The 71,140-nt window shown below is 40.5% G+C and overlaps 1 protein-coding gene across 1 annotated transcript; it reads left to right on the top strand.

Annotated features, from left to right (window-relative positions):
* Positions 1–19,602: 19,602 nt before the first annotated feature.
* On the top strand, positions 19,603–66,276 carry ZBTB38 (zinc finger and BTB domain containing 38). Its single transcript, XM_063306658.1, has 3 exons — positions 19,603–20,549; positions 34,729–34,868; positions 62,023–66,276. Exons 2-3 carry the CDS (start codon positions 34,851–34,853, stop codon positions 65,614–65,616), a joined length of 3,612 nt encoding a protein of 1,203 aa, XP_063162728.1. The 5' UTR covers positions 19,603–20,549; positions 34,729–34,850; the 3' UTR covers positions 65,617–66,276.
* Positions 66,277–71,140: the final 4,864 nt, after the last annotated feature.

Below are 71,140 nucleotides of genomic sequence, written 5' to 3'. Positions count from 1 at the left end.
GTTTTAAGAGTTTATAATTAGGGAATGGGCCTAACTGTGCACCATAAAGTGTTTGGTCAGAACCTTTGTCTCAAATAACTTCAACTATCAGCCAGATCCTTACATAGCACAGCCAGGATGGCTTCTCTAGAGGAACAAGATAGGGCAAGGTCCATCCGAGTCAAATGGAATCCCAGACAGGCTTCCATAGTACCTAAACTGTTGAATACACTCAGGCTCCTGATAATTCAAGCAGAAATCTTAGCCACAAGTCCAAATCAAAAGATACTATTTAATTATAGTTCTTATTTTATTTTTACATGATTATGTAAGCTGCACTCTGCATAGTAATTTGCCTCACCTGAGTGCCAGGCCTAAAGGATGGTTTGACCAAGAGGATGTAGCAGCTAAGCAAGGCCTTACAGTACAATTCCATCTATATCAACAAAATCTTAGCCAGATTTCTGATCTTAAATTAATGAAACATTTAAAAAAACCCACAAGGCTCTCTTGAGATTCAAGAAACAGGTGGTCCAATCACTTAATGCTAAGAATTCTTTTCTTTTTTGGCAATTAATTTCAGAATATAAGAATCAGGGCTAATCTTCTTTACAAAACTATATTCCTATGAATAATTGAGCAAGACATTTTCAGGCCCTTCATAATGCATATGAGGAGCAGCAGAGGTTATTAAGCTCTAGAGCAACTCATGATACTCTTCCTAATTGGCCTGTTGTGACAGCATCAGAAATTCAAAAATACATTAATTCACTGAAATCTGTCAAAGCCCCTCAGATTTTATCCCCTCAGCAGCTCTTAAGCAGGATATTGGCTGGTAGACTGTTTTGGCCTTGCCCTTCACATACATAGATCAAACAGGATGTATCCCCCAAGACTGGGGTTAGACCACTGTTGTCCCCATAATTAAAAAGGGGAAAAAGCAGATCTGGCTAATTATCAGACTTTTAAGCATAATTATATTGGAAAATGCAGGACTGGATAAAGGAAGAATCTATATAAGATAACAAACAAGCACACTTCGGTACCATTAATTGTGGTATCCTCCTGGACTGCTTTCAGTAGTTAGGAGTATTGCTTTACAGTGGTTCTATTCCAATGTGGGCAGTTCCAGACTATAGTTATAGGGGAAGAGTGGCCAAGTCTATGTTTGGTCCCAATGAGAGCACTATAAAACTTGCCCCTCACTCCTATGCTATTTAACATCTATATAAAACTACCAGAAGAGATTTTCCATCATTTGGAGTGAGGTATCATCAAAAGCTGAAGATTCAGCTATACAACATCACCCTGGCCAGGCTGGAGATGCTGTGGAAGTCTTGACCCCGTGCCTGGCATTTATGAGGGATTAAATAGGATCAGATGAACAAAGAATCCTAGCAAGATAGAATCCCTGTTCAATCAGAAACACTCTTACTGCCTTTCACTCTGGTGATTGATGGGATCATGCCTCCTGTGAACAAGCAGGTCCATGACATAGTGGGTCCTCCTGGACTTGTGATTTCTGCTAAGGCAGCAGATGGAGGCTATGGCCAGGTAAAATTTTGCCCAGTTGTATTTGTGCACCAGTTGCAGTTTTTCATGGATTATGAGTTCCTATCAACTTGATTCACATCTTTATCACATAATTAGGGCAATTTCAAAAGAAGACTTAGGCTGCTTGTCTCCCATGCTGATACTGGCTGTAAATGCAACTGGCAATAATGCTGGCCAGATGTTTTGTCTGAACAGCAGTTGTCACAATCCTGGATGGGCTGCTAACCCCTGCTTCTTTACTCCTATCTGTGCTGAGAAAGCAGATGAAATCCCTTGCACAGTAGAGGAGGTGCTTACTCACAATGATTATTTCACTTGTCGACCGGTGGGGTGGAAGACATTCCACCTTTTCATCATTCTTACTCTCAGTTGACTTAAAAAGATAAACTAAAAAATTTATTGATTTCACCCTAGCCTTTTCTCTCCCTCCAAAGAGATGTGTTTTGCCAGCATCTGGCTTTTTAAGTTAGCTTCCACAGGCAAAAAAAAGTATTACTAGATCCTAGTAATAATAGTAATAGTAATATTACTAGATCCTAGTCTATTCTAGTGAGAGCCTCATGTGGCGCAGAGTGGTAGGTGGCAGTATTGCAGCCAAAACTCTCTCCATGACCTGGGTTTGATCCCAGCGGAAGCTGGATTCTCGGGTAGCCGGCCCAGGTCTACTCAGCCTTCCATCCTTCCGAGGTCAGTAAAATGAGCACCCAGCTTGCTGGGGAAAGTGATGACTGGGGAAGACAATGGCAGACCACCCAAATATAGTCTGCCAAGAAAACATCACGAAAGCAGTGTCCCCCCAAAGGGTCAGACATGACTTGGTGCTTGCACAGGGGACCTTTCACCTTTCACAGTCTAGGAGAATTAGGAAAGAAGGAGGGCACTGGATTTTTTTCTACTTCTTCTTATAGTTGTAAAGTTTTACTTCTTCTTTACAGGAAGAGATGTGGGGGTTGCTTGCAAGTGCTGGCCACCCCTAGCCTTCTGCCTCTCTGCCAGTTATCTCATTTCTGTGGACCAAATGTAAAAAGAAAAGAAAACAAAAAAGATAGATCCACTGGTGGACAGGCAGAGAGGTTTAAGCACACAGACACAAAAACAAGTTTGCCATTTCATTGGTCCAAGAGTCCTGGAAAAATTGGTCACAAATGGCAGCAACTAAGGACTGGATGGAAGGAGGAGTATTCACCACAGCACACCCTGGCTAATTGGGGTAGAGGCATTGCCTACAACGAAATGAAGCACAGCAGGCAGACTGCACAGCATTGTTTGTTCCAGAAGAGGTTGGAAAACATTTCTTTTGACACAGAGCAAGAAAAAGCAGGAGGAGTTTGATTCACAGCAGGCCAGGCGTCAGTTGAAGACAATGTCATACATTCATGACTTCCAGAATTAGTAACTGGGCCATCCTTGCACTAGGGCAAGCAGGACTTGGGGATGAAGCCTTAAACTAATATAAGATGCTCTACATGAGGCTGCCTTTGAAAATGACCCAGGAACTATGGCTGGTAAAGATGCAGCCTGCTGATGGAACAAAGCCACTATCACAGTATAATTCCAAACCTTTGGTTGCTGCATTGATTGCCAACAAGTTTCTGAGTTCAGTTCAAAGTGCTGGTTTTAAACTATACAGCCCTTTTGGCTTGGCATTTTAGGAATTCCCCAGATAGCCATTGGGTGGTTCTATCTTTTATATTGAAAATCAATCACCTCGCAGAATGGGATGTTTTCTTTTCTCTCTGTTTCTGTGGTGGATTTCGGTGGTGCCGCTGGTTCTCAGGAAGGAGGGAGCACATTCCAAGGAGGTGGGGAGATAAGCAGAGGCACAGTCTGGGAGGCAATGGTGGGAAAACGAAGAGGTTCAGGATAGCCCTGCCCTAGAGCTCTCCCAGGTTATTTCCCCTGAGGTTAGTTAGAGTAGCTTTAGTCTGGCAAGATGCTGTCTGTACGGTGGGAGCAAATAAAGAACTGGAGTTTGAATGGACTGACTCTTCTTTGTTCTTGGGCTGGGCCTGACAGACTCTGTCGCTGTCTCTCTTTCTTTGGGAGGGGAGAAGTTCTCATAATACTGTTATGCCCACTCTAACTGAATAAATGATGAAATGTTGCAGGGATCAGAGTTATGTGGATTTTGTCCCCTTAGGATGCTGATAGGTGTTTACTGACTTTTTAAATGTGTGTCTATTTATGACTCTGAATCATAAATGGGTTGGGCATAATATTCAAATACTCCAAAATCAAGGAAAATTGATGACGACACGTGTCAGATCTCTAGCCAGCACCCCAACATCCTTTTGTCTTTCAAGATACATGCCTTAGTTCTCTTCATCAGTGTGTTTCTAAGGTTCTGTTATCTTGGCTCACCAGACATCAGATTCACAAAGAGTTGTGAAGTTTTAAATAAAGTCAGTTAAAGATGTTGCTGACAGGAATTGCAGTAACTTAAAATGTTATGCTTCTTCCTGAAACATAGGAGACAATTAAGAAGCAGTCTTGAATATTGTGGCCAAATTCAGGTCAGTTATATGTGTAGAAGACATAATGCTAGGTGAGCCACCAAGACTCAGAGAAGCAACTTTGCTATGGGTCGCGCATGAGACATAATAAAACTGGTGAGCAAAGCCAAAGTTGGAAGAAGGCAATGGAGGACAAATTGTGCAGGTGGATTTGGGACTTCTCCTTCTAGAAAAATGAAGGAACCAGACACAGCTGCCTGGGAGGAAGAGAAGAACACAGACCAGCATAAGGCATGCTGAATGAGAGACGGCTGATGCCAGATTCCATAGGTGAGCCAAAGCCTAGGATAAGCAATTCCTCCAAAGTCATAAATGAATCCAAGGAGTTCTCTGGAGTGAAAAACAGGAGAAGAAAATCTACAGAAAATGCAGCATGCATGGTCAATGGACTCTATCCTATAGAGGAGTCCCATGATGCAGACATCATGAAACAGTATAGAAGAGGAATGAGACCTCTGCTCAGAGGAAACAGACATTCATTGATTTGGTTCAGACCTACACATTTGTAAAGTTATTCTTAGCTGGACTTGCAAGACCATCATTGGTTATTCAAACCTGATCAGCCTAAAAGGTCAGTAGGTTATAGGCTTACACTTCGTTAAATTCCTGTGAAGTTATTAAGTGTTAAATAACAGTGCTTTGGCTTGGACTGGGGTTGTAGGTATTTTCTTCAATTCTTGATGTTTGCCTCGATGGAGTATTTATGCTTGGGTCACAAAATGATGGCTACTAGAGCAAGTATATGTCTGCTATATTCAATAAAGTGGTGTTGAGTTCCAAAATAAAGTATGTCATAATAATCCACTCCTGGATTTCTGGGACAATGTCCAGAGATTACCTTCTTTTGAACAATGTTCTTGCTTTTCTATTTTGAGGCTTGCAGAATCGAAATCTGTTGACCATGTAATTTGTTTCTGCTAAAAATTTGATTGCAATGCCCCTCATCCTCTTCTTACCACTAGGTGGATCATGGCGGGCTATATATAGTATTTTACTATTGAGCTATGTCAGCCTTTCTCAACCTTTTGACCCTGGAGGAACCCTTGAAATATTTTCCAGGCCTCAGGGAACCCCTGCATATTCAGGCTCAAATAGAGGCCAGAAGTTACAAAATTATTATAGTTGTATCATGTGTAGGCCTGTATCTATGCATTAACAGTGTTCTTAACTAAAAATAAAAAATGAAACTTACCTCTTTAATGTGAAGTCACCCAAATTTGAAATAATTTTTTAAATAAATTGTGATCTCCCAGGGAACTCCTAGTGACCTCTTGTGGAACCCTAAGTTTCCATGGAACCCTAGTTGAGAAACCCTGATCTATGTATTTAACACACCCAGCTCATTACCTCTTTACAGTAATTCCTCTTCTCTTTATTGCCCTGAACACAATGATTTTGTGTCTATGTGCATTAGTGCTTCATAGAAACTACAAAGCAAAATACTTGTAGTTTGAGTTCTATCATGAAATTGATACCCTTGTTTTCTGCAACAATGGAACAAGCTGTTATTAGTAATATGACCTTTTAAATAGGGTTAATGTCAGTTAAGCAGATTGCTGTGTAAAGAAATGCCTAGTAAGTGATGGTTTAAACATTTCAGTATATGCTAGTACAGAGGAAAGCAGTTTTGGGGAACTAAAGACAGCACTTTATCTCTAAGGGTCATGCCAGGAACCATACTTTAGAGTATAGAAGTAGGCAGGGCCAGGACAAAGGCTATATTTCGTTGAATTTAATTGAATTAATGATGTTTAAACAATTGTAATTATACACATTCCATAGTTAAGATGTTTATTTCCCATAGATTTGACAGTTTCCCCTCTCTGACAAACCAAAAATTTAGTTTAGCAGCAATTTTTGTAAGAGGATTTAGGCCTCCAGTCAAGGTTTTCTGTGCTAGAATTTCTGCTGTCCACAGAATCATCTTAACATATGACATACAGAGATAGTGATTTAGAAAGCCTGTATGTTTGTAGATACTGTAGGTTGCCCAACTTCATACATATACTTGGGGTGGGGGTAGGGAATACTTTTACACTGAAAGCAAAAGATGGAAGAATAGGCATAGAAAGGCAACAAGCTTTTGTTGTTGTTTATTCGTTTAGTCGCTTCCGACTCTTCGTGACTTCATGGACCAGCCCACGCCAGAGCTTCCTGTCGGTCGTCAACACCCCCAGCTCCCCCAGGGACGAGTCCGTCACCTCTAGAATATCATCCATCCATCTTGCCCTTGGTCGACCCCTCTTCCTTTTGCCTTCCACTCTCCCTAGCATCAGCATCTTCTCCAGGGTGTCCTGTCTTCTCATTATGTGGCCAAAGTATTTCAGTTTTGCCTTTAGTATCATTCCCTCAAGTGAGCAGTCTGGCTTGATTTCCTGGAGGATGGACTGGTTGGATCTTCTTGCAGTCCAAGGCACTCTCAGAATTTTCCTCCAACACCACAGTTCAAAAGCATCGATCTTCCTTCGCTCAGCCTTCCTTATGGTCCAGCTCTCACAGCCATATGTTACTACAGGGAACACCATTGCTTTAACTATGCGGGCCTTTGTTGTCAGTGTGATGTCTCTGCTCTTAACTATTTTATCGAGATTTGTCATTGCTCTTCTCCCAAGGATTAAGCGTCTTCTGATTTCCTGACTGCAGTCAGCATCTGCAGTAATCTTTGCACCTAGGAATACAAAGTCTTTCACTGCTTCTACATTTTCTCCCTCTATTTGCCAGTTATCAATCAAGCTGGTTGCCATAATCTTGGTTTTTTTGAGGTTTAGCTGCAAGCCAGCTTTTGCACTTTCTTCTTTCACCTTCATCATAAGGCTCCTCAGTTCCTCTTCGCTTTCAGCCATCAAAGTGGTATCATCTGCATATCTGAGATTGTTAATGTTTCTTCCAGAGATTTTAACTCCAGCCTTGAATTCCTCAAGGCCAACTTGTCGCATGATGTGTTCTGCATACAAGTTGAATAGGTAGGGTGAGAGTATACAGCCCTGCCGTACTCCTTTCCCAATCTTAAACCAGTCTGTTGTTCCGTGGTCTGTTCTTACTGTTGCTACTTGGTCGTTATACAGATTCTTCAGGAGGCATACAAGATGACTTGGTATCCCCATAACACTAAGAACTTTCCACAATTTGTTATGGTCCACACAGTCAAAGGCTTTAGAATAGTCAATAAAACAGAAATAGATGTTTTTCTGAAACTCCCTGGCTTTTTCCATTATCCAGCGGATGTTGGCAATTTGGTCCCTAGTTCCTCTGCCTTTTCTAAACCCAGCTTGTACATCTGGCAATTCTCGCTCCATGAACTGCTGAAGTCTACCTTGCAGGATCTTGAGCATTACCTTACTGGCATGTGAAATGAGTGCCACTGTTCGATAGTTTGAACATTCTTTAGTGTTCCCCTTTTTTGGTATGGGGATATAAGTTGATTTTTTCCAGTCTGATGGCCATTCTTGTGTTTTCCAAATTTGCTGGCATATAGCATGCATTACCTTGACAGCATCATCTTGCAAGATTTTGAACAGTTCAGCTGGGATGCCGTCGTCTCCTGTGGCCTTGTTATTAGCAATGCTTCTTAAGGCCCACTCAACCTCACTCTTCAGGATGTCTGGCTCTAGCTCACCGACCACACCGTCAAAGCTATCCCCGATATTGTTATCCTTCCTATACAGGTTTTCTGTATATTCTTGCCACCTTTTCTTGATCTCTTCTTCTTCTGTTAGGTCCTTGCCATCTTTGTTTTTGATCATACCCATTTTTGCCTGGAATTTACCTCCAATGTTTCTAATTTTCTGGAAGAGGTCTCTTGTCCTTCCTATTCTATTGTCTTCTTCCACTTCCGCACATTGCTTGTTTAAAAATAATTCCTTATCTCTTCTGGCTAACCTCTGGAATTTTGCATTTAATTGGGCATATCTCCCCCTATCACTGTTGCCTTTTGCTTTCCTTCTTTCTTGGGCTACTTCTAGTGTCTCAGCAGACAGCCATTTTGCCTTCTTGTTTTTCTCTTTCTTTGGGATGTATTTTGTTGCCGCCTCCTGAACAATGCTGCCAACTTCTGTCCAGAGTTCTTCCGGGACCCTATCTACTAAGTCCAGTCCCTTAAATCGATTCTTCACCTCCACTGCATATTCCTTAGGAATATTAGTGAGCTCATATCTAGCTGATCTGTGGGTCTTCCCTAATCTCTTTAGTCTGATCCTAAATTGTGCAAGAAGAAGTTCGTGATCTGAACTACAGTCAGCTCCAGGCCTTGTTTTTACCGACTGTACAGATGTCCGCCACCTTTGGCTGCAAAGGATGTAATCAATCTGATTTCGGTGTTGTCCATCTGGTGAAGTCCATGTATAAAGCCGTCTCTTAGGTTGTTGGAAGAGAATGTTTGTTATGCAGAGTGAATTGTCTTGGCAAAATTCTATCAGCCTGTGTCCTGCTTCGTTTTGTTCTCCCAGGCCATACTTACCTGTAATTCGAGGTGTCATTTGACTGCCCACCTTAGCATTCCAGTCTCCCGTGATGAAAATAACATCTCTTTTAGGCGTGTTGTCCAGTAGGTGCTGCAGATCCTCATAGAACTGCTCTACTTCAGCTTCTTCAGCATTTGTGGTTGGGGCGTATATTTGGATCACTGTGATGTTAGATGGCTTGCCCTGAATTCGAATTGAGATCATTCTGTCGTTTTTTGGGTTGTATCCAAGCACTGCTTTAGCCACTTTACTATTAATTATAAAGGCTACTCCATTTCTTCTGTGGTCCTCTTGTCCGCAGTAGTAGATCTGGTGGTCATTTGATGTGAAGTGGCCCATTCCAGTCCATTTCAGTTCACTGACGCCCAGAATGTCTATCTTTAATCTTGACATCTCACCAATAACCACATCCAATTTGCCCTGGCTCATAGATCTTACATTCCAGGTTCCGATGGTGTGTTGATGCTTAGAACATCGGATTCGCCGTTCACCACCAGCACCGTCGGCCGCTAGCCGTCCTTTCGGCTTTGAGCTAGCTGCGTCATCACGTCTGGGGCTAGTTGAGCTCATCCTCTGTTCCTCCCCAGTAGCATTTTGACCATCTTCCGACCTGGGGTCTCATCTTCCAATGGTATACCGACATATCTCTGGTTGTACTGATCCATTTAGTTTTCACGGCAAGAATACTGGGGTGGGTTGCCATTACCTTCCCCAGGGATCGCATTTAGTCTGACCTCTCTGTCATGACCTTCCCGTCTTGGGTGGCCCTTCACGGTTTAGCTCATGGCATCATTGAGGTGCTCAAGCTCCAGCACCACGACAAGGTAACGATCCTTTGCTGAAGGGCAACAAGCTAGTTTCCAGAATTCTGGAAATTCTGGTATTAAAAGGAATTAAGGTATAGCAAGCGTGTGCATTACAAGGGAATTGTACAAGTTTAAGGGAAACACAAGAGGAAGAGGTAAGACTAATATCATACCTTTGAAGATGTGCCCTTCTGTTCCAGGTTTTTGTGCTTAAATAGCTTAACCAAAAAACAATCAGATGACAAGAATGTAAACATAATTTTATTTATTTCCCGCTTTTATTTTGTATAACTCAAGACAGTATACATAATGTTCCCTCTGCTGTTTTCCCCACAACAACAGCCCTGTGTGGTGGGTTGGGCTGAAAAAGAATGACCTGCTCAAAATCGACCATTTTGTTTCCATGCCTAAAGGAGGATTGGAATTCACAGTCTCCCAGTTTCTAGTCCAGGACCGTAACCATTGCTCTCAATTTGTTAATGACAAAAAGACCATAATGTTGTTCGGATGCTGTGTGAACTTATCCTAATAAACCATACATGTTGTGCATTAAAAGAGCCATCTGGAAGCCATCTGAATCCCAGTCTCTCATATTGCACTTTCTTTCTTTCTTTCTTTCTTTCTTTCTTTCTTTCTTTCTTTCTTTCTTTCTTTCTTTCTTTCTTTCTTTCACATGGCTATTTTGCTAGAGGGAAAGGATTCTTGATCAGCCATCTCTTCAGAGCAGGATCTAGCTCTGACAGGGATGTAAGTAGACCTCTGGGCCCAAGGTAAACACATAAAATGGGAAACCCCAAGATGACAGTGCTGAGGGGTTGGGCCTACCCTCTTATCCCAAGTGTCAGCAACTGATAGCGGAAAGAGGAAAGGGAAGAGGAAAATCTTATGTTTATTCCTTCCCTGCTGCCACTGCAGCAGCAGTTGGCCTGAGTTGTATGAAGTCCCAGATCTCAATATCCCTTACTTCTCTTTAACCATTAGATTCCAGGGGTCTCCTCTCCCCACATTCAGATATCCAAGAGGTTTAGTTTTCTGTATCTTGCTTATGCCATCTAGTGCTCTGAATTCCTGCAGCCCAGATATGAAGGAGAAGCAACTCTTGCTGGGGAAGCTGTCATGGCTTCCAAGGGTTCTGCTTTCAATGTGTGTGGTACTGCTCAAGTGTTGGCTGATTCGGGCAGAATCAGAGGCAGAAGTAGTAACAGGAGCTGTGGTGGTTGCTCTTCTCTCACTCGCACTCCCCTTTGAACTATGCACAATTGCTTCTTTTGGGGTCCCATTGCTAGGCTACCATATGCAAAAATCAGGTATAACTACTGGACATAGCAACAGCTACAGAAGATTCTCTTGCTGCCATCTAGTGGCAAAGTAGAGTTTGCAGCCCAGATATGGTGGCCATATCAGGTTTCTGAAGATAAGGAGCAAAGAATGGGCAGGGAGGAGAAGAGTGGTGGGGATCCCTGTGCTTGCAGGCCCTAAGGCAGTAGTTGTTTATATTTATGACACTGAGTTCAGGGGATAAGTCATTTCTTCAGACCGTCATCAAACCTCTTTGGATTATCTTGGCTCACACAAAAACACATTACTTGAATACTGTGAACGGTTAACACTCTTTCATTAAGTCACAAGGTAGGTATTTCACTGAAGGCCCATGTCCCTGAAATCTGACAGGAACTTGAACAATCATTTCCTGGTCATTCTCTTCATAGCACTTGCTCCACTGTCAAAGCTTCATAATCAAGTCCAGCCAAGTCATCTTGCATTCCCAAGAACACACAGGAAGGTTAGATAAGTAAATTTATTGCAGACAGTTAGGTAAGCAGAAATTCATCTAACAGCAACCCAGAATTCTGCCCTCTATTATGTTAATCCCCAGGTTTAAAACATAGGATTCTTCTTCTTCCCACCTTTCCAGATCAATGACCATATAGCGGCTTGTTTCCCAGTCTTGAAGGTTGATGCATATTTATCTTGTTTGCAAGATGGCTTTCTCTGGTGTGAGAATCAGAGATTCTACCCTCACTAGCTTCAACCTGTACACATACCAAGATTATCCATATGTGGGGAAGGAACACAGTGTTTCTCAGCCTGTATGCAAGAGAAGTTTCCCAGACTGATACAGATTAAAGAGACCACTATAAAAACAACTAGTTGCAAATTTTCCTATGATCAGCAAAGAGATCACTGGTTCATGGAAGGCTGTTAGAAAAAGAATCAGAAAGTCTCTTCCCTAATGTATGTGGGGATTGTTAATATGTTTTCTACTACAGATTAAGGTTACTATGGTAACTAATCATTTTGGCCGGGTGAAGAGGTTGAATTTAATTGTCCTCTTTTCGATTGTTAATTTTTGTACCTGGGGGGAAGAACTTGCCTGGACTTGTTTTAGTTTCAGTTTCCCTTCTGTGTAGGCATGTAGAGAGTTAAGCAGCTCTCACTGAGAGCCTGTAAATATGTTTGCTTTCTGTAAATAAAATTATTTTTATAGAAATGCCTGGTGTGTGACTTTTCTGATCTCTCCTGGGCCAAAGGCTTTCCCAGCAATCTGCCAACAGGGATATATTGTTTTAAATTGAAAATAATGTTTAACACCATCCCACCATCTCAAGAAACCTTGCTAAAGAGAACACATATGAGAATCATGCTGGAAAATAATCACTTCTGGTTTAGGCAGCCACCAAAGAGCCTGACACCACACAGAAAAAATTCAGGGGGCAGGGGGGAGGAAGTCTGCTCACAGGGACACAGACTAAGTTTGTTTACAGAGTACAAAAATAATGTGCAAAGGATATACACAGATCAATATGAATTTCCAAATGCAAAATGTCTCTGCTAGCCCAAGAGCTAAAATAAATCCTTGGCTCTTTGTTGTATATATTGCACAAGGAATACATTTAAATAACTGTAATTTAGTTTTATTGATGAACTGTAGTAAGAACATCAGTTCTGTCTATTTTAGAGGCAATGTAAGTAGAAAGTATTATTTTGAACAAAATGCTAAGGACACCTGTTGCTTATAATATACCCTGAGAAGCTACATAGCTAAACAGATGCATTTGAGTTTATTTTCTATAGCCATCAACCTCCAGGCCTGCCAAATGAGTTTCAGTTCATCTGTTCTTGCAAGAGCAGCCCATGAGATGTCACACATCCTGCTAAGAAGGGTTAGCTTTATTTTAAGAATTATAAAAAAATCATGCCATTATCTGTATTTGACTACTTTGCCAAGACCAAGCAGAAGAAAATAAGCAAATTTACTCCATCTGACTTTCATTTTTTTAAAAATATTATTTTCATTAAAATAAATAATGGGAAGCTGGTATGTTGCCATTAGAATTATCCTTATTTAAAATAATGCCCATGAGTTCTTAGAAAACAAATTTTATGTGTTTGTCTAGAAACGCCCACCTACGCAGGAAATGGGAAAGGTAAATTAGGGGGGAGGACTATTGGAAGCAGTGGGGAGTAATCTCACCAGTTTGCCTTGTGCAAATGGATGCTTTGTTATTGGCCATACCATTCACAGCAGCAATTCTGTGACAGTAACCATGACCTACTCTCAAAATTCTGTATGTGCCTACCAAACTCCAAAAGTTGCTTATCTTTGGTTTAAATCTCGTTTCCCAACATCATGATCTATTCCTGTGAGGAAGGCTTGACTATTGTACTATGAACTAGAAAACTTCTGTCTCTATTCTCTACCCTGAGATGTCCTATTGCCTGACAAAATGGGAAAGTTCAGATGTCCTCCTTTCCCATTTCATGCATAGAAGCCTTGCAGGTGACTTTTATTAGGGGCAAAAAAACAATAAGAATTATAATTCCATACTGGGAATTGGACATTTTCTTCCAGTGTACCTAAAGGCAGCAGGCTAGCTGAGAGGTAAAGAACATTCTTTATGGTCCACACAATTGTGTCCACCAATATTTTTTTGCTGTTAGGTGACCATTTCACTATGTCTAATGTTTTGCCAATCTTACAAGTCTCAGTTGCAGCCAATCTTCAGAGATGGAGAATATTAAGAGGGCAAGATGTAGACATAAAGAACCAGAAGGTGTCTGATGTCAGCTGAGCATCACATACTGATGTGAATAATTCAAGAAAAAACATTGATTAGGTTTGCTGCACTGATCTGATTTGGCACATTTCATTTAAAACTTTTTATTCAATGCATGTTAACTTTATGTGCTGTATAAATGTCTCATTGAGTGGAAATGGTTTATTAAGAAAAATAGAAACCACCTTCTTCCTAACATTTTTCCCACAGGTGCAGGGTCCACTTTTAGAGATCAACTGAATGCTGATCTGTTGGCTGAGGCAGGAATTGACCGACTGGCTTGTTGTCCGAGCCTGACAGAGAACGACTGGCCCAAGGTCACCCAGCCGACTTTCATGCCTAAAGCAGGCCTAGAACTCTCAGTCTCCTGGTTTCTAGCCTGGAGCCTTAACCACTTGACCAAACTGGCTTTCATAAGAAAATAGAAACCAATAAAGCAAATTTCATGGGGACAAAATATTATACTCAAACAACTTTAAAACTCTATTTTGACTTTTTAAATAGCAGTTGAGAGACATGACAGCTTGTTAGCAGGCAATTCCTTTACCTTGTTTAAGAAGGAAAATGAAAGCACTGAAAACTACTAATATAGCAACTGCTTTTGAGAATACTTCTAGTAGGTGGCCTTAGGACAGCAACAACCAGGCAGAAAGCCTTACAATGATGCTGCTTGTGACCTGATTTTTTCTAGAAAGAAGGACAAACAATAATACTGTTGTTATTCAGAGACAAGTAAGTGCCTTGCTCCTTTAGGTTTTTCATGGCTTATAGTGATCTTTGCTTTGCTGCTATTATGTATATTTTATCTAAGTTTGTTCTATCAGGTTTGTTCTGATACTTAAAAGTAACAAATGATTGCATTGCTCACGTATCACTGCAAATTTTACATTATATTATAGTGCTGTATTGCTTTAAGTTTTGTAAGCAATTTCTACTTTTGTTTAAGAGAAACATGGCTTGATATGTTTTTAATAATTAATATATTGACTTTGAGAGCCAGCTTGGTGGAGTGTAGGTATAGGCTAGAAACCCAGAGCCTGTGTATTCTAGTCCTCTCTTAGGCACAAAGCTGTTCCGGTGACTTTGGGCCAGTCCCTTTCTCTCAACACTAGGAACAAGGCAACAGCAAGCAAGTTCTGAAAAGGCTGCCTAAAAAAACTACATGGATTTACCCATGCAACATCCAGGAGTCAAGATTAACTTGAAAGCACCAAAAAAAACACCCCTCCCAACTTTTGTATAATACATTCATTTTTATAACATGCTTATTTTATAATCTTTAGTAACAGTCACATATTATATAATTGTTAAATTATTTATTAAATAAATATTTTAATGATAATTAAACAAATAATAAGTTATTTATTAAATAACTTTGGTGCTTATATTTTAACAATAATTGCACACTGAAGAATTAAAACAATAATCGCCAGTGCCAGATTTAGGCATCAGCTAAACAAGCTCAGCTTAGGGCCTCACAATTCGCAGGGCATCACACAATTTCATTTTTATTTTTTTTTTGCTTTTAGAATTTTATACTGTTTGGCTTTTAATGTGTACAAGGGTTTTAAAATCTTGTGTGGCAAATTTTTATGTGTAGTTTCAAAATGACTTTATATGTGATTAATTTAATGTACATAGAAAGCGATAAGCTAAGTAGCATATCATTTGAGCCCATAATTCATGATTTTGCATTTCAGATTCAAGAAAGAAAATGTTTTAAGTTGTATTTGATATCAGTTTTATGATTTTGTGAACAAGTTCATTATTACGTATATTAATGAAAGTGATCCTGATTACTTATTTTGTCAGTGTGTGTGTGTGTATCTATATATATCTATATATATCTATATCTTAAAATTATTTTAAAAATTACATTTAAGTATTGTTTCCAGGGTATGCTATATTACAATCTATGAGAGAGATCAAGCCAGCCAAATGATAAATATTTAATCAGTAAATGCATCCACTTGAAAATAATTTGTATGTTTCATTTTAAATACCTTGCTATTAAATAATTAAAAGGTGTATATATGTTTTCAAATTTTTTGTGGTGACTCAAGGTCCTGTTTTGGTACACACTTTTGTGAGACCTTCTGGTGTAACTTTTTAACAAGGGACCTCCAAGCTTTATGTAGTTTAGGGCCTCATCAAATCTAAAGCTAGCACTAGTAACCACAGATTTTAGAGTTTTTAGGCAAATCTGTTCAGTGGATAAAAATGTACAATGTTAATGCCTAGTTAGCTGTGGTTTCATAGCGTGCTTGGTGGTCTCATGTAATACAATTGACGCTTGCCTAGCCAATAAAAGATTAGATTTTAAAGAAATTGTAGACAGTTGTTTTCTTCTCTTTAAAGTTCTGCTCTTCTATTTAACTAGCTTTTGTGATACCATGTTCCATAGCTGAATTGTGTTTAACAAAATGTTGCAACAGCCTAAGTATATAGATTTGTATGTATAAAATTTGAGAGCCAGTTTGGTGTAGTGGTTAAAGCATCAGGCTAGAAACCAGGAGACCATGATTCCTAGTCCTGCCTTAGGCACAAAGCCAGCTGGGTGACCTTGGGCCAGTCACTTTCTCTCAGCCCTAGGAAGGAGGCAATGGCAAACCACTTCTGAAAATGTTGCCAAGAAAACTTGACAAGTCCCTTAAGTCAAGACTGACTTGAAGGCACATGTAATATACACACACAAACACACCAACTATGGTTCTTTTGCATTATATCAAAATATTGGCCTTATAGAATATTGGCATTATTTATTTACCTTAAATACTATACTTCATATTTTTATTACTGTGCATTCCCATCACATTGGTTCCAATTCTATTGCAAGTCCTACAGCATCTCAGTTTAATGGTTTGGTGACATATTTATTTTATTTATTTATTAATCAAATTTATCACTGCCCATCTCCCAAAAGGGACTCTGGGCAGTTTACAATATATACAGTGCCACTTAATAATTTATACTGCATTTTCATTTTTGTTGAATTTTTAAAATTTTCATGCTGATTTTTTAAAAATGCTAGATAAGCTCCAACTCTTTTGACTCAGTTAATAAACTAATGTACTTTTAGAAACTGTTCCCTTTGTCTGGAACCTATTCATATTACTAATTTATCTTGTAAAATAAAACTTTTTTTAAAGAAAAAAATAGGTACAATATATGGAAGTGAAACATTTTATAGAAAATCTTCTATTACGTAAAAAAAATGTTCTTTACTACTGACTCCATGAATTTAAACTTGTAGTTATCCTCATTTGTCGTTCCCATGATCAACTACCAGCATTTCATTGTACAGAGGAAGGAACCACATTTCACTGGCAGAGCAAATGCTACGTTTGCACTTACAAAAGATTCATGATTCAGTTCCTAAGAGTTTCAGTTAAAGGATCAGATAGCAGATGATATGAATGGTTTCTGTTTATGAGTCTGGAGAGATGCTGGCAGTCTGTTCCTGATGCTGGACAATTCTAAGCTATGTAGAGAAGTAACCTGTCTCAATGTAAGGCTTCTTCCTATGTTTCCTACATACTGTATGCTAATCCTCTGTAAACTGATTTATTTCTATTACTGCATCATATACCAAACAAGAGAGTTTGGGTTGTTTGTTTTGAAAAAAGGAGGCTTTGTACTGTTCTGCTTCTAAATTAAAAGGTGCATTGTAATACATGAATTCTGTGGCTGCAAGCTAATATGGCAATATGTCCTATATAGTTTTATTTTGCTCATTCCATTTAATTTTGCCACTGCCCCTAAAATAAATTTCCTCATTTTAAAACATTAACTATAAGCTGTGCAATAGTCAACATGACCCTGGGAAAATCTTATTTATTTTATATAATATTTTGGTGTCATCAGATTATGAGTTATGAATCTTGCCTCTTCTTTATACTCTTGAAATGTTTCCAGTGATGATGTCAAACTTTGTAAGTAGAGATGGCATATAATGAAAATGCTGGATTTTGTGGAGTTTGTTGTTTGATGATGTTTGATGATGAAGTCATGAAGCTGAGGACAATAATAAAAGTTCAGCACAGAGTATCTTAAAAGAGGCAGGGAATCAAAAATTTACAAGGCAATCCAATAATCTTATAGAAAAGTCTAACTATAGAAAATTAGTCTTTTAGATAAGATTGGAGAATATACTGTAAACAAGGCCTTGAACTTACAAATATTTATATGACTGTTCTGTGATTTCTATTTTAAACAGCAATAAAGAAAAAATAACGTTGGGTTTCTTTATAACTTTTCCCTCTGTTGCAATTTTTACTTGTTTAAGTAGAATTATTTTTCATTTACAGTGTAAATGAACTGGCTGTTCTTATTTAATTCATGAACAAATGTGCTGAGGATGCAGCATATATTTAATGTTAATGTTTCTTTTTGGAGACAGGCATTTGTACCAAAAAGGGATTTCCAAATTAACTATGCAAGTGGCATAAACACATTGGTGTTTAATGTAAGATTCAGTGGATCTGAAACATTCAAACACTATTTCGTAGTGAATTAGAAATATGAGTATTTTCAAAAGATTCCAGCAGACTTCTGTTTTGTGGTTGGAGAGAGGACAAAGCAAAAATTATGACCCTTTGTAATCCTTTGTAATGGAAAGGATTTCATTCTTTTCTAGTCAGGTAAGATTTAGAGTAATGTTTTTTTCTTCCACATAACACTTTAGTCTTAAGGGACCACAGCAGTGGTCATCATAAGCTGTTCTACTCCTCCCTATTTCTCCTGTGAGGAAATTCTGACAATAAATAGAAAGAAAGACCTGTTCCCATTCCAGAGCGTGTTTTTTTTAATTAATTTTTTTCTCTCCTCTTTTTCCACTTTATATATTTAATGCAATGTGTATGTTTCTTTTTAACAAAACGGGTAAGATTTGTTTTTAAAAATCCTCTCTTTACCGTCGTTTTTAAAATCTGATCCTGCAGCCTCTGTTGAAAACCCATTCGGTGTCCCTAATGCAGTGAAACAAGATAACATGTTATTAATTTCAAAAGCAAAAGAAAAGCTGTTTCAGCATGGTTTGTGACAGCGATTGCCTTTAGTCAGAGGTTTAGTTTTTATATATATATACATATATATATATATATATATATATATATATATATACATACATACATACATACATACACATATAAAGTTGGATCTGGATCATTAAAACGGAGACTACTTCAGCGGCTGCGCTGACCTCCATGATGCCAAAATGTCAGTGTATAACAGAGACAGCCTGTGAATAAAAAGAGCATCCGAAACAACAACGAGAAACAAGAAGCAGCATGATCCCTACTTCTTAACCTAAGATGGGTGCATGCAGCTTGGAATTGTACTGGGCATTCAGCCTGATTATGGTCAATCTGCTTTCCTTTTTCTTTTCTGGTACAGGGAGCATGTATCAGTGCATACCACTTAAGTAGTCTTAGCATTTTATAGGTCACTGTGTTTAGGAGTAGCGTTTATAGTCTTTCTCCATGGCATAGAACAATGCGATTCTTCATTTTCTAACAGGCGCTCATTTTAGGAACCCTTTGAGGATGGACAAGCATATTGAAACATAAGCTGTATCGCAAAATAGCTTCCGTTTATGCCTTGCAGATATATTTAGCTGTAACCTTGCTTGTGGTTAAGCAGGGTGCAACACAGATGCAGACAGCTGATTCTGCAGCCAGACCTGATGCTCCCGTGATCTTGTCAATAGGCTCAGCATTTCAGTAATCCACTGCAGAATTAGTGCTTTAGCAATGGTGGTCTCGCCTTTTACATGCTCAACCAGAACAGCCACAACTAGAGTAAATTATATGGCATAAAGAACATAGGAAAACAGAACAATAGTGCCATAGAGCTAGGACCTAATACGTACTATGTGAAATCTTCATTCGTCAAGAAGGGTATTGTTGCAGATTTTCTTTCCAATCCTCCCCTCCAAAGAGGCTTGGGCTTTTTAAAAAAAGGAATCTTCCATTTTTCTCAGTAGAAGGAGATGGCTGCGGTCAGTAGAAAGGGATCTGCGGACAGGTTTCTGCCAGATAATCTGCCATACTTAAAGGCTGCTCTGATGAAGCAACTGGAGCCTTGCTGAACACAGCACAGTAACAATTCCCCTTGCATCATCAGTTGATGGCAGGTTTTTTTCTTCTTCTCCTTTGTTCCCTCCCACACAGTTGCTCGAAGACAGCATATTTGCAATGTCACTTAACCACATTAATCAGATACTGCATTTAAGGTGAGCTGTCCCTTGCCTTTTCTCATACTGGATCGGTGCTGCTGCTGCTGCCCCTGCTGCCCCTGCTGTCTCATTCTGTTGCAAGCCTAAAATGGCAGGCAGGATTAATGCTGCTTGCGCTGGCTGCATGGTCTCGAGACTGAATTCATTATACCATGCCTAATATTTCTAAAGGGAGCGTGTAAATGCTCTGTGTGCCATATCATGCCATAGTAAGGGCTTGGTCTTCCTAATGGACATTGCTCTCTAAGCAGGCACTTTTAGAATTCAATTTCATTTTTGGTGCAGTTAGTTATTAACTCTTAATTGCACTCCCAGACCAGCATTTTGTCTATTTTTATTACTGTTATATTATTTAAAAAAGAATTAAGCGAACGCTGCTTCCAGTGGGTGTCACTCTTTTTCCCCTTTGCCTTAGCTGCTCTTTAAATAATGTATGTTGTATTGCTAATTAATGGCAATATCAAATTAAACCCTTCGAAACTGACGTATTTCTTATGAAGCCCATGCAATCTATTTTTAACTCCTACTGCGTAAGAGGTGTGCAAAGGGCTTCAGTTGCTGAGTTTTTCTTTTCAGCAGGGGCAATCATCCTGGGCTGATGTTCAAGCAGATGTGACAAGGGGCCTTTGCAGTCAGTGGTCATCTTCAAGCCTTGAACCTTCAGAAAGGGAGAGGACAGTCCTGTGCTGCAGCTTTAAAAACAACCACCACCTTTCACCACCACCTTGGATGAGAAGATATCTCCGCATTCCACATCTCTCCTTTCCATTGATAAATTCAGCTATCTTGGTCACAGTCTATTCAAGCAAGGTATTTTTGAAAACAGCTTCTTTTTTCCTTCAGTTTTTTCTGAAACAGCCAAGCTTTCACAGTTTCCCCATTGCTTTACCCAAGAATGGCTGAGTGCACTGCCATGCTAAGACTTAATTAAGCCACATAAACAGGTAGGTGAAGATTTGCATGTTTTTATCAATTGTATTCCACAATGGAAGAATATGGAAATAGAGACATTGAGCACTGAGCTGGGAATGCATTAAATAAGTATATTTTGTAATGATGTACTTCTAAAATATTATCTTTGTGTATGTATTTATTCAAGAGACAGTTCTGTCAGTTTAAAAACATATACCTCTTTAAAATTGAAAATAGCATTTCTGCTAGATAATCAGGGCGTGGCACCGCTTATGCAACAAAAGACTTTTTAAAAAGCTCAACAATTTTAGAGGATTTGGAAGTCAACTATGAAAATGAATAGGGTTTTTGCTAAAATACAAAAGTCTAAGTTGTGAATATAGCTGTGAAAAAAATAAAAATATTTGAATTTTGTGGTAGAAAGCGGTCTTTTGGTATTTATTATAAAAACTAACTTAATATGTATTATTCTTTTATAAAAATTGCTGACATAAAGTAAGGATACATTTAAATACAGTATTTTTTTTCCTTTTGAGATGTCAGATATTTTTAAAAGATTAGCACCTAAATTTATTCCTGCCCCTTTGAAATGAATGCGAATTAGAATTGGGCTTACTTAGGAAATTAAAACAAAATGTGTAGATATCCTAATCTGTGAGTTAATTTTTAAGTCATTGTATGGACATATAATGTACACTAACATAGCTGCTTTATAATATAGTTGCTTCACATCAATACTGGGCCAACCTGTTACCCTGGCAACCAAATTCTGTTAAAGGATGCAATAACAGAGCTGCAAAGGCATTTATTATTGTTTATTATTCCTCAATGCAAATGACTATCTCATAACGTTTTTTCATGACTATAATTTTTTAAATGATCAGAGATTTTAGCCCTGTAACTGTAATCTTTTCTGTCATCTTAACTTGATTACTTAAGCAATGCAACTACGCTATTTATTTTCTCACTAAAACAAATACCATAGTATGAAGTAATTCATCATGACACAAATGTAGAATGTTTATTTATACTTAAAACAGGTTCAGCACTGTAAAAGCAAAACTAAATTAAATTTAAAGACAGCTGAAAATTGTAAATTGGTTTAAAGCTTTCTTCTCTCCATCGTTTCTTTTAGCAACAATTTTAGAGATTTTTATTACCTACCCGTAACTTAATCTGACATTTTAACCAAACTGAACATCTTCTAAAATGAAGGACATAAGGAGAAAGCTGTGATGATGCAGTTTGTCCTTTATTGTAACACTAATGCAAGATGAAGTATATAGCATCTAATGAAAAGCACCTTATCCAATATTTTTAATAGTGTCTGTAAAAATTAAACCTAAAGGTGAAAGGTATTACTTGTAGTATAAAATACTTCTCCACTTTTGATACAGCTTCTTTAGAACACGGACTCTAAATGAAGCAAAGCTCTTTGTAAAGATATTTTCAGCATAGAAGCCATCTTCTTTTCAAATGCTTAACTTCAAAATAATCAAAGATTCTCACAGTCAGCACTCAATATACAGTAAATGTTTAGTGGCAGTATTAAGAAATATAGTTCCATTGGACACAGATACTTACAGCAAATATAAACAGCAAATAACAATATTAATTTTCTCTTGATAAGATAGCTCACAATAAACACAATATATTTGTTCCAGAAAAATACTATTATATTTATTTTAATACTATTAAAATAAAATACTTATTTTAAAATGAAGTTGCAGAATAGACATATTACTCAAAATGATGTTAATAGATAAATGCACTAAAATTAGGCATATTTTATTCACTTTTTAATAAGTTCCTTCAATTGCTATTTTTCAGTACAAGGATCATGATAGGATTGATTACATTTTTTTCAGGATGAATGATTTTCATTATTTGCTTTAGGAAATACAGTGTAAATATCAGGTCCTTGATATTGTTAGAAATGTTGTTATTCACTTTATTCATAGACTTTTCCTTTCTAAAAATCTTACACATCACTCCAGTGTTCTATGTTTTATGTCACTGTATTAAGCATTTCTACAGGAGAGCAGGCAAATGAGGATTTATAAAGCACTTCTTGGCTTTCATTATGCTTCCATCATGTTTCAGCATGACCAATATTGATGGAAGTCTTATTTCCAATCACATCAAAAGAAGATTCTGTGTCTTTGTTTCTCTTTGAAGATCAAATGATGGTGTCAGAAAAAAATGCAGCTCTCTTCAGCTATGAAGTTTTCATAGGGCTACCAGCTCTAGGCTGCAGAAATCCAGATAATCATTAGATGGCAGCAAGAGTTTTATGTATCTCGTTGCTGCCATATCTAATGGTAATCCCTGATTTTTACAGTACTGATAGGTTTTTTTAACATGCACTGCTGATTCTCATTTCTTAAATATTGCCAGCCAGCTACTATCCATGTTCCCATCCATCCCCTTTTTCTCAGCCAATTTAGTCTACAATAATACTCAATGACTATGTTAAGTCATAATATGATTTGCTTATTTATGACCTTGCATGTTGTTTGTGTGAACCCAGCTACTGTAGTTTATAAACCATGGATTATGACTTAGTATGAGGTGTGAGTCATGTAGCTTATATAACAGACCATGATAAACAAAATTGTGGCAGTGTGATGGGTGAACCAGAGTATTGGAATGTACTGTTTCCCTCCAAGTGGCTATAAATATCTGTTCATTTTCTAAATAGCCATTAGTTTGGATGCATCATCCCCATCTACCAAACTGTTTCCTTTAAGATGTAGAAAAGAGGAGGGATCAGGTGATGTCCCACTTTTCATCTCCATTCTGCTATTTCTTGTACATAAAAGGGTTAAAAATGGAATAATCAAAAGCACTCCCTTTGGGACTGCCCATGCTAATTACCCACAGTATTGTTTCAGTAGCTCTAGAACCTTCTGTCCTTTTTGATATCACACAGATAATGTAAATTCTTGCTTATTGTTTCCATCTCTCTTCTCCCTGCTTTTTTTCTACATTTTATCCAACCTTGCTAGTAAACTATTTTGATGTTTGCTGATGTTTAATAAACAAACATCTATCTATCTATCTATCTATCTATCTTTGCTGGATGAACTGAGTGGCATGTGTGCTTGCTTTGATCTGAATATAGGAATTGACTGGGAGTGTGCTGAGTGCAAACTAAACTGGAAATTACCCACAGTAATTTTCCAACAGGAGGGTTATGGGCCCAGTAGGGAGCTAGAACTAAACACTTAACACCCCGAGCACTCAGAGCAGCCTAGTCACAAAAACATCCCAAGTTATTTCCAGGCTCCTAGTCAAGTATACAGCTGAACCAACGCTCAGAGCCATCTATCGTGGATGATCCTTAGGACTTAACACTTCCTAACTGAGGAGCATTTCTTTCATACTGAAAAAAGCTTGCATAAAGTTTCTGAAAACGGCAGTGTCATCAGGACTGAAAAATCTCATGTCTGAAGATGGGAAACAATATAACATATGGAGCATGAAAATAGAGGCACTATTTGAAAAGCTGAACCTCTCAACCTCTCCTTGTGGAGATGCCATGTCCAGAAGAAGCTAAAGCCAGGGCAGCTTAGGTGAAAATGTGTAGATTACTGAAATCTGAAATAATTAACTCAATAAACTATAAATTGATTGAAAACTGTAATTCAGGAAAACAGATTTGGAACAAGCCAAAGCAGACATATGCATCCTCAGGAATGAGCAATAATGAATTAATGTTCAGAAAACTAGTATATCTGAAATTACCACAGCATCGAAGTTTAATGGAAGATAGATCAGAGTACCTCTCTATTCGGAAGACGCTAAAACAAAATAGTATGAACCTTTCTGATGATTTGATCAAGGAACTGGTACTAGAAAACTATACATATATGGTATAGTTAATGAAACTTCATGATGAAATCCCCTTGAGAATGTGCCAAACTGGAGATATTCTAGCATGGTTTGAACAATGCAACTGAAGGGAATTCTCTAAACAAGATAAATGTTATCTATCATTACTGTAATGAAAAAGGACATACTAAAAAAGAAAGCATACTGAAAAGCATATTTTAAAAAAAGCAGACTTTATAGAAATATGGACCAGAGAGAGAGAGATAATGAGACTGAATGTCCTAAAAGAAAAATCAAGCCTTCAACAGGATTGCAAAAACAGTTAGGTACAGACAGAGAAACAATATTAGCAAATAAATGCTTATTTGAAATTAGACATGATTTTGAAAGGAAAATTTTTGATATATAATGGTGCAACAAGTCAATAAATCTGCAACCAAGATTGATGAATCTTATGAGAGAAAGATTAATTTCTGGAAAAGATTAAAATGTGGAAAAGGCAGTATTAAACTAAAATCATAATGAAATGAATATATTTCAAGAAGTATATTATGTAGCTGAATAGGATGCAAATTACATTACGTCTATGTTACATTATGCAATGTGGCTGTAAAATTCTGCTTAAAAAGGGACTTTGCACTGTTACAATAAACTATCAAGTAATGTTAATAGGAAAGTACAATAAAGCTAATTTGCTGGATCTTATGCTGGGAAACAGCACAGCTACTTATCTACAAACACAAGATCTAGCTAAAACCCCATAAACAAAACTCCATTTTGTTTTTTATTTGTTTTTATATTGTTTTTAATTTCAAATTGATTGTTTTAATAGTTTCTATACACTTTTGATTATTATTATTATGTACACTGCCCAGAGTCATTATGTGAGATGGGTGGCTATACAAATGTGATTAAATAAATGAATATAAATAAATAAGAATTATAGAGTGGGAGCAAACCCAAACTGTCACACCTAAAGATATTTGGATGCAAACCTTAAGTATAATCACTTGGTTGACATGGGTGGCTATAGAAATTTATATATAGATATAGATATAGATACAAAATTTTTATCTTTAGGAATAAAAGATATTTTTTTACCCCTAAAGATAAAAACATATTTAGGGGTATGTATGTATGTATGTATGTATATCCCTAAAGAAAAAAGTAATAAATTAAATTGCAGAACCCAATTAGGAATAATGCTGGCTTATCAAATAGGAAAAAAAGGCTATAGGGCTTTGGACCTGAAAATTTAACTGAAAAAGTAAACACATGCAGTGTTGCTCCTTTCAATAGAGAAGAAAGGATAAATGAGCTTCGCTATTTACATACTAGTGCAACCCGACCTAGTTTTACCAGTAGCATCGCTACCCAGAAAGTTCACAAAGGGAAGCAGCGAATAAGAATAAGACCCAGAATTAGAGTTAAGAAGATCTCAAATAGCTAATAAAGGAATCCCGCTTGAGAGAATCTGCTGCACAGCTAGAGCAAGGGACGGGCCTGATCCCAATTCATAGAAAGTAGTACAGTGATTGCCAGCAGCACAGAAGGCACAGAAATGGAGGGAAGCGGCGAGGGAAGCAAAGGAATCCTTGCACAAAAACAAAACATGGATTTTAACAGAGCTACCAAAAGGCAAGATAGCCATGGACTGTAAGCAGGCTTTCGGGAGAAAGCATGATGCTCATGAAATATGCAGTGCCATAAAGCTAGGTTAATAGCAAAGGGATACAGACAAAAATATGGCAAGGATTATGAAGAAGTTTTTACACTAGCAGTTAAACAAGCAAGTATCGGAATTCTAAGTTTAGCAGCATTTCAAATATTGCATGTGGGGCATTTAAGAGAAACTTTCTGCACGGTGGTCTGAAAGAGGAGAGTTATATACACCAACCACCAAATTTTGAAGAGCCAAATAAAAACTGTTGTATAAATTACAAAAATCCATATATGGGCTAAAGCTAGCAGCCAAAGTATGGTCTGATAAACTTAATAAAATGTTGAATGCATGGACTTTGACTAGGGAAATGCTGATCCATGTTTATATACAACAGTTAAAAATGTATATTCTCTGTTATGTTGATTTAATTGTATGTTCAAAGGATAAAAGAGACAGCTTGGAGACAGTGAGTAATTTAAATAAAGAAGTTGAAATAAAACATCTAGGGGATATTAGCCATCATCTTGAATTGAAATAAGAAAGGACAAAAGTGAAGCACACTTGCTCAGTCAAAAACAAAAGATAATATAGCTAATTAGCTTTCTAGGTCTCAGTGAAGCAAAGAAGTATCCCCATGGAAGTTGGATACCTAAACAAAGGTGGAAAGCAAAACAAGTTGGCATGTATAGGGCAGCCAAAGGAAAACTACTATGCATTGCAACTTTGACTAGACCTGACATAGCCAGTGTAGTTGGACTGCTAGGTGGAAAGGTCAGTGAGGCAACACAAGAGGACTGGACAGCAGTAAAACAGGCAGATACTTAAAAGGAACTTTTCATCTTTATTTTAATCTGCCTATAACTAATAATCTAAAATTTATTGGATATACAGATTCAGACTGGTCTGGAGATAAATCTGGCAGGAACTCCAGAACACTCATTCTTTTATAGGGGCGTGCCCACCACCTGGTGTGGCAAGAAACAAAGCATTGTAGCCCTACGATCTATAGAAGCTGAATACAGTACTGTGCTGCGAAACAAGCATGTAGGAAACTTACGTGACTGCACAAAGTATTGCTAAACTTCAAAATAAAAGAACCAATCCCAACCATGTTATTTCAAAACAACATGGAATGTATCATCACTGCAAACACAGACCCACAAAGAGACATTAAATTTATTGTGCGAAGGACATGCAAGAAAAGCGGCAAATAAAACTGATATTCTGCCCAGCTGACACTATGGTTGCAGTGGCTGCCAGACTTCAGGCTAGGAATAGCTGTACGTCCTTCCTTTCCAGAAACTCAAACCCACATTTATAGCTACATAACAGCAGGAGTGTCATGTTCCCCGTTGCAAGGCATATGTGCATCACAACGGGGAACATGCCCATCAGGAAGGAGGAAGGCATAACCATTACCCTTTAAGCACACAAACGCCTAAAACAGAAACGGAGATGGCACGTGTGGGAAAAGGAGGCATTCGCAGTCAAAGCAGCCCTGGAGACATGGAGGCAGCTCCTGGAAGGGGCCACCTGCCCCTTTGAAGTGTGGACAGACCACAAAAACCTAGAGGCTCTCAGCACTCCAAAACGCCTCAGCCCCAAGCAAGTACGCTGGGCGCAATTCTTCAGCCGATTCGACTTTAAATTAAAATTCATACCGGGGAGGAAGAACTTCCTAGCAGATGCCCTTTCCAGGCGGCCTCAGGATGCTAGTCAGGCATCGGACATTGTGGGTACTGTGTGGACCGACACACAGCTGGGCTGCCCTGCCGTCACACGCAGCCAAACAAGAACCCAACGGACCCCAGCGCAAACATCCACAGACGGAGGGAGACGCAGGTCAATTTCACCGAACTTGCAACAACAGCTTGTTCAAGCCATCAAAACAGATACATGGTTACAAAATAACCTACACAATATATCTCTTAAGGACAGCCTAGCTTGGAAACAGAATAATTTGTATGTGCCAGAACAGTTGCGAGCGGAAGTTCTGAGCAGGTCACACGATGACAAGACAGTGGGGCACTTTGGGTTTGTTAAAACACTGCATTTAATCAGGCGACAATTCTGGTGGCCTACTCTTAGGAAGGACGTTAAGGAGTATGTCGCTGCCTGCCCCACATGTGCCATGTCAAAACGAAAGGTGGGGAAGCCCCAAGGACTGTTGCAGCCAGTAGCAAGCCCCTCCCGCCCCTGGGAGGAAATCTCGATGGACTTTATTGTTGATCTACCACCCAGCCAAAGAAAAACAGTCATCTGGGGGGTAAAAGACTATTTCTCCAAGCAGGCGCACTTTATACCCTGCGCGTCCATCCCCTCCACGCAACAGCTGGCACGCCTCTTTTTAAATCACATCTATAAACTCCACAGCTCCCCCTCCCATTTGGTGACTGATAGGGGCACACAATTTACATCCAGGTTCTGGAAGGCATTTTTAAAACTAATAGGTACCAAGCAGGCACTGTCCACGGCTTGGCACCCCCACACAGATGGCTCTACGGAGTTTCTTAACTCCACCCTGGAGCAATTCCTACAATCATTTATAAGCTACCAACAGGACGACTGGGTAGACCTGCTACCCTTTGCTGAGGTGGTCTACAACAATGCAGTGCACCAGAGCACAGGTCACACCCCATTCAAAGTGGTTTATGGTAGAGACTTTGTCCCAATCCCGGAACTGCCCCAGCCAGACTCCCCGCCCTGTTCCCCTGATGACTGGGCGGCGCAACTGGCCACGGTTTGGCCCGTCATACAGCTGGCTTTCTCAGACGCTCAAGCCACATACAAAAGATTCGCGGACAACCACAGGGCGGCGCAGCCAAACTTCAAAGTGGGAGATAGGGTCTACCTCTCCACTAAGTTCATCAAATCCCCACAACCCTCGAAGAAACTGGCACCCAAATTCATTGGACCATTCCCAATCATAGAAATGATCAACCCAGTGACTTTCAAGTTGGAGCTACCCCACAACTTGAGGCGCATACACCCAGTGTTCCACTGTGCCCTACTGAAACCGGCCACCCCTTCAAAATGGCACAATGAAACCCCCCCCACCCTCCCCCATCATGATAGATGGTCAACAACATTTTGAAATTAAGGAGGTACTAGACTCCAGGAGGCTAAGGGGCACCTTACAGTACCTCATCAAATGGAGACATTTTCCCCACCCGGAGTGGGTCCAAGCGCAAAACGTTTCAGCAAAACGGCTTGTCAAAAGCTTCCACAAAGCATACCCGGACAAACCGGCACCTTAGAATTTTCTTGGGGGGGGCAGTATGTCATGTTCCCCATTGCAAGGCATATGTGCATCACAATGGGGAACATGCCCATCGGGAAGGAGGAAGGGATAACCATTACCCTTTAAGCACACAAACGCCTAAAACAATCACCAGCACAATAGAGGCACACCTCTGTCCAGACCTAAGACCCATTAACAGATCGGGGGAACTTCCACCCATTACCCCGGGGGACGCACCTGCACTGGACAAGAGTGAAGAGACAAAGGAGACCAGCGGAGATCGCCTAAATCGCCCATCGATGAACCCATATCGCTGCAGATCGCCCATCCGGATCCAGCTTATGGGACAATGGAGGGTGGAGGGGGACAAGGTCCGCCGCACGGGTATAAACGAGGTACCCCGCTACCACGCCCGCATTCCTCTCTTTTTCTCCGTATGCAATCTGCTTCCAATAAACAGGAAATCCTTAGACCCTCTAAGTGAGTCCGTGTTTTATTGGGAGTAAGGCTACCCTGACAAGGAGCTTCTGTTAGAAAAGGTGCTTTATTGCAAAGCAGGAAAGAAGTCATATGTATGCAGAAGGCCCATCTATTGTAGAATGTAGAGATAAGTCCTCTATGTAGATGTCAACCCATGGGTTTTAAATCCTAGGTTTCTTCTCCTCCTCTTCCTCATCAGCTGACTTTTGGCCTTTTTTATCTTGTTGTTGTTGTTAGTTGCCATTGAGTCATTTACGACTCATGGTGACCCTATGTATAACAGAACGAAATGCTGTTTGGTCTTGCGCCATATGCCTGACCGTTCCAATATTTGCATCCATTGTTGCTGTAATTGTATCAATCCATCGCATTGAAGGTGTTCCTCTTTTCCGCTGGCCCTCGACTTTACCAAACATGATGTCCTTTTCAAGTGATCGGTCTTTCCTGACGATGTGCCCCAAGTATGAGAGTCTAAGCCTAGTTATCTTCACCTCTAGGGAACATTTTGGTTGTATTTCTTCTAAAACTGATTTGTTTCTTCTTCTAGCAGTCCGTGGTATTTTCAATAAACTTCGCCAACACCATAATTCAAATGCATCAATTCCTCTTCTATCTTCCTTTTTTAATGTCCAACTTTCACAGGCATATGTGGCAATTGAGAAGACCATGGTGTGAGGCAGACGGACCTTTGTTTTTAAACTGATGTCTTTCTTTCTGAAAACTTTAGATAGGTCTTTGATGGCAGATTTTCCCAGCACGATACATTGTTTGATTTCTTGATTACTACTTCCCTTGGCATTGATCATTGATCTGAGTAGAATGAAATCGTTGAAAACGTCAATTTCTTCTGCATTTCTTGTGACATTGTCTATTGGTCCATTTGTGAGTATCTTCGTCTTCTTCACATTCAGGTGTAGTCCGTATTGCTGACTACAATCTTCAATCTTCATCAGCAAGTACTTGAAGTCTTCTTCACTTCCAGCAAGCAAAGTTGTATCATCAGCATATCACAGGTTGTTAATGAGTCTTCCACCAATTCTGATACCCTGTTCTTCTTCATACATTCCTGCTTCTTGAATTATTTGTTCAGGGTACATATTGAATGAGTAGGGTGAAAGTATACAACCTTGCCTAATCCCTGTTAACGTAACAATTTTGCCTGGGCTGAGAATCGTTGCTTCACCTCTTACTAGTTTCAGACTTAACAGTAGCTACCCATCTTTACTCTTTACTTTTAAGAAGGTGAGAGATCGAAAAGCCTTTCTTCTACCTTGTTTCTGAGGTGACAGGTAAACCAAAGTCTTTTCCATAGCGAGATTCTTTATGGGTCACAATCCAGGTCTTGCTCTATAACATAAGCCACACAACACAGGAAGCTGCCTCAGACTAAATCAGATCATTGGTCAGTCAAGTGAATTAATACACTGACTGGCAGTAGCTCTAACAGAAGGAAAGGACAACTGAATCTGGGAACTTCTCTAAGCAAAGCAGGTATTCTGCTGCAGAGCTACAGCTTCTTCTCATACAGATGTTTATTTTCCCAAATGGGAATTGCTAAGTATTTGGCTGTATGAATAAATCATATCACGTTTCCTAAGTAAGGCTAATAGTGTATGGTACTTTGAAGCACTTGGCCACCATTTACAAGAGTGTGGATGGTTTGTAACACAACCCTTATATCAGGGGGACATAACCAAGAGCCCTCCAAATGTTTTGGATTACAGCTTCAGATTGATTGATTAATTACCAAGGAAAAATGAAATCTGGATGAGTGGATAATTTTTATGAGAGAGAGAGAGAGAGAGAGAGAGAGAGAGAGAGAGAGAGAGAGTGAGTGTGTTAAACAGGCAGCAGACACACAGGAAAAGGAATTGTGGCAAGTTGAAGAAAACACATTGTACTGTAAAAAGTTTGTGCAACTTTTTTTGAAGCAATTGTTTTCCACTAGTGTTTTGTTTTGTTTTGTTTTGTTTTAATGCAGAATAAAAAATGTAAACAGGGCTGCAAAGGCTGAGCTATCTGACACCCAGAGCTGTTGCGAAGGTTCCTGGGGCTGCTCCTGAAATGCCACGGGATGCATCTTAGGGCAGTTCTGCTCAAAGGCGTTCCTGCTTGTTGATGACATCTTCCATCTTCCATCTGAAAGCTGAGTATGTGGTTTGTTCTAGCAAAGGATCCCCAGCTTCAGACCCCTTGGCTGTAACGCCCAGGCACAAAAGCTGTCTGGGCAGAGCAGGGTTGCATCTAAACTTGCCTGCTCCTGCCCTGGAACAAAACTGTCACTCTCACCACTACTCCCTCCCCACCGTGCTGGCTAATCTCCAAAGACTGTACTCCCCAAATCATCAAGCAAGATTTTGGGGCGCTTTTGTTGCAGCCACTGCAGTTTTGTATGAACCCCTCTAAGCTTGCCACCAAGGCTGCAGCAGTGGAAAGCAGCCCAGTGTTCCTCTGGAATTCCTCAGTCCAGCTGCAGACAGCCCCATCCACCTACAGAGAGGCACCAGGGAGCTTCCTTGCTGGAAAAAAAGCTAAGTGCCCCACAGGTTCTCTTCCGTGGCCATGGGAATAAGATGGCGAAGCCACCTGGCCTTCAGGGAAGGAGTCAGCCCAGGAAGGGAGACATCTTCCACGCTCAGACCCTGGTGGTTCAGGGTGCCTCTCAGCTGGTCTTGCTTCCTTTAATGGGAGCTCCAAGTAAAACTACTGAGAAATGGCTGCCTCATTTCCAGGGTGAAGGAAGTTTGGTAGGTCTGCTCTGTTTCTGCTGTTCTCAGAAATGCAGCAGAGCAATTTTGTAACTAGTTAATTGCACAAACTGGGCTGAACTTGCTAAATAATATCCCTGGAAGGAGATTGGCACATACTGAAGGAATGGAACCCCTGTGGCCCTGAACTACATCTTCCATTATTCATCTCTATTAGCTTGCTGATTGGGTCTGCTTGGAATGTTATCTCCTACCCATAGAGCAGCATGTACAGCAGTCATGGTGCGTTTTATAGGTTCTTCACCTCCAGAATTCCCAGAGAGCATATCAAAAGGATGATAATTTAGGCAGATGAATTCCCACAGATCTGGAAGGCACCCAGTTTGGGAAGCCTGACCTAGAGGATGCGCTCATATTTAAAAACCTATCCAGAAATTAAATTCACAAGATAACCATTACTTTAGCATGACTCAGTTCATCAGTTTGATATGAATTGGAAAATACTATTTTACTAATTTCTGGAATGAATTAATATTTAAGCACAATAGCGATTATTCATTTCATAGTTTATTTTGTAGCTGAAATTACCTCCTCCCCATTTGATAACTGAAAGCAGGGGCTTGATTGACATATTATGCTAAACCATATTTTTTAAACATTGAAAAGACACAGGGTCGTAGTTCATATACTCTACACAAAGTTACTGGTTCACACCTTACTGTAAACTAAGACTACAAGATCTGGGCTGCAAAACTCCAGAAGTTCATTAGATGACACCAAAGAGTTACTTTTCTGTATCCCATCGTTGCCATCTAGTGGATATGCAGATTTTTCCAGTCCAGATTTCATAGGCCTAGCTTATGGTGTTTTATGAACATAACCCTTGAAAGCTATGCATTTTTGAGATTTGTCATAATGCGGTCTAAGATGTGACTAGACTACACTGGGCATTTACATTCAGCTACGGTTATTAATTAGTGTGAAGATGCATGCTTATTTCCATTTTATGCAGCTTCTTAACCATGATTGGAAGCTTCTCCCTACTTTGACATGACATAGGTGATAGCTAATAATGGGAGAGCAACCATTTATGATCAGCACTAACTGCAATTTAAAACCATGATTGGTTTCAATTTCTGGTTATTACTAACTTGGAAGTGATGACTACTCTGTTTTGACATGACACTTTAAAGCAGTATGTAGAACTACTTACTTCCAGAGAGATAGAAAATTAGCTGAAGGCCAAATACACCTTGGTTTTCTTGGTTTCTAAAGCGGGATACAGGACTTACTACCTGCTAAGTATGCTATGCTCCTTGTCTCTACTTACACTCTACTAGCATCTGTGTAAATTAATGCTGCGTCAAAATTGCCTTGCAATTTCTCAAAAGGTTTATTCCTCTGTGAAACAGGTTTCTATGTAGTTTTGTTGTTGTTGTTGTTCAGTCTTATTCTCAGAATGCTGGAAAATGTCTTTTGAATTTCTTTAGTGGTGCTTTAGAATGAGTTTTATTGTTGAGCTGGTCAATGGTGCCTCCATGTGTGTCTGGTTTCTCTTACGTGTCTTTCCATAATTCTGAAGCCTCTCTGGCTGCCCACGTGTTCCACTCTGAAAGATCCCAGTGGGAACAGTTTCCTCGTGAAGTCTTTCCATGGGCTTCGTTGAAGGAGCATTAGAAGCCAAGCGGGCTACAGACAATGGGAGAGATTCCTGTGTAGGACATTCACACTGACACCTTGACCACTTCCTAATTAAGTGCAAAAATATCAAACTCAACCTTTGAGAATTCACTAAATGCTTTTCATTTTTGAAAGAAATTTCAAAAACAATTTCTCTTTTATCAAACCAAGAAAGAACTGGTAGAAACAATGCAGGATTTTTTTTTTTCCAACCCAGCTGTAAAGCTCTAGCAACCTCTCCTTTATACAGTATATTCTGATAACACAGACCTTGAAACTTCTTGCCTGCTGGAGGCAGTGGAAAATATGTAAAACTATGCTGCAATTTGCTCACCAAAAATATCTCTAAATAGACTTAAAATCTGGACAGTGTCTGACTATGAAGGAAATTATTGTTGCCAGACTTTTGGAAATAGCTTTTCCAATGCATTTTAGGGGGGATTATTTGATATGAAGTTAAATATGAAAAAGTAGTTTCAAGTGTGAAGAGGAGGGTTTTAAAAACATACAATATATAAAAACAGAACTGATACAACATGGAATGGCATACCATTTATAAAAGGAAACTGAAGAAAGATAAATCTTTGCAACTTTACTTTTTTCAGGTAAGCAGTGATTGAGATCTGAAGAGTAGGACAAGAGGCAGCAATGACAAGAGGTTCAAGGACTAGACCAGGAAGTTCTGCTGCTCACCTGTGACCCTCTGCTGAGTCCCAGGCACTGGCAGATGATGCCAACCTCTCAGGTACCCATGTATCCCAAACATATTATACCTATTTTAATCCTAAGCAATTTGGGGAGCTGTTCTGGGCTGAAAAGCAGAATATAAATGTAATATAAAAACAAGCTTGTAGACAACATGATTTTAGGTTTTGAAGCAATCCCAAGCAAAGTCAGTACCAGGAACACATCTTGCACCAAGACATAATACAGGTTTGTTGGTTTATGGCTGACTTTATGTTATTTATGAAGAAATAAATTGCAAGGTTTACTCAACCAATAATGTGTAAAATAAACCACAAAATAAACCATGTCTGATGTTTGAACTCAGTTTAAAGACTTGGAGACCTTTGTCCACTAACAAGTTTTAGTACCACTGACCCATCCTTGATTTGGCAGAAAATTATACAAGCATGAAATTTGCTGTCCCATTGCAATCCCTATCTTGACTTATTGTATCTGTTCTCACTGAGTGCCAGTCATCCGACTTCTCTCAAGGTAATGAGGGACCAAGCTTAATCAATTTTACACACTTTGAAAATGATTTTGGGTGGTGTTGGCTTAGGAGAGAAAATAGCTGAGTTTGTTCTGTTCAAACACCAACTCACCCAAGAGGGCAAATGCCTCAAAATTTCTGCGTGGTCTTCCTGATTGCTTCATTTTCAAAAAAGATTAAGTCAAGGGTATCAGCTGTCCTAGATGTGACCCCAGTTAATAGGGAAGAGCTGGTTGAAGAGGTAAAAACAGAAAGGGAAATTAAAGCATAGTTGCCAGTCCTTCAAGGTAGGCCTGGGTTAAAAGGGACATGTACAGGAACTGGAAGCTGGGTGAAATCACTGTTAGTTAATATCTGCAGAAAGAAAATCAGAGAGGCTAAAGCTGTAAAGGAGCTTAGGCTTGCAAGGGAAACTAAAGCAACAAAACAGGCGGGTCTTTTTTCTATGTCATAGTAAGGGGAAGAAAAAGAAGTAGGCCAACTGCTTTGAGAAGATGGAAACATGGTAACGTGAAAAGAGGGCAGATCTCCTCAACTTCTACTTTGTTTCAGTTTTCATCCCCAATGGGAAACTCAGCTCAAATGTTTGTGAGCATTTGGAAAATAATGCATTGCTTGGCAGAAGCCAGCACAGATTTATCAAGAATAAACCAACCCTTTTTATTCTTTCCAACACAATGGAATGTTGAAAGAAATTATGTAAACAGAGTCAGGATTCTGTCTGTTTGTGAGCAGGATAACCCTCCACAGAACAGGGCTAAATTTGGTCAGGCGAGTGAAGCCAGCAAAAGAACAAATTTAAAAATCAGCCTGATCAGGCTCCGTTCTGTGGAGAAAAACATTGCAAAAAATATCCCCATTGCAACCCGATGGCAGAAGCAGTTGTGGAGCAGGTTGGAATTCTGCTCCATTCCAAGCCCCCTCCCTCCTCTTCCTCATATGACCCAGAACACGCATATGCAAACCACCTGTACTTCTCAATGCACACATACCCAGGAAAGCACAGATGCAACAGGAGGCAAGAGCAGAAACACACACAGAGACCAACAGGTATGCATAAGTACCCTGATCGGTCCAAAGAAAAGAAGTGCACATGCACATACAGACACACTCATTACTTTGCTTCACAGAGAAAATAGAGATGCCTCCTATAGCCGCTGCTTGAAAAGAGGTTGGGAAGAAATAAGAAACTACTTGTGGGCTCACAAACACAACATGCAATGAACGTGCAAAAAATAAGTAAACACAACCCTACACTGCATCAGCAGAAGTTCAAGAGTACTTATCATTCCTGTCTATTTTGCATTAGTCTGACCACTCTTAGAATATTGCATCCAATTCTGGGCAGCACATTTTAAGAAAGACATTGAAAAACTGGAACACGTCCAGAGAAAGCAACCAAGATGATAAGAGGTCTGGAAGAAAAGCACTTCTGAGGAATGCATGGAAGCGTAGAGTATGCGTAGCCCAGAAAAGAGGGAACTGCAAGGAGACATGATGGTTGTCTTTAAGTATCTGAAAGCCGCCATAGTGATGAGAGATGTGTCCCATGTTGTTCCAGAAAAACAAACAAACAAACAATGGGTTTGAATTATGAGAAAACAGATTTTGCTTGGGCAGCAGGAAGAAACTGTTGGACAATGAACAGATTATTTTAGGAACTGGTGAACTTTCCTTCACTGGCAGTTTTTAAACTGAAACTGGATGCCTTCTGTCGGGGATAGCATAGTGGTAGAATCCTGCACTGTGCAGAGTTTTGGACTAGGTGAGATGCAAAGACCCATCCAATACAAGTGTAACCCCAGTCCAGCTAAGGACAATTTAAGCCCCTTTTGCTCCTGGGATGAGTGTGATGTAAGCAACAGCAGAAAAAAATGTAGCCAGGATTTGGTCATGCTATGATTAGGCACAAGTGGGGACACAGTTTATGTCAGCTGAAGCAATGACTAATTGTGTGAAAATGTTTTATTAAAAATAGAGTGGTTAGAATGCATAAATACAACTTCATAACTGTCAGTGGTGTTAGCTGGAAAATAACATTGCAAAGATGAAAATAATATTGAAACTTCCATCGTGGAAACAGCAAGATACATTCTTGGCACTCGAGCTGCAGGCTATGTGGATTAATTTTTTTATGTTGTACTTTGTTGTGTACAAATTAGTGTACTTGTTGAGTTTCTTTCTCAAATGGAGTGTTGGGGAGACAAAAAATGGAAGCTGAATGTATTAAGCCACATTTTTCTGAAATCAGTTGTCTATGCTTTCTCACTAATTTCAGTTAATATCTTCGAACCTTAAACCATAGAGGCCTAGAAAAGTTTCCTTTTGATTCATTTCTAAAACTAACATATTTGGTTATAATCAGCACACAGAGAAGAAAATATGCTCATAAAAACATAAAAATTGCTTTTGTTGAATAGATCACCAACCATTTAATCCAATGTTATTTTAGTGGCCAAGAAGATATTCAGGAAGCTGATAAAGAGATCATGCTATTTCTAACATGTATCATTGTCCTCAGCAATCAAAAGTATGCTGACTTTTGGCAAGGTGATTTGATTTATTACATAATAATTTCCAGATTCATTGTGTACAAAGCTACTTTCCCAAATCAAGGTCATAAGGTGATTCCAAATTCTAATGTTGTTGGACATGGGAAAAATTTCCTTTTGACATCTTTCACACCATTCATATGCCCATATACTGTTATCCACTGATTTTTCAATTAGAAATTAATTTTAGCAAACATCACAAAAGTTTTAAAAGGTATTCCTCAAGTGCATTTTCTTGTATCTGATTATAAATGTGGTAAGATAAAATTCACCCTTTGGTTGTTCTCAATTTCTGTCAGAGCGAGAATGTATTGAATATGTGATATTGTCTGATATACAGACCTATCCTTGCCACATTTTGTTTGGTAGCACTGCTACCTGAACCTTTAATTGGGAGCTAAACCTGAAAGCTTGTTCATACAAATCTTGTCCTCAAACTATAGACCCTTGCCTAATTCTGTGACCCTTTGAATAATATACCTATTCTAGGGCTCATAAGTTTTATCATTCCAATTCCAAAATCTCCAAAATACAAATATTGCATTAAATATGCATGCACATTCTTTATATGCCACCTGCTTCCTTAACAGCTTTGGGTTACTTATAAAGATTTAATAAAAACATCCATAAAAACTACTTGAAAAACATGACAGATATACAACACAAAAGTAGGACAGTAGCATTAAAAGGCCTGGGTAAATATACATTTTATTTATTTATTTATTTATTTATTTATCAATCAATCAATCAAATTTGTCACAGCCCATCTCCTCCCTCCAGGGGGACTGTGGGCGGTTTACAACAAAATCAATAAAACAGTGGATATATAATATAATTACAATATATAAAATACACTATATAAAATACAGTTACAAGTAACTAATAAATGTAGATAAAAATGAAGTTGAGATAGCAATGACCTAATTCTGTCCTTCCATGGGATGAGCACTCTAGGGCACTAGCCATCCCCAAATGTGACTACTTCCCTCCCCACCCCAAGCCAGGTGGCAGAGCCAGGTCTTCAGATTCCTCCGGAAGGCCAGGAGCAAAGTGGCTAACCTCACTTCTGGGGGCAGGATGCTCCAGAGGGCGGGAGCTACTGCAGAGAAGGCCCCACTCCTAGACCCCGCCAGATGGAATTCTCTTACCAATGGGGTCCGCAGCATGCCCTCTCTGCATGATCGGGTGGGACGGGTTGATGTAATGGGGAAGAGGCAGTCCCTCAGGTAGCCTGGTCCCATGCCATGTAGGGCTTTAAAGGTGATAACCAACACCTTGAATTGGACCCGGAAGCAAACTGGCACCCAATGCAGCTTGTGTAGTAGAGGTGTTATATGCACCCTTCTAGGGGTGCTAGAGATAGCCCGTGAGGCTGCATTATGGACCAGCTGTAGCTTCCAGATACTCTTCAAGGGTAGCCCCATGTAGAGCACATTGCAATAGTCAATATGGAAGATAACAAGGGCATGAGTGACCATTCGAAGGGCCTCCCGATCCAGGAAAGGGAATAACTGGTGCACAAGCTGCGCAAAGGCTCTCCTAGCCACGGCTGCCACCTGCTCTTTGAGCAGGAGCCATGAGTCCAGGACTACCCCCAGATTACACACCGGGTCTGTCTGGGGCAGTGCAACCCCATCCAGAACCAAAGATGACAATATCCCAGATACGGAAGAGACATTAACCCACAGCCACTCCGTCTTACCAGGGTTCAGCTGAAGCCTGTTGTTTCCCATCCAGACCCCTATAGCCTCCAGACACCAAGAGAGGGCAGTCACAGCATCACTTATCTCACCCAGGATGGAGATGTACAATTCAGCATCATCAGCATATTGGTGATACCTCATCCTCTGGCAATGGATGATCTCACCCAGTGGTTTCATGTAGATGTTAAAAAGGAGCAGAGGGAGTACTGAGCCCTGCGGCACCCCTCAAAGGAGAGGTCAAGGACCGGATCTCTCGCTCCCTATCAACACCAATTGGGACCAGCCCAGGAGGAAGGAGGTGAACCAGAGCAGAACCATGCCGCCCATCCCCAACTCCCTGAGCTGACCCAAAAGGATACCATGGTTGATGGTATTAAAAGCCGCTGAGAGGTCAAGAAGAGCAAGGATGGATGCGCTGCCCCCATTCCACTCCCGCCAGAGATCATCCGTAAGTGTGACCAATGCCATTTCCATACCATATCCGGGCCTGAAACGCAACTGAAAGGGGTCTAGATAATCCGTTTCATCTAGAACCTTCTGGAGCTGTAAAGCCACCACTTTCTCAACCACTTTCCCCCAAAAGGGGAGGTGGGAGACTGGAGGAAAACTGTCCAGTACATTAGGGTCCAACGATGGTTTCTTGAGGAAGAGGTGCACCAGCACCTCCTTAAAGGCAGTTGGAAACACCCCATCCCTCAAGGATGTATTAACCATTGCCTGGACCCAACCACATGTCACCTCCCAAGCTGCTTTCACCAGGCAGGAGGGACATGGGTCTAGATGACAAGTCATGGCATTTACCATCCAGAGGATCGTGTCCACTTCCTTGGGTCCAACAGGATCAAACTGTTCCCAGATAAATAGGTAAGTACGCTCCCCTGGCATCTCCATGGACCATGCCTCACACTTGGAGTCTAACTTGGAATGGATCTTAGTGAATTTATCCTGCAGATGCTCAGAAAACTCTGCACGGCCCTGTAGGTGGGTCACTGGGCCCACCGTCCCCAAAAGGGATTGAGTAATTTTAAACAGGGCTGTCGGGCAGCATGCTGCGGATGCAATAAAAGCAGAGAAGTATTGATGCTTGGCCACTCTTATCATCCCAAGGTAGGCCTTAATAGCGGCTCTAACCTGTCTTCAGTCAGATTCTGTCTTTGTCTTCCTCCAGCAGCACTCTAGACATCTCTTAACCCTCTTCAGAACCCTCAGCTCCTCCATAAACTACAGGGAGTGTCGGGTTCGATGGGGCAAGTGGGGTTGCACAGGTGCAATCCTGTCCAAGGCCCTGGCCACCTCCCTGTTCCAGGCTGCAGCCAGGGCCTCTGCTAGACCATGCAGCAGATCCTCGGGAACTCCCAGCTCCCTCTGAAACCCTACTGGGTCCATCAGTCACCAGGGGCAGACCAATTGAGTGGGTCCAGCCTCCCTGCAGAGGGGGGCAGCATAAGAGAATCTCAGGGCCACCAGGGCATGATCTGACCATGACAATGGGGACAGCTGTAACTCTCCATTCAGATCACATTGCTCCAACAAGAAAACCAGATCTGGGGTTAGACCACTGTCTTGATCAGGTCCCGAATAATCTGGGACAGGCCCATGGCTGCCATGGTAGCCATGAACTCCTGTGCTGTCTCCGAGGTGCACCCCAGGGACGGCAGGTTGAAGTCCCCCAAAACCATAAATCTGGGGAACTCTACTGCCAACCCTGAGATGGCCTCCAGCAGCTCAGGCAGGGAGGTTGCTACGCAGCAGGGAGGCTGGTACAATAGCAACACTCCCAACTGTTCTCGGGAACCCAACTTGAAAAAACCGGGTCTCTTTTACATGATTTAAAACCTCTCCTAAACTGTATTAAGGAGGAAGTTTTCTTCAACTCCAGGGGCTGTTGTTTATCAAATAATATAGTCCCCACCATGGAAAATATCAGGAGCATTGATATGATTGTCTTCCTTGTTGTAAATGTGGTTCACAGGTGGTATGGTGCAGGATGCTTTTGGGTTTTCTTAGTCAATAACCAAGATTTCTTACTCAAATATTAGTATACAGAGATATTTTAAATATTGTAGTTATAAGTCGGTGGCTGATGAGAAGGTTCTATATCTAATTTTTATTTTTCCAGTTAGAATGAAAGAGTGCAGCTTAATTTAATAATAAATTAAATTCCTAGGTGGAATATAAAATGAATGAATGAAGTAGTAGAAACAGCTCAGAAAAAGTTATTTGAAGAATGTAAACTCCTACAATTGATAGATAATTGGGAGAATGTTGACAGTGAGATTTACAGTAAGTTAATCAACTTTTAGAATTCATTTTCAACTCTTTTATTTCTATGACTGTTCTGAGCTTTTAATACAGAAATAGATTGGGAGCTTAGAACAGTTAGTGATGTGTAAATCTCATCAATTGGGCGGAGAATCAATTTAGAATTTTTTTAAAAAATATGTTTGGGTACATGTACTTTTTTATAATGTGTTACAAAATTTTTGTCCTTTTCTATAGAACTAGGATCTTTTATGCAGCACTACAGCACACTCAGTGTCAGCCCTGAGAGAAAGACCAGACAGGAAACAAAGCCAGATGAGCTAATTCTACTTTATTATAAGGTTACACTAACAGAATCTTGCAAGTCTGAAAGTACATTTCTCCCCCCACCCCCTTTAGCCCAAGAAACTAGGGAGGGTCCCTTCACAGCCACGCACCCTGCCTACATTCCTGCTACAGGCTAAGTTGCTTTTTATCTGACCATTCCCTTGGCTGAGTCTCTTTGCCCCATCTCCCAAGGTTATTCCCACGTACCATTACACTCAGCGAACACCACCCAACAAAACAGGAGATTTTAAAGTAAACAGAGTTGTAGATTTGTGCAGAAGGCTTTAATTCATACCTAGAACCTAGAAAGGTATCGGTCATCATATAGGACAGGAAAACTAGATAAGTGATAAATGGAAAATTATGGAGTAATGTATTCAATTTCACATTCCGTAACTTTAGTTATACTACAAAACCAATGGTTTATCAAAGGAGGGATACATTTTGGCTGGAAATCATCAGACCAATGCAAGATGATCTAACACAGAAACAGCTTTTTCCCACATTTTATAACTGTAGTCATATTTTCTGATAAAAAATCAAGTGTACATTCCTTTGAAGTACTCTGTCAATAAAACAGGCAGAATTTATATTCAGGAAAACTCAGATCATCACATATGTATTTATTTTATTTTATTTATTTTCTAACCTGCCTTTATTATTTTTATAAATAACTCAAGGCAGTGAACATACCTAATACTCCTTCCTCCTCCTATTTTCCCCACAACAACAACCCTGTGAGGTGAGTTGAGCTGAGAGAGAGTGACTGGCCAGCCGTCTTTCATGCCTAAGGTGGGACTAGAACCCTCAGTCTTTATTATGTCTCTCTAATCTCTGAGAATTCCACTCTACCCAGATACTATTATTGTCATAAGCCCATTGTCATAACCTTTTTTTCCTGTGTGGTTGCATTTTCCCATCATTCATTCCTATAATGCTCTGGTACACCTTGTAAATCCAATCCAAAGGATCACCCTTATATGAGCCTACATTTTCAGCCAAGATGCTATAAGAGTTATTTCAGGGAATTTTAAAACTGGGCTCTTGCTAAATAGCTGTTTTAAAAGTGTTAAGAGCCTGTTGGTGTTTATCTCTCCACTCCCATTTGGCATTTTTCCTTAAGAGTTTCCATAAAATCCAAGTAATGTCAGCAAATGTGATTATGTATGAAATGAAAAGCTCCTGAATTTTTAACTGCTTCGCATTCCTTGATGGAAGGATAACATACAAGGCTTTTGTCTAATCAATTTTCTTTCTTCCTGGATCCAATGTTACATTGCAGTATTTAACCTTTTGTTTTACAAGCTGTACTTTTTCCCCCCAAATTTACTTTAAACCTAGTGTCTCTTAGAGTCAATACCTTCAAAGTTCTATCAAATACTTCCTATTCAGTATTTCCACTAGTACGGTACAGGTAATCCTTGTATAGCGACTGTTTGAAGTTATGATGGTGATAAGAAGTAACTTTGTGACCAGTCCTCGCATTTACAAACTTTGCAGGTCTATAAAGCAAAAGAAAGCTGAAGTAAGATAATAAAATTGTGATGTTTCACTTAGTGACCGCTTTGCATAACAAGTGAGTTGCTGGTCCTAACTGTGGTCACTAAATGAGGACTACCTGTATGATAGCAATGTAATACAATCACAGTTTGCATTGTAGGGCAAGAGCTTAATCTCTTATAAACCCAGCCAACATGGCTAAAGATATGCTGTCTGGGGAATTTGAAATCTGCCAAATCTGGAAGATACTAAATTGGGGAAGGTTGAAACATAAGTTCCTCTTACTCATAGCAAGTTCTAATGCCCCAACTGCAGATTATTTACTGAATTGCAAAATAATGGAAGGAGCTGTCACTAGCCTTGACAATGGCAGTAGTTTTGTCCATCAGAAAGCAATTGTCTATTGCCTAAGAGTAGGTATCTGTCCCGGAACTGGGACAGGTGTACACCACCCATGAGTCCTGCTAATGGAAAGAAATGGGAATTGCAGAACTGGGTAGTATGACAAGAGTTAGAACAGGAAATTACCAATGTTCCCCAGCCATAAAATTCAACTTTGAGAATTTTGTTTTAACTTAAGTATCAGCCTACAGACAGGATAAGATCACAGACTTCGGTTTAGAGATCTGTCCGACCTGCCCCCATGCAAGCTCCTTTGATCAACAGGTTTCTGCAGTGTGGAGTTTTGAAAGAGTGCTGATCCTGCATGGTCAAGCTGCATGTCAAAACCCAGTACTTCCCAGAGTTTGTGAATCAGTCAATCAGCAAGCAGGTGGGGATGAGAGCCAATGCTCTCCTGTTTTAATTTGTCATCTGCTATTTCAAATTGATAATCTCCTAGAGCCTATTGGACAGTTGATCTACAGGTTATGGTTGGTGATGGAAACACTGAGGGAGCCCATTTCAAAGAGCCAGACTCTCCCTTTCCCTAAAATAGAATGCCCCTGGAAGAGAATGTCCAGGGATTAGAATAGATGGGACCTGCCTAGAACCAGCGTGAAGTAGCCAATAGAGTGCTGGGTTGATCCCTCCCATGTGGGAGAGCTGACTGCCTCTGAGGTAATGGGTAGTAAAGCATAACAGATGTTACATAAATTACAACTGCTTCAGGTGGAAAACACACTTTTAATATGGAACAACTAAGGATGAGTTAAGGCAGTTCAGGTATGGATTAGGGATGAGATGAAGACAAAAAGCATGAAGATAAGATATAAAATAAGAGGTTGCCCTATGTGTAGATGCAAATGGCGAAAGGGTCACTGACTGCTTTTGTGTTTCCACCTTGGCTTCAGCCTATGACATACTGCATCTACAGCCTTATGATTCCCATTTGTCCAGTTAAAACTTCGGATTCCAATGAAATAATTCTGTAGCTTCTTGCTAACTTGCTGTACACCTGACCTCTTTTTTCGACCTTGGATGTTATTTTGGTTTATTGCCATCTGGCCTTTCATTACTTCTGCTTATCTGCCCTCTCCCTTCCTCTAGAATTATTTAGACTTAGATCTACAAGGATTTTTATCTTCCCTTTGCTCCTGTCATCACAGTTTATTGTGTTCAAGCAATATCTTGTGGCTATCTTCCAGCATTTAATCACCTTAGATTGTCTGACTGCTAGATATTGACTTTTAACTAGTTTCACTGAGGCATGAAAGGTAGCTGTTTTAGTATTTTATTTTTATAGAATGCACATTTATATGTAGTTATGGATATTATTGCCCTTATTATTATTATTATTAGACAGTTAAGGGCCATAAGGACTTCTCTGTCACAAGAAAGTAAATATAAGTCATCAGAATTAAGTTTAGAATAAATATATTCATTATTTTAAGACAGAAGGAAAATCTATCTAATACTGCTATGATATCCTAAGATTATATCTATTTTCAAAGATACAATCTTTATATTTAATAAATATTTTATTTTCATTCTGATCATTTTCTTTCCTTTCGTTTTCATTATGTTTATGTTTGTCTGTGTGCCTTATTGGGTATACAAATTGCCAGCAAATGGGCATAGTGTTCATACCCATATTTTGAAGCTGGGATCTCTGACCAAAGACCACAACTAAGAAGCAATTTATAGGAAAAACTGCTTAAATTAATGTCCTACAAGGGATTTAAGTATATGCTTAACTTTTGTACTGAAATGAATGAAGCTTCAACGCATTTGAGTCATAACTTGACAAACAGAGTCAAATTCTAAAAGCCAGGACATTCTCTTCAGCTCTTTTGTTTGCATGCTTCATATGTTCATGTGGATACCGTTGGGTCCTTCTTGTTAGAGGAACATAAGATCAGAATTCTGTCCCTTTCAGAGAGTTGGTCTGATGCTGTACCTTACCAGAGAGGAAGGAAAATATGGTCCATTCTTGTAAAACTGTGTATCTTCAGAGATAATACAATTGTCTCAGTCAGTTGCAGAACAGTTGTTACACCCTGGCTGAATCTCAGTCCCAGATGGCTATCATGACTCAAGCAGTGTGCAAATTAGTATCCCCAAATTTATCACTGTTCTATCAGCCCATTACTCACATGCTCTAACAAATATGGCTCCTAGATCTTCTTGTTTCATCAGGACAATTTTTCTAGCAGTGCACTCTGCAGATAAGTGTATGGATGATGACAATCTGTGGATAATTTTGATAGATGCCAGTATCTGACACTGGTATCTAATCAGCTATGAATAAATAGGAAATATATTGATATGTGTTCATAATTTCCAGTGGCATAAGACAAATTCAGTCCATAGGAGTGTTGATGTTACAGTAAATAAAGCAGGATTTGTTAGTTTCAGATGACTAATAAATAATTTTGTCAGCCTAGAAATAGCTCACTCATGTTACCAAAATTCTATTTGCTATTTTCTTTTACCCAATAGTCTGATGTAGTCTTCTTTGAATTGAGCTCCATCTTGTGGTCACATATACAAGACAAAGATAATGCAAGTATGAGAGACAGAATGAGGAAGTAGGGGCCTAACAGGAAAAATCTCATTTAGAGATTCATAGATTAAATTCTGTTTCAGATAAATTTAAGGCATTCATTACCCCAGTGATTAAGTTGGTGCAGACATTCACAAAACATGTGTGGTCAAACATGTAACCTGTTTTCTAGACTGAATTCAGGAGAAGTCTATTTTTCTACTGTGTAAGGAAGAGGCTGTGTGAAGAATTGATTAGCTGGCTGTTAGGTCAATCAGGAAGCTACCTCCTTTCACAGAGTACAATTTTTTGAAGTATTAAAAAAAACTCCTTGGGGGAAGGAGAGGGAACAGAGAAATGAGAGGATTATTCTGTGTGTAAACATACTATAATAAAGAAATAAATAATGCTTGTGGTTTTGAAAAGGGAAGTGGGGTAAAATGTTACACAGATACAGTGTGATGTTCTGAGATTTCAGTAAGAAATATTAGCATCTGTTTCAGCATTTTACTGTTGATAAGAGAAATTAAATATGATAGCTTTTCAACCTGTGTTCATGCATTCCTATCCACCAGCTTCCTCCCAAGGTTACAGAATTGATAACAGAATAATCACTATTTTAACTAATAAATACATTTTACACAGGGAGCCAAACTATTATTTGTTTCAATATAAAGATTACTCAAATCTTAAAGAAAGGTAGGGGTCCAATATTAAAAGCAAAACAGATGCATGGGAATTCAAACACTTCCCCTGTATCTAACATATATTTGTGCATGTAAAGGAAAACCCTTTTCTCCAGTTCATCAGCACCATGAGGCTTCTCCTTTGCCCTCACTTCTTCCTATGCTATCTGTGCTGGCTAAAATAAGATAAGGACATCACACTCACTAGCAATTCACGTTTAGCACTTTGCTTCTTGAACAGATCCATGTATCTAGCGATGCTGATTTTCATGTGATGTCTTTGGTGTATAAAGAAAGTTACTGGCTGAAATTTTCTTTGATGGAAACTAAGGATTCCATTTCTAGACTTAGTGGATATTTTCAAAAGGAGGAAAAGGATCTGGATGCACATTTTAAAAAAACGTGTGCAAAAAGAAAGTGGGAGAAAAAGCCAAAAATACGTATTCCAACAAAGTCATAAGAATTGCAGCGACTGAAGTCAAACAATGAAGCCTGTGCACAGCTGGGGAACAGAAGGTTACATATAACAAAGCAAATGCCCTACTTGCATTTGACTTAATATTTGCTGATAGTCGTATCTGGAGACAGAAGAGGAAGACAAATGTGTGAAGGAGAGACATCCCTGCAAATTGAAAAAGACCAGGCATACATCAAGTGAAGAAGTGTTTCAGCATCACTTCATCATGAAAAATCAGAGAAGTCCATTCAGACTGTGTGGAGTTCCACTAGCAAGATTCTCATGACTATGATCCATACTATATTTGTTTGTAGAGACTTATGCTTGGTTTTATCATTTAGTGCCTTTCAGAGTTAGTTAAACACTGTATATTGTTAGTCGTACTTCTTATCCTATATAGTTTGTAATATTTTGTTCAAAGTTCTTTTGAAATGCTGCTGATAAAATAGAACATGCAAATATCCAATTAAAAATATTTTGCCTACAGAAGTTCCAGCAATCATACAGCATTTTTTTAAAGTGAAAAATAGTTGCTAAAACACAGGTGCATACATTTTGTGAATGTAGGTGTTAATGTAAAAAGAAAGTTATATTCAGGAAAGTCATTCAACATTCCTTGAAGATTGCTTATGGAGTTTATTATTGAAATATAATTAACTAATAAGCAAATATTTTCAACTGTGAAAATAATGATATGCAGCTATTCCCAATAATGATTTATAGCAACTCCAATGAAAATAGAAACGGATTTATTTAGAAAATTAAAAATATCTAAAGATATCAGACAATTCTGACCTAAACATAACTATTTCCCCCAATCTTCCTCCCTATTCTTTGTTCATTAGTCAACTGAAAAAAATAGTTTTGGCATGCATAGATTTTTTTTAAAAATCTGTTCAATCATGTCCAATTCTTGGAGGCTGGCTGGACAAGTCTCTGCAGTTTTCTTGGCAAGGTTTTCCAGAACTGGTTTGCCATTGCCTGCTTCCTAGGGCTGAGAGAGAGTGGCTGGCTCAAGGTCACCCAGCTGACTTTGTGCCTAAGGTGGGGCTAGAACTCACGTCTCCCGTTTTCTAGCTTGATGCCTTAACCACTACATCTAACTGGCTCTCTTAGAAATATTAAGTCAAATTAAATTATCAATCCTTTGAAAACAATGGGGCCATGTTGTATCGTCAGCAAGCTGTGGAGAGAATGGAAAGGGAATGAATCTGTAAATTTTGTTATTTCATATGTCAAAAGACAAAGCTGACAGCCTGCATTACTGTGTTAAACCAACCTTAATCACTGTCAATAGCTGCAGTTGTGAAATCTACTTTAGATGTCAAATGCTTGTGTTTCTAATTCTGTAACACATATCGTGAATGACATGATCTTAATCTTTGTCTATGGGAAGCACAGTTGCTAATAGTTTTATCTAAAGGACTGTGTCATGCGCTGCCTGCCTCTGAATAAGGCTCAGACACTGGTTCGATGGATCAGGCTCTGATTTATTCACAGCGCAGTTACAGCGTCGGAAGAAAAAAGCTGAGAGTGACAGGAGCGCGCCGGTGCGGGGTTTAAATACCCTGCGCCGGTCAGCGTCCCCTCACTCGCGGTCACGTCACCCCCCTTTGTCCAATACGTTGCCCTGCCGGTGGGTGAGGGGTTGTGAGGCCCCGCTGGCGTTCCGGGATCGCCCATCATCGGGTTTTCTATTCATCCGGTGATTGCTGTCAGCTGGGCGATCTCCGTTGTATTGGCGCTGATGGCTTGGGTGTGCTCCGTGATCCGTTTAGTTATTGTCTGTTGGCCGTTAGTCGTTGTGAGTTGATGGCTACTTATCTTGAGCCCCTTCTCCTGTTTCCTTGCTATTGTCATGTGTGCCATTGCGCTGATGACTTCAGCTCAACGGCACTCATGACATACTGCCCCCTGTCCGAATAGTGCTCCCCCCCGGTTTTCTGGTTTTTTTTTTTTTTTTTTTTCCGGTGGAGCTGTCAAACGGCACTTTTTTTTTTTTTTTTTTGAAATTCCCGCCGGAGTAGTTGTCGCCCCTCCCTTTGCTCCTCCCTCTACCACGTGCCTTCCCAGGGTGTGTCCATAGTGCGCATGCCCGGGTCACGTCCTGGCGTGCGCATGCTCCAGCCACACCCTGTTTGTTTGGCGCAGTTCGTCGAGGAGAGAGGCGTGGCTGGTCGGGTGCTTATCAGCTCCAGGTAGGGCCCTTCTTTTTTTTATTTAAAGTGCGTCGCCTTTGTTATAGCTCCTGGGCGTTGCCCCCAGGTTGCCCTGTTGACTTGCTTGCCACTCCCCCGCGGCCGGGGGGCGGGGGGAGGGTGCTGGCGAACGCTTATCACCGCCTCGTGGGCCCGGGGCGGGGGGAGTGAGTCCCGGGGGGGGAGGTCCACCCAAGTCGCGGGCTTGGGGGGGGCCCTTTCCCTTGGGGCACGGGAGGCGGGGGGGCCTGCGGGGGGGGGGTTTGCAGGGGACGGCTTGCTGACCTTGGTTGTGGCTTGTCGGGGTATGCCCGGTGAAATGCTCTGGTCAGGTCAGGCGCGTTAACGTTGTGCGCCGCCACCCATTCCGGGTGGGGGAAGTGTTTCCACCTGACCAGATAGTGTAGAGTTCCTCGTTGCTTGCGGGAGTCGAGTATGTCCCTTATCTCAAAGTGGTGTTGCCCGTCGATCATCACCGGTGAGGGCTGTGGCGTGCTTGGGTGCCATCGAGAGGTGGTTGCCGGTTTCAGGAGGCTGGTGTGGAACACCGGGTGGAGTCTCCGTAGGTTGTGTGGCAGGTCCAAGCGTATTGCTACCGGGTTCACTATTTGGGTGACTCGGAACGGCCCGATGTACTTAGGCCCCAGTTTTTTCGAGGGTTGGGGTGACTTTAGGAACTTGGTGGATAGGTAGGCCATATCCCCCGCTTGGAACGTCGGTTGTTGGCGCCGGTGCTTGTCGGCCTGCTCTTTGTAGGCTGCCTGTGCATCCTTCAGCGCCGCCGTGATTATTGGCCATGATTCCGCGATCTTCCGTCCCCAGTTGCTAGCGTCCATCTGGGGTTCCGGGGGTTGAGGTAGCTCCGGTATGGGGACGAAGTCGCGCCCCGAGACTACTTCGAACGGAGTTTTCCCCGTGCTCGTGTGGACGGCGTTGTTGTATGCGACTTCGGCGAACGGGAGCAGTTCAGCCCAGTCGTCTTGGTGATAGTTAGTATATGAGCGTATGAATTGCTCTAAGGTGGCATTAAGAACCTCTGTGGCTCCGTCCGTCTGGGGGTGCCAGGCCGTAGATAGGGCCTGTTGGGTCCCCGTCAGCTTTAGGAAGGCCCGCCAGAATTTGGAGGTGAACTGTGTGCCCCTGTTGGTCACCACACGTGCGGGACATCCGTGTAGCCTGTACACGTGGATGAGGAAGAGTTTGGCTAGCTGTTGTGCGGATGGGACCGACGTGCAGGGGATGAAGTGGGCCTGCTTTGAGAAGTAGTCCTTCACCACCCAAATGGCCGTTTTCTTCTGGCTGGGTGGGAGGTCCACTATAAAATCCATAGAGATTTCCTCCCATGGGCGGGAGGGTTCTGCCACCCGTTGTAATAGCCCCGCGGGTTTGCCTGGTGCCCGTTTGGCCCTAGCGCACGTTGGGCAGGACGCTACGTATGCTTTTACGTCTCGCCTGAGCGCGGGCCACCAGAATTGACGCCGTGTTAGGTGTAGGGTCTTGAGGAACCCAAAGTGTCCCGCTTGTTTGGCGTCGTGTGACCTATGCAAGATCGCCTGGCGTTGCGAGTCCGGGACATAGATTCTGCCTTCCCCCCATGCCAGGTCTTGTGCCATCGTTACCTTGTCGGGGTTTGCCAGGAACCAGGGGTCAGTTTTGAGGGCGGCGGCGAGGTCCGTGCGCATTCCCCCTGGTAGTTGCGGTTGGCTTCTTCCGGTCGCAGGTTGTCCCGCCGTCGGCTGCGCTGTAGAGTCGAGCTGCCTCCGAGCGCCGCTTTGGGTGGTCACGGCCATCCCCAGTTGCGAGGCGGATAGGACCGTCCCAATGGTGTCTGGGGCGGGCTCTTCGTCTTGGGGCAGTCGGGAGAGGGCGTCGGCCAGGAAGTTCTTTTTGCCCGGCATGAACGTCAGCTGGAAATTAAAGCGGCTGAAGAATTGGGCCCATCGGACCTGTTTTGGGCTAAGGCGTCTGGGCGTTCGTAGGGCCTCGAGGTTCCGGTGGTCGGTCCAGACCTCGAATGGTTGGGTGGCTCCCTCGAGTAGGTGTCGCCATGTCTCTAGCGCCGATTTTACCGCGAAGGCTTCTTTCTCCCAGACGTGCCATCGCCTTTCTGTCTCGGAGAACTTCCTTGACAGGTAGGCGCATGGTTTCAGGAGTCCCGTGGGGTCCTTTTGGAGCAGGATGGCCCCCAGGGAGAAGTCTGAGGCGTCGGCTTGGACCACGAACGGCCGTTCTGGGTCCGGGTGCGCGAGGATTGGCTCCGTGGTGAACAGCGCTTTCAGCTTGTTGAATGCGGTCTGGCACGCGGGAGTCCAATTCAACACTGTGCCCGGGTTCTTGGCGCGTCGGGTGTCCCCCACCCCTTTGGTTTTGAGGAGGTCCGTTAGGGGGAGGGCTATCTCTGCAAACCCCCGGGCGAATGACCTGTAAAAATTCGCGAATCCGAGGAAGCTCTGGAGTTGGCGTCTGTTGCGGGGGCGCTCCCAGTTTAGCACTGCCTCGACTTTTGCGGGGTCCATTTCTATGCCGTCCCTGGAGATTCGGTACCCCAGGTAGTCTAGGCGCGCTTTGTGAAACTCGCACTTTGTAGGCTTGGCATAGAGCTGCGCCCTTCTGAGCTTGTCGAGGACTTGCCTGACTAGGGTCACATGTTCCTCGTGCGTTTTTGTGTAAATAAGGACGTCGTCGATGTAGACCAGGACCCCTTTGAACAGATGTTCATGCAGTACCTCATTGATGAGCTGCATGAACACCCCAGGGGCCCCCGCGAGTCCGAAGGGCAGCACTTTGTACTGGAAGGCGCCTAGGGGGCAGTTGAACGCAGTCTTCCATTCGTCCCCCTCCCTGATTCGGATGCGATAGTACGCCTCGCGAAGGTCCAGTTTGGAAAAGACTTTGCCCGTGGACAGGTGGGCGAGCATGTCCTTCACCAGGGGTAAGGGGTATTTGTTGGACAGGGAAGCCGCGTTTAGGCCCCGGTAGTCGGTGCAGAGCCGTAGGGTGCCGTCTTTCTTCTCCCGGAATAAGACGGGGGCTCCGACCGGTGAGCATGCTGGCTCTATGAATCCCCTGTCTAGGTTTTTATCGATGAACTCCCGGAGGGTTGCCATCTCCTTCGGTGTCATCGAGTAGATCTTTGGTCTAGGTAAGGGGACGTCGGGCAGTAGGTCGATCCGGCAATCCGTCTTGCGGTGGGGGGGTAGTTGGTCAGCTTCTGCCTCTCCGAAGACCTCGGAGAAGTCGGCGTATTGTTCCGGTAGGTCTGCTGTGGTAGCGGCGTTGTCCTGTGTAGTCGCCTCCGCTCGTCCTACAGTGGGGTTGGTTCTGCCCGCTGGAACTGGTGCCCGATACTCGCCGTCGCCGAATGTGAAGGTGCGGGTCTCCCAGTTGATGCGCGGGTTGTTTGTCGCGAGCCATGGCATCCCCAGGACTGCAATGGGCCGTCCGATGTGAGTGACGACGAACGATGTGCGTTCGGTGTGAGTGCCCATTTGCAGGGTGACCGGCTCGGTTTGCAGCGTGGCTGGTTTCCCTCCCGCTGTAGAGCCGTCCAGCTGGTGGAATGCCAGCGGCGTGGGGAGGGGGAAGCAGCGGAGGTCGAGTTTGGCGACTAGGTCGGGGTGGATGAGGTTTTTTGAGCACCCCGAGTCCACTAGTGCCGCGGCCGTGGTGGCTCCGTTGCCGCCAGAGAGTTTGATTGCCGCCATTATTACGGGGCTTTCGCCGTTCCGTCGAGGTGGTCCGCACTGCTGTCCCACCGCCTGCCTCGCAACGCGTTTCAGGGCAGGCGGGGAGCTTTTCCTGCCGGCTGGTCGGGGTCTACGTTATCCTCTTCCCCCCAGTAGGCGTCCCAGCCTTCCTCTGGTGTCGCTGTGGCCACGGTCATTCGGCGGTGAGGGGGCGGCCCCAGGTTGGGTGGTTTGGGGCTAATTTTCGGGGTGGGTTTAGGCGCACTGGTCGGCGGTCGGTTGGCGAAGCAATCCACCATCTTGTGCCCTAGTTTGCCACACTTCCCGCAGGGCTCCCGATTGAATTTCTTTTTTGGGTATATGGGGCTGGCCATCCCCACGTGTGGTGCGGGTACCTTTTTGCCGGCATAGTTTGTGTCTTCTGTGGTTGTCATGAGGAAGGTGCGGTGCGCGTGTTCGGCTTTCCCCGCAAGGTGGATCCACCCGTGTAGCGTTTCTGGGTCGTCGCGGTAGAGGGCCCATTGGAGAACGTCGCGATTGAGCCCCCTTTTGAACATTTCCAGCAGGGTGGTCTCGGACCAGTCGCTGACCTTCCCCACGAGGGCTTTGAACTCCAGGGCGTAGTCTGGGACCGTGCGTGTGCCCTGTTTAAGTCTTTGGAGTGCGCTTTTCGCCCTTACTTTGGCTAGGGGGTCTTCGAAGTAGTTTTTCATCTCATTGATGAAGGCAGGGAAGGTGGCGAGGGCGGGGGAGCTGGACTCGTACAGTTGGACGTACCAGTCCGCCGCCCTGTCTTGTAGTTTGATCGCCACGGCGGCGATCTTGTCGGCTTCGGAGTCGTAGGAGTGTCCGTGCCTCCCCATGAACTCCCTGGCGTTCGTTACGAAGAACGAGAGTTTCGTGGGGTTCCCATCGAAGAAGATGGGGAAGTCCTTTGGGGCCCGGGCGTTTTGCGCGGCCCTGCCTCTCGCTTCCCGGCCTGTGGTGTCGTCCGCCTGGGCCGTCTGCTGACCCTCCGCTGGCCCGTGGGGGTTCGGTGCTTCGCTCGGGGTGTGGGCCTGTGCGGGGACGTCGTTGGGTGGCGCGGGGGGCATAAGCGACTGGAGCATGGTCCGGAGTTCCGTCAGTTGGGCCCGCATGGCCGCGAGTTCAGCTCGTGCCTCCTCGTCCACGGCCTGCGCCGCCGCTGGGGCCGGTTCCATCGGTGCGTCGGCGGGGGTGGGTTGCTGGCGGGGTTCATCCTCCCTCTGCCGCTGGACCGCTTCCTCCGTCGTCTGCTGGGTGTCTCCATCGTCCTCCTCCGTGTTGACCGCCGTTGGGCTGTCGCTCCACGCCCGTTGCTGGGGTGCGATGTGGGGCGCGGGGTCCTCCGCTGGTTTCGGAAGGCATGTTGCTCCCTCCCGCGGTCGGGTTGCCTCCATCGCCATCTCCCCTTGGGGTTGGAGCTGAGGCTCGGGTCGGGTGGGGTGGGCGTCCATGGCTCCGGGAGTCCACGGTGCCTCTGGCCTTGGTCGGTCCTCCTCTGTCTCTTGCCGTGCGGCTCGCCCTCCTTGCCCGCGTCGCTCCGGCTTCATCTTGCTGGTCTTCTCGCCGTCTATTCCTCCCGCGGCTCGTTATCGTCCAGTGGGGCTCGGCGAGGCTGAGTTTATGACTCTCAGCTTTATGTCATGCGCTGCCTGCCTCTGAATAAGGCTCAGACACTGGTTCGATGGATCAGGCTCTGATTTATTCACAGCGCAGTTACAGCGTCGGAAGAAAATGCTGAGAGTGACAGGAGCGCGCCGGTGCGGGGTTTAAATACCCCGCGCCGGTCAGAGCCCCCTCACTCGCGGTCACGTCACCCCCCTTTGTCCAATACGTTGCCCTGCCGGTGGGTGAGGGGTTGTGAGGCCCCGCTGGCGTTCCGGGATCGCCCATCATCGGGTTTTCTATTCATCCGGTGATTGCTGTCAGCTGGGCGATCTCCATTGTATTGGCGCTGATGGCTTGGGTGTGCTCCGTGATCCGTTTAGTTATTGTCTGTTGGCCGTTAGTCGTTGTGAGTTGATGGCTACTTATCTTGAGCCCCTTCTCCTGTTTCCTTGCTATTGTCATGTGTGCCATTGCGCTGATGACTTCAGCTCAACGGCACTCATGACAGACTGCAACTGCTTGCCTGAAGCATCGTCTTATCAACACTCTTTATAGTGAAGATTCTTTCTTGTATATTGGCCTTCAAATGTATATAGGGTCCCATAGGGTCAAAAGACAAACTATATTGTGCAATTTCAGGTCAGTATCCTTCTCATTAGTGTGAATTAACATTTTCTTTTTTATGTTTATAAACAGTTAAATTTGTGAAGTATGGACACAAAATGAAATTACCATTCATTAACTTATAATCAACTTATATGTGAATACAGTATTTTTGCTCATTTTTAAAAATGATTTAATGGCTGACCTTCTAATCTAGAAATCACCACCTATAGAACATAGTTCAATTGTTTTTATACTTTCCCATTCCAAAGCTTGTTCCTGAATTAATTTACCCCATGAGTATTGTTTATGTTTTATAATTAGCATTACTATATTTCATATTTATAATAACTTTTTAAATAGAATGCGTCATGAGTAAGGATGGTGAGGAGGGGGCTCCCATCCAGACGGTTAAGCGCATGCGTAGCACTGAGGAATTGGGCAGCCATTCAAAGAGACACAGATCGGGACCGCCTTAACCTTTGGGGGTTATATGTCTGGGTTTTTCCCACGCTTCTTCGGTTTGTTAGGATTCCTGTTATGTACAAGCAATAAAACATTAGAGACCAGTTCCTTGTCTCAGCATGGTTCCTGGCTGTTAGGACAGAATGTAACAGTATTTGCTGTATCTATTTAATTGCAATCATATGGGGTAAATTCTATGTGCATTTTTTACTGCAGAATTAATAGAGAAGTAGAGTTACAAAACAGTCCTACTAGAAGACTATAGTAAACAGTATCTCAGAATTAAAGCAGTTGATCACTGATGGTTTTCTGGTGGGTGGGATACTTTTGTGTATGGGGGGGCATGGGGAGATCATTGTAACATATTGAGGTCATTTTTTTTCCTAGCAAAAATAATCCAATAAATGTAATATTGAGTTTCTTTTCAGAAATCCAAACAAGCCTGAACCAACCACCCCAAATCTATTGATTGTTTCCTCTGAGTTGATGTATTTATTTAAACCCTCACAATCCAAAGACTAATTAAATGCCCTACTTTGTTTCTAATACATTTTACTATTCAAGTTAGATTTGGATATGATGTGGGGCAGCAAAGTACATCCAATGCCATTTATGTCTCCTTCGTTGGGTCTGTTTATGATAAAACCTAGCTGGGTTGACAGCTTATGATCATCAGTTTGGTCATAGGCATTTTCTTTGGTGCTTTTCAGGATCTTTGTCCCACCTGTATTTATTTTGTTAAGCGTCTTCAAATAAAGCAAAAATGCATGAAATGTTGGCATGCTACAAAGCCAGTGCCTGAGTCATGTTATCCTCCTTATTTACAAGAATCCTTCAAGGTCCTGCATGAGCCCAATAGATACTGTTAGGCACTTCTTTGTCCCAAAATAAAAGACAAAGTTGAGGCATTTGGGAGCATCCTGGGGGCTAGGTATCATGAATGTTATTTTGTGACAGGCAAACATTTTGTGAATGGGCGGGCTCCCCCACCTCCCTTAGCAGTCATTTTGTGAAAAATCCCATGACACACATTCAAATTTCAAACAATTTCCTGCCTTGTTACACACTTTCTTTGCTCATGGTATTTCCAGTCTGCTATCTAATGTGTTTTCCAGGATCAAGCCATTTTTTGCTATCATTTCCTGAAAGCATTTTTGCCTATCAGAGTAGAATTCAATAGCTCAGGCTACAATCCTATGCACCTTAATTAAAATAAGTTTCAGATGTCTACAGTATTTCAGCAAAGTGGGTTGAAGGCAAATGGTCAAAGTTTTGTAGTATTTATTAAGAAAGGAAGTCAAAGTAATAGAGGAATTCTGATATGTAACTTTTCCCTTCAAATTAGAATATATATAATGGCTATTTAAACAGCTATAATCTTGCTTGCTTTCTCATGCACTTCCAATGCACTGCAGAAATCTGTCTCTGGGGAGCAGGGCCTAGCCTGGGCCTGCAATGTTCAGCAAACAGTTTTACCACTATCTGAAACAACTCTTACAATAAGTCCCATTCAGTTAAACTGGACTTACTTCTAAATAGAAATACATAAGATTGTATTGACAGCATCTAGCCTTTTACAGCAAAAAGCATATACGTTTCAGCCCAAATTATAATATTATAATATTCATGGGGTATCCCCAGCCACCCACATTCTAATATTGAATGTGCTTCCTTTTTCTGAATTAATTTCATAACTGAAGTTCCATTAGGATACTTCTTGTTTTTATTGTATCTGCCTCTTAAGAATCCTCTCCCATTTGATGGCTCAGCTATTTCAGTTAGTCTGCAATGACATTTGGCCTTTTAACTGGAATAGATTTGCTTCATCTTTCAGAAGGATTTTTGGTACACTCTTAGCAGCCGTAAAGACTAAGAAGGATTTTTTTCCAAGAATAGTTTCATTCACTTTTAGTTTTCCATCTGCTTCCAGCCAGCACTTTTATTTAGGCTTGTAAGCAGATTTTGACTGATAAAATTGGGAGCTAAATAAATCTTTTTGTTCTGATCGTTTTTTAAACTGTAGCTTTAATTACTTTTGTAATCGTGTTTAAATTATGCTGTTATAATTTTTTTTTCTCTTTTGTTCACCATCTTGAGCTCCCTTTGTTGGTGGAAAGGCTGAATGTATACACATGAAAAAAACAAAATTAACAGTACAAGTCTCTTCATTTCAGTCATCAACCAGAAAAACAGCTTTGATAAAAGAACATTCCTACCCATCACAGTTGGATAAATGCATTTGAGCTGAGGCCACATTCCCTCTTGTGTGGCATGGCAAGGGTATAGTCAAGAAACAGAAGGTGGGACCAGAGCAAGAGCAAGAGACACAGGGCATAGATTCATCTAAATACATTACCTACATGAATAAATGCATGTATAATATAAATGTCCAGTGGGACTTATTCTCACTTAAGCTTTTATAGAAATTTAAAGAGGCATTTTTTAAAGAAGTTAATGAAGTGGCATTCGTCTGCAGACTTTCAAATAGTATAGGACTTCGGCCTGTAAATCTCCATCATCTATCTATCTATCTATCTATCTATCTATCTATCTATCTATCTATCATCTATCTATCTATCTATCTCTCTATCTATCTATCTATCATCTATCTATCTATCTATCTATCTATCTATCTATCTATCTATCATCTATCTATCTATCTATCTATCTATCTATCTATCATCTATCTATCTATCTATCTCTCTATCTATCTATCTATCATCTATCTATCTATCTATCTATCTATCATCTATCTATCTATCTATCTATCTATCTATCTATCATCTATCTATCTATCTATCTCTCTATCTATCTATCTATCATCTATCTATCTATCTATCTATCTATCTATCTATCATCTATCTATCTATCTATCTATCTATCTATCTATCATCTATCTATCTATCTATCTATCTATCTATCATCTATCTATCTATCTATCTATCTATCTATCATCTATCTATCTATCTATCTATCTATCTATCTATCATCTATCTATCTATCTATCTATCTATCTATCATCTATCTATCTATCTATCTATCTATCTATCTATCTATCATCTATCTATCATCTATCTATCTATCTATCATCTATCTATCTATCTATCTATCTATCTATCTATCATCTATCTATCTATCTATCTATCTATCTATCATCTATCTATCTATCTATCTATCTATCTATCTATCATCTATCTATCTATCTATCTATCTATCTATCATCTATCTATCTATCTATCTATCTATCTATCATCTATCTATCTATCTATCTATCTATCTATCTATCATCTATCTATCTATCTATCTATCTATCTATCATCTATCTATCTATCTATCTATCTATCTATCTATCATCTATCTATCTATCTATCTATCTATCTATCATCTATCTATCTATCTATCTATCATCTATCTATCTATCTATCTATCTATCTATCTATCTATCTATCATCTATCTATCTATCTATCTATCTATCTATCATCTATCTATCTATCTGCTAGGAGTCAAAAACAACTTGATGACACATAATCAACCAGTCATGGACTTCAGTGATAGAGGAAACACTATAGGAAGAGCAGGGACAACATACTCAGCAATTCAACCTGCACTCAGATCAAATCAGCAATTCAACCTGCACTCAGTCATAGCTTGCTTAAAGGAAAAAAAATTCAGCCTCTTGCTCCACCCTTCCTAATACATACTTCATTACTTTTCTGCTCTTTGTTTTTTTACACATACTTCATTACATACTTTTAGTTATATAAGCCATATATAAGTCAGCTATAATATAAAAATTATTGCTGCCCCCTCCTGGGGAACAGCTTTTCCCCAGACATTCAAATGTCCCCTTCTCTTTAAGCATTTAGGAAGTTTGTTAAAACTTGGGATTTGTTTTTTCCATGAGAAATTGGAAGTTATTACTGGTAGTCCTTGTTTAGCGATCACAAATGGGACTGGCAACTCAGTCATTAAGGAAACAGTCGCTAAGTGAAACCGTGACTGTGCTTACGATCTTACTTCAGCTTTCCTTTGCTTTACAGGCCAGTGAAGGTCATAAATGCAAGGATTAAGGTTATTTTTTCATCACCATCATAACTGTGAACAGTCACTAAATGACGCAATTGCTAAACGAGGACTACCTGTAATTCTATTTTGCTGATTGTGTTTCATTCCTGGGTCTTATATAGGTGATTCTCATGATTATGCTGGATGGCTGTATATTAACTTTTATTTTTATCTGGATTTATAGAGGGGAAATTGTATGACACTGGGGTCAATTCTGATTGAAGCAGCCCATAAGTCCTGTAAAATAAATAAATAAATAAATGTATCTTTACTGGAGTTTGTGCAGTAGTTGCAGGAGGCAGCTGCAGACCTCTGTAAAGAGTTGCAGCTGCTTTAAGACATTTCAGATACATGCTCAGTGCATATCCTCACATGTTCTGAAGTAGTGAGCCTGAGCAACATGAGAGTCATGTACTGTATATGAGATGGGCAACCATATAAATGAATTAAATAAATAAATAGGATTGCCCCTCATCTCAGTCACCCCAAATGTCCCTTTCCCCTTCTGCTCAACCTCCCCACTTGGTTCAGCCTCCTCCACTTGCCCAGCTGAAAAGCTCCTATTTAGGCATACAAGATCTGGGCTGTAAATCTACAGTTCACCACTAGATGGCAGCAAAGAGTAAGGTTTTCTGCGTTTCCTTCCTGCAGGTAGTGTTGTCCAAATGTTGCTACATTGATATGTATGTGTTATCCTGGCTATGTTGAAGCTATTGTGAGGGGGAGTCTACCTGTCCTATCTTCACCAAATTTATTTCATTGTTTTAATTCACAATCCTGTAAAGTTTGCCCAGTGTTATTTGCCTGCCTATTTAAGCAGCATGTATCAAACTCTTGCTTAATTTTGCCTCCTGGTCTGTGAGCTAAAGCTAGTCATTACATTCTCTCCTCACACCACCACATACCTAGAGGGTTGTAGCTCTTGGGAAATGCAAAACTATGTCATCATGCCATAATCACAGCTTTCAGCAATGACTTATATGCAAAACTAACAGTTCACTGATGATCAGGCAGCTCTTCTCCCATATCAACAATTCAATTTTGTTTTATGGCGAAATAGTCACATGAGTGCACATAACACATATTGAAATCATGGGGAGAGAGGGCTAGCATTTTAACGGTGGTGGTGGTGGTGGTGGCCTTTCTGTGATTTTTTGTTGTTGTTGTTACTCCAAGAGCTTCTTTGGCAAAAGGGGCTGGCCCTGACTGATGGATGATTTCTGAATTCTCTTGGTCAGCTATTACAGTGCCACTGCTCTGGAGTAGTTTCCATTGGAGATCAGATTCACCATTTGCTGTTGACTTTTAAAAGTCCTGAAAAACGAATTATTCTGGAGGTATCCTCTTAACTTAATATTTATGCCACCTTTTCTTTTTTGTTCTTGTTCGTTGTTTTGGGGTTTTCATTGGGGATTTTATGATCTCATTATTTGTTTGAATTGTACTGCAGATGTTTTAAATTTTGTTATATTGTATACTCTGTAAGCTGCCAAGAGTCATTAGTTTGTGACAGGGTATGGGATCAATGAATGAATGAATAAATAAATAAATGAGTTTTACTGGACAAGAAGTAACTTGGTATTTGATCCTGTTAATCTTTAAATCTCTTCTTTATTTAAACAGATGACCACCATGTCCCACTTAAAGGATCTCAAAGATGACCTTCACAGTGACACAGTCCTTTCCATCTTAAATGAACAACGCATTCGGGGCATTTTATGTGATGTCACAATAATTGTAGAAGACACCAAATTCAAAGCCCATAGTAATGTCCTGGCTGCTTCAAGCCTTTATTTCAAAAATATATTTTGGAGTCATACAATCTGTATTTCTGGTCATGTGTTGGAACTAGATGGCCTCAAGGCTGAAGTGTTCACAGAAATACTTAATTACATCTACAGTTCTACAGTAATCATTAAAAAACAAGAGTCCGTTGTGGATCTTGCAGCAGCTGGAAAAAAATTGGGAATATCTTTTTTAGAAGATCTTACAGAAAAGAGCTTTTCAGGTTCCCCTTGTCTGTATTCATTTTGCAATACTGAAAAAAATGATGTGAAAGAAGAAAAAAGACAGGAAGACTCAGCCATTACAAATGGACCAAGAATCACTAATGCATACTCAATTTTTGAAACTGAGAATAGTAATAATTTGTTTTCTCCTCTTGACCTGAGGGCGAGTTTTAAAAAAATGCCTGAAACAAATAAAACATCCTGTACTGATCTGGACAGGACTGATGCATGCAAAGAGGTTGAGAGAGCCAGTACATTAGCTGAACATTCCTATGCTGTTACAACAGGTTGCGATGCTTTGCAACAAAATTCCTTTTATTATGAAAGCACTCCACTTTATAAAACAGGTGAAGATTGTTCTGAAGCTGCCCAGTCAGTGCCTCTAGTTAAATCAGTAACACGGTCATATAATGCACCAAAGGCTACATTTAACACTCAGATCACAGATGCTCCTATTGCAAAGATATCAGCCCACAAGAGAACCAGTTCAGAGGGTCCCCATAAAGTCATAAATGATCACAGCCATTCTTTTGAAAAATCCCAGCCAAACACAGCCAATATTCTCTCTTCTAAGGAAGATGAAAATAAATCTGATAATCTTTCTGGATCAATAGTCACAGCTATTCCACATCCTTATAACTGCAATTGTTGTACTAAATCATTTAATGATAAAACTCAGCTTAGCACTCATCTTAAACTTCATTCACAATCTCAAGAAACTTTAGTTTGCAAATACTGTAGCAAACAATTTGAAAATATTACTGGACTAGAGACCCATCAACAAGCATGTAAGGGTCTGAACAATTTGTGTGTTCAAAATGAAAATGAGCAGAAGGGTCTGGATAATTTTGCTCCTTCAAATGGAAAAACTGGCACCTCATATGTAAGCCCGGAGCCCACAGAGACTGAAAATGAGCTTACTGATTATCCTGTCACAAACAGAACAATGCCAGAAACAGACCACTTTGTTAAAGTTGTTGATGGACAGATACTTTATACTTGCAATGTTTGTAAACGTACCTATGTTACTTTGTCTAGCCTCCGAAGACATTCAAATGTTCATTCTTGGAGAAGAACTTATCCTTGCCATTACTGCAACAAAGTCTTTGCATTAGCAGAGTACCGTACCAGACATGAAATCTGGCACACAGGCGAAAGACGATACCAATGTATCTTCTGTCTTGAGACCTTTATGACATACTATATACTCAAAAACCACCAGAAATCTTTCCATGCAATTGATCACCGACTTGGTGTAAACAAGAAAACAGTTAATGGTGGCTTGAAACCGAATGTATATCCTTACAAGCTTTACAGGCTTTTGCCTATGAAATGTAAAAGGGCACCATATAAAAGTTATGGAAACTCATCGTATGAAAGTGTACAAGTTAATGAAGTCCCATCTAGCACCAGTATTATTCAAAATACTGTCACTTCTGAACAGTCATCCTTGAATTTTTCACACAATAAGTTGCCAAGCTCCAGTATTTCCTTGGATAGTTCTTCATGTGATGCTACAGCAACACCTGAAAATCCTCCAAATATTTCTTCCTGGAAAATTGCATCAGGGACAGACCTTAAAAATAATACTCATACTAACAGAAGGCCGTTATCTTCTGCTGAGGATTCTGGTCCTCAGGAATACGATTCCTCTCTTCAAGCAATTAGTAATATCAATTCCCGTGATAATTCAACCTCTGTTATTAGCTATAACAATCCAGCATCTTCCGTCATAGTGCATAGTGGAAGAGTTTCATCTGTGATAATGCACAGTAATGCTGTCAATGCAGTAGGACGAAGTGATAAGGGAACTTCAGATATTACAGTCAGCCAAGTAGCAAGCAGTGATCTTATACATGAGTCAGATAATGGCAATAGTAGAACAAGAAGCAATAAAGAAAAGAAAAAGGTACCCCTGTATGACAGAGAAACAACATCAAAGGAGGTAAAATATACAGCAAATACAGGGGTACCTTCTAACACACCTACAGATATCTTCGAAACTTCAGCTAAGACTGAAACTTATATTGCAAAACCTGCACTGCCAGGAACATCTGCGGACAGCAATGTTGCTCCACTTTGTCAAATAACAGTTAAAATTGGAAATGAAGCAATTGTGAAAAGACATATTTTGGGGTCCAAATTGTTTTACAAAAAAGGCAGAAGATCTAAATATGAATCCAAAGGAGATCAGACAGTTCAAGTTGCAGAACGGGAAAAAAGAGAGAGAAGCATGTCTCGAGTGTGTCGATCAGACTACATTGAAAGTGAAATGGGTGACGATATCAGTGACCATGACTCCAATGATAAACCTTGGCGGCCATATTACAATTACAAACCAAAAAAGAAATCTAAACAACTAAGGAAAATGAGAAAAGTAAAATGGAGAGAGAAATACAGGAGCAGAAATTCCTGTGAAGGAAGTGAGAAGACCTATGTCACCACTTATGCTCTTAGAAATATTCCTGAAGAAAAGGTCCGTAATCAGGAAGGAGATGGGAAAATGCCAGATCTTTACTGTGAGCTCTGTGACAGGGAGAACACTTCTACGGAAGCATCCCATGATCATTTACACTGGGAGACTGCAGGGTCTGAGTCTTACGCTTGTGACTTATGCCAAAAGCATTTCCAGAGCCCTTCGGCTCTACGGATGCATAAGCGGTGTCATACAGGAGAGAAACCCTACATTTGCAAGACCTGTGGGAAAGGATTTTCAGTCTCTAGCAATTTACAGAAGCATGAACGCACCCATTCTGGTGTCAAGGATTTCATCTGCCAACACTGTAACAAGGCATTCACTCTCAGTGAAACACTAAAAATACACGAGAGAATCCATACAGGAGAAAAGCGCTACCACTGTCAGTTTTGTTTTCAGAGCTTCTTGTATCTTTCCACCAAAAGGAATCATGAGCAAAGGCATAAGCGTGAGCACACTGGAAAAGGCTATGCGTGTTTTCAGTGTCCCAAGGTTTGCAAGACTGCAGCTGCTCTTGGGATGCACCAGAAGAAGCATTTATTCAAAACTCCCAAGCAAGAGGATAGAAAAGACTGTTTGTTTAATGAAAGCTCTAAATCATGTATAAGTCAACATTTCTTTGATTCTGAGCAACAGGAAACAGCTAAACCTGTGCTAACTCAAAGTGTAGTTGATGCAGAGGGTTGCAGAGCAAGTAGTATTCCAAATACCACATTGGATGCTGCACTCTGAGTAAGAAAATGGTGTAGCAACAAAGAAAATAGATGAAAGGCCATACATGCAAGTAAATAATGCAAAAAAATATATATCCAAACTTCTGGAAGTTCTTAAAACTTGAGAGATATATATATTTTTCCTATAAATATATTGCATACTTTACGTTTTAAAATGTGCCATTAAAAGTGAAATTCGGGAACTCTACTGAAGTTAATGAAGCCTAAAAAAGTGTAAGGAGATATTAATGTCCCTCAGAAGAAAGTTTACATAAAAAAGAATATGCTTAATTGAAATGTTTAAAAGGATATTATAAAGAATTCACTGTTGAACTGGAATACGTCTAACTTGTTAACGATATGAACCATTTTGGACAACTAAAAAATGAGAGATATCAATTCAGAATATAGTAAAGTTAAAGCGTTTCTGCTAGAAGAAATTACACCCTGTATTCCTAACTGGAATGTACTTATAATGTGTTCAAAGGTCAACATTATTTTAAAAGTTTAATTTACCCCTAGTCTGATGTGTACACAATAAGCATCTGGTTAAGATTCTAACATTTGTTATTTGAATAGTACATTCACCCATTCTAAACTCTGAATATGCTGTTACAGAACAATTTTGTGAGAGGTTATGATTATTATAATAATAAATATTTATATTCTTAACATGTAATATGGTGTGTCATGAGCTCATTATATATTAGTGCCATCAAATCTGCAGACTGATAAAGTTTAAATATTTATAGCATCATACATGATCCCCTCATGAGCATAGTTACACACATGGAATAAGTTCTGTATCTTGAAGAGCCTTTGTTCCCCTTCCTTCCTCCCACCATCAGTCTGTGGCTCTACAGGCATCAGAGCATTACACCATCAACACAGTGCCCAGGCGTGTCTGCTATATACCGTCATTTCTCCTCAGTGACTTGGTCTGGGGTGACTTGTCCTCTGAGAAGAAATAACTTGCAAGGATCCAATACAGGAAAAAGGTGGCTGGATACAGTATGGAATTTCACCACGGAATCTTTCTGAAAGTTACAGCTGACATTCCAGAGTGTCTTTGCCTCTAAGTATGTGCTCAAGGCTCAGAAAAGGAAGAAAGGAGGAATTGCAGTGAAGCCTGTGCTGACCCCATTTAGGTATACTGCTGCACTCATGACTGTGAGGATAGTTTAATCCAAGGCCAATATTCTCATATTTGGATTTACTGAATTGTACTCCAGGCTGACTTCCATAGTGTTTTACATGCATAGTCATCCAGCTAGTTTGTGTAACGTACCACAGAATTTAGACATTCCGTTCCTAACCTCAAGGATTTATAGAACTGTCTACCTGAATAATTTAATAAGTGGGTTTTCAATATTATGTGATTTTTTCCCCCTGCTTATTTAGTGGGCACACCATGCAGTGGGCACCCTCTCTCTCCTAATAATAATATAGTGAATAATATTAATAATCTGATTATTTTACTGTAAAAATTAGGACTGTTGTAAAAATGCAGTTATCCAGTAATGCCCCAAGCCTTCATAGAAACTTTGATCATTCTGCATAAGGTGGTTCTTCCGTAAGCTTTTTGTACAGAAGCTCTTGTTATCTTCTCTGTTCAAATTGCCTAGCTATGTCTAAAGAGGGTCTGAATCATCTGCATTATACTAAGAAGAGAAGTCTTCCCTATTGTGGTCAGGCTATATAAATGTCAATTTTGGGATGCTTGATACTCATATGAAATTGAAAAGAGAATAATCTTATTCGAGGAGATAAAAAGTTTCTAAGAGGAGATCATCCTTTATACTGTAGCTGTAATTCTTTTAATCTAATGGACTATTAGTGTTTTGGGTTCCATCCTCTATTCAGCTATACATGAAAGGGTTTTGGTTCTCTTCTCTTCTCCTCTCCTCTCCTCTCCTCTCCTCTTCTTTTTGTATGGGGGAGATTTTTCATCTGAACTTAACATTCTTCAAATAAAGAGTATCTGCAGGCTTTATCCATCAACAATATGTTTATTTGTGTTGATCAAGCTAAATGGTTGACATATATTAACAAGAAGAAAAATCAGGTGTTACAAATTAATATCAAATTAGTATGGGGAAAAAGCCAACTTTTGAAGAAAACTATTCTGAAGGAGTTAAAGTCTTATTAGACATGTTAGTGACTGAAGAAAAAAGAACACTGAACCAATGAAAAAGGAAATTAGAATAAAACCCCAATTTAATGTACCAACCAGAGGGTAGTGTGCCCAATACTCTGTGTCCATTAAATTAGAAATTACATCATTCACAGCAACTTATTTGCATATTATGCAAATATATTATGCAAATGATACAACTTACATTGTTTATGCCATTTTGCATAACAATGCAACACGAATTACGTAAATTGCCACAAATGATGCAAAATTGATGTAAATTTGTTTGCCACATTCAGACTACTTTGAATATAGTTGACTTGTCTGCTATTTTGGGGAATGTTTGGACAAAAATGTCTGTTGCATCCAAAATCCACTAAATGGTGATCCTTTAATCAAGTTTTCTCTGTAAAACATTTCCAAATTTTTAACAGTTGGAGAAAGTAGAAAACTGCACTCCACATTTTATTATAGGAAATGTATCCTTTAAAGAATATTCTGTTTGTTACATCTAATTTTGGCTTTTATGCTCATGTTTCTACATTATATAAAATAAACATTCGTAATTCTGTTAATGATATATTTATTCTTAACTTGTCTGAAAGTAGTTCTCCCACAATTAATATAAGCACTGAAAAAAAATTGAACTGTATACATAAAACATTTTTGGATATGAAAAACTATCACTTAGAAAATTATACTTATTATGAGCTGTTTAAAATAAGCACATTATAAGACTTTATAAAACAATATTATCTCAATAATTCTAGACCAAAGCCAATAATGGTTAATATTTATATGTAGCGATAATTGTACAAATATTTTCTATAACTGTTTAATTCATATGGAAAACAGTATCTTCTGTTATGTTTGAGGGCTTTGTATATTTTGATAAAAACATAATAACTTTGTAAATCTGCCTGTTCGCTACAGTTTATAGAAAAGCAATTTTAATATGACAATATCATGTTTATTATTCATACTGGAATTTTATTAATCAGCATAATGGACAAAGTATTACTGGCAAATACAGAATTAAAGCAAGTATAAATAATGTAATTGTTAAGGACAATTGATTGCTACATAATGGCATATGCATTTTGTTTTAATAGTACTATTAAAAACTGGCATTCAGAATGATTAAGAGAATCAAGCTTTTTTCCCCACAAAATTACTAATTATAATAATGGATTTACTTCATCAAAATAGCCACAAATTCTTCCACTCAATTTCCTTCCTTCCTTCCTCCCTCCCTTTCTTCCTTCTCCATCTATCTATCATTTATATACCACCTAAAATATATAATGGTTGTCATGCAATAATTGTATCAGAATTGTGCTAAATTATTTTGACAGCACCTGGTTGAAAAGCTCATTCAAAATTCATTTTTTTTATTTTTATCCCGCCTTTATTATTTTATAAAAATATTTTTATAAATAACTCAAGGCTGCGAACATACCTAATACTCCTTCCTCCTCCTCCTCCTTCCTCCTCCTCCTATGCTTTGAAAACTGAGAGGATAGTGATTCAATGTTTTAGATTTTAAGTATGTTTTATATACTAATATAACCTTAAAATCACCCACAATGCAAACCATACAGCTTACATTTCAATCTTAGAAAAAAGATTGATGATCACAGAATGATGATTAATGGATATAACTAGGAAGACTTTCTGTGATTGGGCTCACCAACTGTTTTAAGCCATGATTTGCTGAACACACCCCCAACTGGCTGGACTAACCCACAACCCAAGAGTCCCAGGCTTTTGGAACTAGTGGGAATTGGAATTTTGATAATGTCATGAATCTCTCACAAAATAGTTGTTATGGAGGGCATAGATGGTCATAAAAGGCCCATTTGCCAGAATGCAAACTGTTTAGCTCTTCAGTTTACCTTTTTTCCTTTTCTGGGAGGTAAGCACTCTTCAAAAAAAAAAACCAACCCTGAGCAGCAATCACTTGACACTTAAGTTTGATGCTTGATGCTTTTCAGCATACTAGCTTCCCATTTAGTATGTTTTGCAATAACATAATCTAAACAAAATAAAATCAGGTGGGCCTGAAGACTGGTGGGAACCAAGGGATATGAAACTAAGTAGTAAGTACATTGGCATCTCTGAGGACTTAGGTCGTAGACCATACTTTACAAACCATAGCAATTGGATTCAGTCAACACATAAAGCCAAACAAACTGCATTATGGCTTAGTTTAATGCTTCTACCCAGCCTGTATATATGTTTTACCCTGTGTGTGTGCATGTGCAGTTTGCCATTGCCATACTGGGAACTCCTTGGGTTACAACAAGAAGTTACTCCTTGAAAACTCAAATAGAACAGAGATCCTCCACTGCCATAATGTGGAATTCAGTGTGAAGAGCTCCTCTCCAGGATAGAACAGAATAAGAAACTTTCAGGAATGAAATTCTGCTCTCATATCAGAGCTCCAGGAGTTCAGTTTCAGGATGCCAATTGCTAAAACAATTTCCAGCCTATTACTCTTGGATTAATTGTGCTTGTTCTTGGACTTCAGTTGCTCTCCGACCAGTGCTATTTGCTTGTCTCGCCACCATTGCCATAGAGATAGCATGGCAGGACAATTGTATACCACTGTAAGAAATTGGCTGGTTCACAGACTGTGTTAAGTTGTATATTGCTCAGTCGTGGTTGGAATAATCCACAATTTACCAGTTCCATACAACACACCAAGCTATAAATCACGGCTTACAAGATAGAATAGCTGAGTTCATTTAGCCCAGCCATTTATTTATTTATTTAATCATTTATATAACCACCCATCTCATATATGTGACTCTAGGCAGCTATTTTATCTAAAAATAGATTAAAAACGTACAATGAAAAAATAAAAATTCTTCCCAAATACATTAAACTGTCTCCTCACCTGTATTCTACATTAATGTTCTGCTTCGTAATCTGAACTATTGTTTTAGCAAGGAACAGGGGAGCCTGTGCTAAGTATATTCAAATGCATTAAACATAAATACATGATTTACAAATACATGACCAGTCCTTTTCCTTAGCATAAAATGGAAACAATGCTATTAAAAGAAATTACATTGGCTACAAACAGTGTGTGTTACTGAGTTCTCCACTGTTCCCATGAAAACGAGAAACTTTAAATACATCTGACATTTTGCAGAACAGGGCAGAACTTGTAGGGGAGGAGAGGTACATTATACCATGGCATACCAGCTGTTTCTGATTCTTGGACAGTTGGCAAATTAAAAAAAAAAGCTTTTGATCTTATTCTGCAAGAAAAATGTAGTATTTATGTAGTGGTGCAGCTAGAGAATTTTGTGCTGAGTTTAAATTCCACCCCACATATAAATCCAAATAATATTTTCTCATTTTAACATAGAAATCCTAATTTATGCTATATTTTGGTAGCCAT

The sequence above is a fragment of the Candoia aspera genome, chromosome 6 (assembly GCF_035149785.1).
Source record: "Candoia aspera isolate rCanAsp1 chromosome 6, rCanAsp1.hap2, whole genome shotgun sequence".
NCBI lineage: Eukaryota > Metazoa > Chordata > Lepidosauria > Squamata > Boidae > Candoia > Candoia aspera.
Note: the sequence above shows the minus strand (reverse complement) of the source record. Positions and strands in the feature narration are given on the sequence as shown.